Source organism: Arvicanthis niloticus, chromosome 9, assembly GCF_011762505.2.
Source record: "Arvicanthis niloticus isolate mArvNil1 chromosome 9, mArvNil1.pat.X, whole genome shotgun sequence".
Taxonomy (NCBI): Eukaryota; Metazoa; Chordata; class Mammalia; order Rodentia; family Muridae; genus Arvicanthis; species Arvicanthis niloticus.
Window position 1 is genome coordinate 64,102,799 of NC_047666.1, and position 72,089 is coordinate 64,174,887.

At 46.7% G+C, this 72,089-nt stretch overlaps 1 protein-coding gene and 1 long non-coding RNA gene across 2 annotated transcripts; both read right to left on the bottom strand.

The window, feature by feature from the left end:
* Window positions 1-2,864: 2,864 nt before the first annotated feature.
* On the bottom strand, window positions 2,865-8,773 carry LOC143443540 (uncharacterized). The gene is made up of 2 exons (XR_013112629.1): window positions 5,950-8,773; window positions 2,865-5,182 (listed from the first exon to the last, which is right to left on the bottom strand). It is a non-coding gene; the product is annotated as an uncharacterized LOC143443540 (long non-coding RNA).
* An 11,299-nt stretch (window positions 8,774-20,072) lies between these two features.
* Window positions 20,073-52,154, bottom strand: Kcna6 (potassium voltage-gated channel subfamily A member 6). The gene is made up of 2 exons (XM_034512085.2): window positions 46,665-52,154; window positions 20,073-20,431 (listed from the first exon to the last, which is right to left on the bottom strand). Exon 1 carries the CDS (start codon window positions 51,390-51,392, stop codon window positions 49,800-49,802), a length of 1,593 nt encoding a protein of 530 aa, XP_034367976.1. The 5' UTR covers window positions 51,393-52,154; the 3' UTR covers window positions 20,073-20,431; window positions 46,665-49,799.
* Between the last annotated feature and the right edge of the window lie 19,935 nt (window positions 52,155-72,089).

Below are 72,089 nucleotides of genomic sequence, written 5' to 3' on the forward strand. Positions count from 1 at the left end.
GGCTGCAGAGATGACTCAGCAGTTAAGAGCACTTGCTGCTCTTGTAAAGGCCCCAGGTTCCGTTCCCAGCACCCTCAAGCTCCCACTCAATTGGAACTCCAGCTCCAGATGATGGCATGCCCTCTTCTGGCACTGCATGCTGTGCTACACATACAGACATGCAGATGGAACATACTTACACACAAAAAATAAAATAAAATAAACCTGTCTTTTTTTTTTTTTTTTAATCAGAAGAAAAATTTGCTGCTACTTCTCTTTGGCAAAGGGACCAGGGAGAGATGGAGTTTCTATTGTAAGACAGAAACACGAGGCCCTGGAGCCAAAATGCTGCTTCCTGGGCTTCAGTTGATTTCTGTGTATCATGTGGGCAAGTGTGGTGGCTCCCCTTTTCAAAGCCTTCTGGGAGCTCCTAGCTGCCTACATGAGTATAGGCCTGGGTGTCATCGTGTGGCACACAAGGGTGTGCTGGGGCCAGCTTATGCTAACTTCCTAGAACTAAATGTCAACTTTCAGGAAGTCTGCAATGCAGGTGACAACATGCTGGGCCCTTAAAATAGCCCACAGTGGGAGTATTCACAAGGGAGACTAACAAGGCTTCAGATAAGGGCTTCTAACCCAGAGGATACACACTCACCAACGGACAACCACTAGTCCCTCACCTCTGGGTGCTGTGGGAAGCTATGGTAGTTAGTTTCAATCATCAGCTTGCTACATTCACCCCCATATGGGAAAATGAGTCTCAAAGATGGATTCTCTAGATCATATTATTCTATGGGCGTGTCTGTGGAGGCTTGGCTACATTAACTGATGGGAGAAGACACAGTCTACTGTGATTACCTCTGTTGCCTGGGTTTGGGCCCTGGACCGTATAAGAGTGGAAAAATCAAGCTGAACACTAGGAATGCACACATTCACTTGTGTGCTCTTGGCTGTGGGTGTAAAGCAGTTCACAGTTTTAACGGTTTTAAGTTTCTGCTGACATCTCTTCCCTACTGTGAAGAATGTAACCTGGAATCATGAGCTAAAATGGCCCAGCAGTTAAGACCACTGACTGCTCTTCCGGGAGTCATGAGTTCAAATCCCAGCAACCACATGGTGGCTCACAACCATCCATAATGAGATCTGATGTCCTCTTATGGGGTGTCTGAAGGCAGCTACATGTATGTACATATGATAAATAAATAAAAAACCTTTGGAGCGAAGAGAGTGGGGCCAGAGTGAGCAGGGCCAGAGCGAGCAGAAGAAGGGAAGAGGGGAAAAAATTAAAATAAAAAAATAAGCCCTTTCACTGGACCTAGGCCTCCCTAGCAGATGTACAGCTTGGGCTTCATGTGGGTCCCAAACAACTGGAGTGGGGGCTATCCCAAAAGCTGCTGCCTGTAAGTGGGATATGTGCTTCTAGCTGGGCTGCCTTGTCAGTCCTCAGTGGGAGAGGATGCGCCTAGCCTCACAGAAACTTGAGTGCCAGGGTGGGGGGATACCCAAGGGGCTCCCACCTGCTCAGAGGAGATGGGGGGGGATGGGAAAAGGATTGTGGGAGGAGGTGACTTGAAGAGGGCAGTGAGAGGGATGTAAAGTGAATAAGTAAAATTAACAACAATAGTGAGAAAAAAAATAGCTCTTTCTCTTCTAAGTTGATTTTTATTGGTGGCATTTTCTCACAGCAACTGAAATTAGATTAGAACGAAAGCCATGCCCCCCACATGATCTCCGCTGGGTAAGGAGAGAGACTCCCTTTATAACTCACGTTTTGATTGGCCTGCAGCATAAGTTTCATTGTGACGTTTTATACCCGTAGACTTTACTCCCATTCATTTCCTGTTACCGTCTCCTGCTCTAGCTCTCCCGATGCCATGGTTCTCTTTTCCTTCTCCTTCTCACTAACTCCCTCTCCACATCGACATATGTATTTCATATATAGGGATCTAAATTCTGTGTATGAGAGGAAATATGAGATGCTTGTCTATCTGTATCTGACTTGTTTTGCGTAACATAGCCCGTTCATTTCCCTGATGAACCACCACTCTGCACATAGATGACAGCTTCCTCATGCAGTCATCTGTAATGGGCATCCAGGCTGGTTCCATTTCTTAGCCCCTGTGGATGGCGCAGCAATAGGCCTGGGTGTGCAAGTGTGGCAGGCTGACTTAGAGCTCTCCAGGCGTACACCCACCAATGGTGTAGCTGGATCTAGTTCTATGTTTGATTTTTTTGAGGGATGAATGAGAGAAGTGTATGGCCTTCTACCCACAGGTGTGTGCTACCTCTTGCATGGAGGAAGAGAGGACCCTTCTAGTTGTGTGACAGGAAGGAATATGGGTAAGACTGCCCCATTCAGCTCTTACTACTGCAGACTCCTTTATGATGCCCAATTATAGTTTTGTTAATTTCTCTGCTCAACAGCTTCTGATGGCTCGACATGACCTCTCAGGCAGAAGACAAGTCCTAGTCTTCTTCATTACCTGAGCCAGTCTACTTCCCTAGTTCCCTCTGCTGCCTTATTGTCTTCTTACCAGACATATTCTGGAACTGTGTTCCATAAATTTTATGGTCAACATTTCTAGCTATTGCCTTCTCCATATACTGTCTACAATGCCTTTTTGTAAAAAGAGAATCTCAATGTCCCCTAGGAGACAAGAGAGTTCTTTATCTGGATGAGCAATCTGGAATGCATGAAGCAAGTAGATATGGAAGCTGTAGGAACAGACATTGATGAAGGACTGGGCTCTGATGGAAGACCTTCTATATGTGGAGATGAAATGCCGCCACCCCTCACCGGAAAGAGGATCTCAAGGGGTTACCTAACCTCTTGGATCCTCTGCTTTCTTATAAGCAAAATGGAAAGACACATACTACATACAGTATTGGTGTTGTGCAGCAATTTTATTCGTCTGAAACATTCCATTTCAGAGGGAAACTCCTGAAGACTCAGGAAGTTCTACAGGGATCCTCCTTACATCTCAGGAAGCAACCAACTCAGAAGTCTCAAGAAGTTCATGAAACTTACCAAATTAAAATAATATCTCCAACACAGAGAAAGTTATACAAGCAGTAAGAACTGCCAAGAAAAAAAGACACACCATCCTGTCAAGCTGCCAGCAAAGTGTGCAGGGAGCTGCAGGTTCAAGCTTTCATGAGTTGTCACCCAAGCTGACATTCAGTGACATGATTGCCTTTGAGTTTTCCCTGTTACAGTAAGTAACTCCTCAACCCAGCTCCGGTAACTAACCCCCAAAAACTCAGTGATTTATCAAATTGGACTTGGGTAGTATTGTTACTTTGATTTGTGGTTTCCTTATTTGGAATGAATAAATGATTATTCACATATCCCTAGGAATAGTGTTCCAAAACAATGTGGCAACCATGAAGGCCAAGAGCCCAACATGGTGCCTAGAATAGACTTAGTATATAAGAACTATTAGCTGACTCTGTGGTCCTTATTCTCAGCTGCTGACTGTCACAACTGCCTTCTTAGTCCCATGAACACACTAAAGTATAGCAGGGAAGTCTCTGCTCGTTCACCTCTTTGAGTTCTTCTTTCCTTCATGGAATCTCTACAGATCAGGAAATGTTTTGGAAATAAGCCCCAGCCAGCCTCTCAGTCTCACCTCTCAATACTAGTAAAGTTGGACTTTAGAGCCTTCCAGACCCTTCCAGACCCTTCCAGACCCTTCCAGACCCTTCCAGAGACTGCCACAGCCTTCCAGAGGCCGCCAATGTGCTCACTTTTCACATCCTTTATTACAACCCAACATTATGATCAGATAAATAAATGAATATCAAAATAAGAAAATCGTACTTGCAACATACTGAGCCAAACTGGACATTCAGGTGGTTAGGGCAGCAAAACTTGGATATCTGTATATGATCACAGGAGATGTAAGGCGAATGTGATAGACCCCCATAAAAACAGACATGTTGTGGGAATAGTAAGAAGTGCTCTGGGCCATAAGACAGAAGTGCTGCCTTCATGAAGGCCCAGATTCGGGCATATGGCATGACAGCTCCCAAGCCTGCCACCTCCCTTCCTGAACTCAAACATCCTTTTGAGAGCTCAGACTGGGCTCTCTGTGCTCTCAGATGCATGTGTGAGGATCTGAAAGAGATTGGCAGAGGAGAATCTAAGCTATCGGGCAGGTGGTTTTGTAAAAGGTACCAACATCTGCAAGAAAAAAAACAAGACAATTCTAGAAGGGAATCTTGCCGTATTTTAGGGGCTGGAGTGAAACATGGTTCCCACTGTGTGGCTCAGGCTTCCCTTGAGCTCACTGTACAACACAGACTGCACTCAAATTCCTGAGCCTACTGCCTCTGCCTGCTAAAGGCTGGGCTTACACACATTTGCCTGTATAGACACTCTCTATCTGGGAGCAAAGAACACACCAGAGAAGTGGGATGGAACCTAAAGTGAAGCATTTGGTTCTCTGCAGTGACAGTAACTCAGCTGGCGACCCCACCCTGCAGTAGGTTCGCCAGTAGACTCCTGCTCAGCAGGAGTGGGCAAGCAGATTCTACTTTCCATTCAGGATATATATGAAATTTTTCTAAATCAAGAAACAGGGTCAGGGCCTGAGTGGCTTCCCTGGGATCTCTGTAGCTCTGCTTTCTCATCTCCAGTAGCCCCCACTTTCAGGGTAGTTGTGAGGTTAGGTAGATAGCGTATGCAAAGGGTTTAGAGAAATTCCCAGCATGCAAGATGGCTGTGCTTGGTATATCTCCACCATAAGCAGCAATAGCACCCTAGAGTGGAGAGCCTAGAAGCCTGAAATGGGCTCCTGACCCCAGCTTACCCACCTTTCTCAGCTCCTGCTGGTTCAGATGTCCACAGTCAATGTCCCCATCTCTGTCTTCATTTCCCCTGACCCTCCCTAACTTCGCCACTCCATTGTGAGTCTCTAGCAGGATACCTGTCCCCAGGCAATGTAGGCAATTACATCTCAAGATGATTAACTGAATTACATCTGCAGAGAGCCTGTATCTCAGCATCCCTCCTCCTCACTGGTTGTTGACACTGTGCCAATTTACTTCTCCTCTCTCTGCCTCTGTTCTCCCCTGTCATCAGAACAGCATACACGTCACTCCTTTAGGTTCCCAGGGACTCAGTGCCCACGAAGCAGATTTATATCCAATTCACAGGAAGCAGTAGGTAGGTGACTGGGATGGCTAATTTGGCTGTCAACATCTGGGAAAAGAGAACCTCAGTTAAAAAATTGTCTCCATTAGATTGTCTTGTGGACATATCTATATATCTTTTTTGATTGGTAATTGATATAAAAGGGCCTAACTCACTATGGCCTAGGCAGGTGGGCTACACAACTACACACACACACAGAGACAGATATAGATATCTCACATATACATATTATATCTATTTTACACACATACACACATTATATGTATTACACATATATGCACATTGTATATATTATACACATATACTATATATATGTGTGTATATATAGTATATACATATATATACTCACATATAGTATATATATACATATGTATATATAGTATATGTATATACTATATGTGTGTATATATAGTATATATGTGTATATAGTAGTGTGTATACACACACACGCACATATACACAGACACTGTTTTGCTCCCTCCAGGTTGCTCATCATATATATGTATATGTACTTGTATATGTATGTGCATATGTGTATATGTGTATGCATGCATGTGTATGTGTGTAATATATAGTGTATGTGTGTAATATATATGTGTATGTATGTAACATATATTACATCATATACATATACACACATATGCACATACACACACACATATATATATGTATATATATATGTATATATATATATATATATATACACACACACATACACGCACACACACACACCATACACAAAATCAGGGCAGGAACTCAAGGCAAGAACCCAGAGTCAGGAACTGAAGCAGAGACTGTGAAGGAACACCATTTACCAGCTAGGCGTGGCTTCTGGATGAGTGACAAGGCTGTGCTTTCTATGCAGGAAGAGCAGCAGGCTGAGGGGAGCTGGCAGTACCATGGTTCACTCTGTCGTTGCTAAGGGGTCATTAACATCTCATCTCCTTGGGAGCTTCAACAAAGACGCCCATTCTCTCACATCCATGGAGCCAAGACTTCTGAAATCAAACCCGACCATGGCCATGTTTCCTACATGTAGGGAGATCCCTTCCTTACCTCTTCCAGCTCCTGATGGTCTGGATGTCCACGACTGGTACTACCATCTCTGCTTCCATCTTTCCTGGGTCTCTCTTCCTCTGCCACTCCACTGTGGGTTTTTTAGACATGTGCTTGTTCTCACATTACACCGGCCACTTGCACCTCAAGATGAACAACTGAATTACATCTACAGAGAGCCTGTTTCCAGATAACGTCATGCACATGGCTCCCAGGGGACAGGTTGATCTCAGCAGACATCAGGATTTACAGGCCACCACCTCTTAATGGCTTCAAGGATCTTGTGTCATGAAGCAATGAGATGCTCCATTGCAGCAGAAGCAGATATAATTAATTAGGAGAAGATACGCTTCTAAAGGGGGGATGGGGCCAGTGTAAGGGGAAAGTTTAACAGCTCAAAAGGGGCTGGTGTGTAAAGGACTGACCTGATGGGCTTTTCTGTGCTATGTTGCTCTAGGAACAGCTTCATGCACTGCGTGTCCCATCAGCATCCTAAACTTTCACCCAGAGATGTGCATTGTATTGTTAGCATGGAGCATAGGTCATTGTCAAATACTCTTGAATTCCTTTGTGGTGAGAAGACGCTAGTAGCTGAAGGAGGATATCATAGCAGTTTTAAATGATACCCAGTTTCTGAACAACTCTACCCGAATAACCCACTGGCTATGCTTGTAATTGTATCCATGTAGGTAAGGCAGGTCAGGGAGAAGCCTTGCCAGAGCTTTTTTTTTAACCAATGGTTTGGTCAATCTTTCTTTATCTGTTTATACTAATGACTCCCTTCACTTTGGAGGGCGGGGCTGCTCTAACCATTCTGGGGTCCTGAGAGGCTCCATTCAATTCTTCAGAGTGCATTACAGATATATGATTTGGGCAGAATAATTGGGAATCAAGGGACCCACCTCCTGGGTACTTGGGCCCACAATCGTGACAGTGACAATGTGGCCCAATTATGTAGGCACATCATAGAAAAGCGAAAGATTTATGATCGGGTTGGTTTCTCCACCAGTATCTCAAAAACACCCACACTAAGCTTCAAGGCTGTAGGCCCTTTAGCCTGTTAAAGCATTCCTCTTGTTTTTTGTTGGCATAATGGCTGCTGCAACCTTCTCTTCTGTTATCCTGACAGTCCAGTGTCTAACGCTGTGGGGAACTGCTTCTAGACTAAGTGTAAAGAGCTATCTTAGACATCTAAGAAATACGAAAAGGAAGTGCAGGGTAAATGCTCATTATTTGACATGAGCGTGGCCCTGCCAAGGACACGTGCCTCGGCCCCATGTGAGTGACAAAGCCTTCCCTGGTTTAGCCTCCCAGGGATGGCAAAGCTGCCCTCCAGTCCAAGTACAAAGATTGACAATCTGTGCAACGAATGTCTACCGTAGCTTTCTCCTCCGGATGATTATGGCCTGAAGAACACTCTCTGACAGGGACTGCTCCTACTAAGATGCGCTAGACCTCCACCCTTGCTCAGCTGTTTACCAGACACCATAAGACCGGCCTCCCTGTTCAACTGTATATGAGAAACATGCGGAGCTCCTGGGGTGCTGTGACTTCTCCATCCAAGAGCCCAGCTCACCTGAACCCCACTTCTCTGTAGATACGTCAGTTTGTCCTTCATTTCCTGTTTGCCCCAGTCCGATCAACCCCTGGGTCTGTGAAAAGGTGCTGCAAACAAATTCTCTTGGTACATCAGGAAAGCTCTTGCCTCCCTGGCCTAGGAAATAAATTGCATCCCCTGTGATTTTAGCTGAGAGAGAAAGCAGAGGTCACTTGAGTGCCCAAAACAATTAGAGGCAGGGACCAGAGAACCTGCTCCCTACCTGCTGTCACCAACAAGCTGTGACACTAAGCAAACCACCTTGATGGTTTGGACTTCAGGTCCCCCTTATGCCTGGATGTGGGGCTCATTCTTGATGGTTTGTCACGCTCCTGTTCTGACATTCGGGAAAGGGGATCTATGTCTCTCATGCCCTGGAGCCTGGAGCAGACCCACTCTGTGTGAGACAGACATTCACTTCCTTGTTACCTTCTTGGGAGAATAACCTACATTCCTCTGCTCTCTCACCAACCACAAAGTCCAGCATGTGACTCTGTAACCTGGGAAGAAGTGAACATTTCTCCCCAGGAGGAGGCAGCGAAGCCAGTGCAGACAGACGCTGGGGTGCTTGAATCCATTCAGATCTGACATCATCTGCCTGTAAATACTCACAGTGGGAGGGTTCTGTCTATAGACCTGTCGCATGAAATGGAGGTCACAAGTTCTGCTTGCCTTACCTGTGACTCTGATCCACTTGCTGCTCTAAGTTAAGGGCCCTCCAACGCCCCCCTCAGCTTTGATGAATTAACCTGAGCTCTCAGACTTCAGGGAAACTGAAAGAATATGGCCAAGAATATGATGAAGAGTTGCATGTGCCATGGGGAGGAGGCGCAGGTAGAAAAGTGTGTGGAGGATCCAGGTCCTGTATAGCCACACCAGATCCAGACGCCTCCACACGTTCAGTTACCTCAACATTCTCGAAAACCCCGGCCCTTCGGCGAACTTTTCTTTAAAGTGTTTTTAACTGGAATAGAATTACATTGCTTTATTACATTATTTCTCCATCTTTTTTTTTCTCCCTCCAACACTTCCTACCTCCCCTCCCCCAGAGCCTCCCATTGCCCCCTTTCAAGGTGCTAACCTCTTTTTGCTTGTTATATTTGTTACTCATATAGATGTACATGTATGCTAACGTGTGTGCAAACACGTGCAGACACACACACACACACACACACACATACACACACACATACACACACACATATATGCGCGCACGCACGTGAGAGCACACACATACACTGAGTCCATCTTGGTTGTTCGTGTGTTTACAGTTTCAAAGCTACACTCCAAGCTGCACTTTCATCCCTTACAACCAGTAAGGGATCTCAATCATGGGAGAGGCTGGAAGTTCTTTCTCTAGGAGTTAGTGTCCTGTGAAACTCCCCCCAACCTCCACATTAACACATTCGCCGATATTGCTATTTTCTAGTCTGGTTTGTGCTGTCATTTCACAGCAGACTCCTGGTAGTCAGGCTCTTACCGTCTCTCCTTTCTCTCTTGCACAATGTTCCCTGAGCTACAGATGCAGGAGCTGTGGTGTCGATGTATCCATTGGAGATGGGATCCCCCTGCTCTGTTGATCTCTGCATTGTGTCCAGTTGTGGTTGTCTGGGATGATCTCCATTTGTGGCAAAGAAAGCCTTCCTTACCCATGGGTGCCGGCTACACATATCCAGAAAAGATGCCTCCCATCCTGCCCTCTGGAGTTTTAAGGCAGTTTGGTTGCATCACCATGTGTGATATCTTCATCGGAAGTTGGTATCTAATTCCATCTTAAGTCCCAGGGGGGCTGGCAGGCTCTCCCTCCCCATTTTTTCTTTGTCTTTCCTGTGTCTATCCTCAGTCTGAAGCAACAGCGAGCCAAAAGTGATCTCATTAGCATACAAAAAAACGGTATGACCATTTCAAGATTTTCAGGATTGTTAGAAGTCCGTTACCAAGAGAGGGAAGAAACCAAACTGAATACAGACTTTACCCCATTCCTTCCTCCCTGCATCTCCACTTTGCCGAAGCCTCCAGCAAGGGTCAGGAAAAGGTCTCCCAGAGTCACTCACACCACCGTACACTTTACTGTTACCTACTCATGCTACAACTGCCTACTTACTTAGGCAACAATGGTCTATGCACAGCAGTACTGACTCATGTATGGCCAAAATAAACAAAATTCCCTTTCCCTGTGGGGTGCAGTGTTAGAGGATAAACCATAAGTGGATAGATCACACATGGTGACAAACTTAGGACGAGTAGGGAAGGGAGGAACTTTCACCTTACAGTGCCAGGTCAGTAAGGTCTGAGTGTCCTGGAAATGGATTCTAGCACGTGGAACAGGAATCTCTAATGTGAGTGAGAGTATAGAGTATAGCAGAATTCCAGAGTCTAGGTCAGGATCCAGAGTGTGGGTTGGGAGTCTAGACTGTGGGCTAGGATCCAGAGTATAAGGTGGCGTCCATACTGTGAACTTAGAGTCCTGGCAACCATGAGTCCTTCAGAGATTGATGGAAGCAACAACAACAGAATGTGGCCAGAATAGCCATGGGTTTGGACAGACACTTGGAGAGATGCTGAATAACACACAAAGAGAAACTTCAGGACACGGGGCTCTGGCATTGTCCCCACCTGCTGATGGAGGCTGGGAGGCCATGCTACCCCCAGCTGTGACAGTACTGACACTGCTGGTTTCCATGCCAGCTCCTCCACAGGAGAAAGGCCTCACCCAGAGGTCCTGGCACCACCACAGTGCCACCGCAGCAACCCCAGCCTGTGCTGGTCTCAGGAAAGGGGAGGGGGCCAGTGTGACTGCTGCTGGGTCAGAATGCAAGCTTCTCTCTCTCTCCCTGCCTCTTTCTATGGAAGATATAAAGGAACTTCCAATCCAGAAGTGGGAGAAATAAAAATGGAGACATGCACAGCTGTCTCCCAGAAAAGGGAGGAAAAGGGAGGCTGGAGGAAAAGGTAGATCTCGGCTTCTCACTGCCAGAGGATAGAGACAGAATTGGAGCGGTCCGGGGACGTGAGCACTGTTAGTCTTGAGGGTTTGAGCACTGTATGTGTGTGTGAGGGGTTCACACACGCACACTCGTGTGCATGCTTATTTACAGAGGCCAAAAGAGGACATCAGGTGTCCTTTCCATCACTCCCTGTCTATTCTTCAGAGGCAGGTCCTCTTCCTAAATCCAAGGCTCAAGTCTGGGCTAGGCTGGAAGACAATAAGCCCCAATCATCCTCCCGTCTTCACCCTCCTTGGGGCTGGAGTTGTAAGCATTTGTAAAGATGGCCAACTTATTACACAAATACTGGGATCCCAACTCCAGTTCTCATGATGAGCTAGCACTCTGAGCTGCTGAGTCACCCCTCCAGCCCTGAGGAAGGTATTATTTTAAGAGATCTTACTCATGGCTCCTGGGACTCTGGTATCCCCATCCCATATTCACTAGGCTTTCTCTCTTGTGGTGAAGGCATCAAAGAAGAGTATTGTACATATTATTAACAGGGGAAGAGAGGTTTTGTGGGTAATTGATTCATATATTAAGGAGGTGAGGAGGGTCCCCATACCTATCTCATTTTCTCCTCAGTCCTTACTCTACTAGAGTTTGGAAGAGGAATGGGCAGAGCAGGGTGGCATCAAGAAGCCTGGTCAGTTTCAAGGAAGACATGGCCCTGGGGACTGAATTTTATGAGTCGAGAAGAAGAAGAAGGATCATGTAGGGCCAAGTAGTGAGGTGACTGCCAGGCTGCCGGCTAGGACATTCCCTTCATCCATCCTGTGGAAAGCAGAGATGAGGAATCTCCTCCACTCAAGGCCTGTGAAACCTGCTTCCAAATATGGCTGCCGGGGTGACAGGCTCAAGGAGACAGAAGAAAGGGACCCTGTGCAATCATTCTGAAGGGGACTTGGTGCTCTCACTTGCCAGTCCCCCTACCTTCTTTAAAGCCAGATCCCTTTGTCCTGCCATGTGCAGTCCCCATGTACCTTGGCCAGCATGTCAGCACACATAGCACCCCCTACACTCAGGGCTTTAGCTCTGCCTGCTCAGGGTTGGTTTCATACCCACCACACATGGTCAGACCAAAAGAAGAGCCAGAGTAAAGATACTCTGGGAAAATACAACGTGATAAAGTCAGTCAATGGCAGTGTTCTCTCCACAGCAGGCTGCAGGCATTGGTAACACTAGGATTGTATACTTGGGAGCTTGACGTGGGAGTGGGTAGGTTCTTATTCTTGTGTCCTGTGTGAAAGCAGCTTCATCCTGTTTTGTCTTCACCCAACCTCCTAAGCTTTCTTGAGTACCCCACAATTGCAGGCAGGTACCCCTACCCACTGACCCAGCCTCTCCCACCTTGCTCTCTCAAATCTGCATGAGGAACCCTTGGTTATTTGGCCTCCGTAAGGGCTTTAAAAATAGACCGTGGATCCCCTATTTTTTTAAAGTCCCTGGCTAAAAATAGCTCTCAGCATCTAGGGGAGAAAAAAAAAGAAAGAAACTGCAGCAAAATTCAATTGGAGCAGTGACTTTCCTGCCGCTGATGTTCCAGGCCAGTTGCAGGGTGAATGTTGCAAGGGAAGGCAGGGGGCAGGGTCTTTCAAGGACAGGGCCAGTGAGGGATGGAAGGCAAGCAATCTGCTGCAGACTTCTCTCACTATTCTCTGGATTCTGGTCACTAATTCCCTCGTGATCTAAACAAACAGGCAGTGATTAAGGCAAGGCTCAGAGCAGCAGCAGATGCCCCAGTGGCTGATGGGAGCCTTGTGGGGATGAGAGCTCAGGGACAAGGCACCCCGAGACATCCCCAAATATTCATGTCTGGGGGAGCCATAGAACAGAGCAGCCCTGTGCTGTCCAGCAGCAAGCCAAGGATTGGGGTGAGACACCCTAGACTCAGCAGGAGTGAGGGACTCTTAGTACATGGACTCTTGGAAAGCTGAGTTCTTATCCGGGACATGATACACGGGGATGAGCTAGCCAAAAGTCTTTTGTACAAGATTCTCTTTGCTTGAGGTGAGGAGAAACATGGTGGAGATGAGAGAATTTCATGGAGATGTGGTTTCACTTCCCGAAAGAGAGCATGTTTGAGGTAGAAGCAAATAAGTCTTCTCTCCACACACTCATTCATACATACGCATGCGCACAAACACCTTTGATCACATCCACACACTACACACATGCACACACATGGGCACACACACACCACACACATATCCACACACTACACACATGCACACTCATAGGCACAAACATACCATGCATATGTTAACAAACACACGGTGTGCATACACATAGTGCACGCATGCACATAGAACTCATATACATATACACACATATGTACCACACACTCATACTTAACATACACACATACACACATTCTTATGCATATACTCATGCACACTCATATTCTAACATGAAAACACACACACGTGCGCGCGCCTCTCTTTTCAAAGAGAGTTGAGAGGAAAGAGTTGAGAACCTGATGTCACCTCATGTGGAGAAGGCAGGGCTGAAAGAGACACTAGTGTCACAGAAACTGAGTGGTCGGTTCCTGGTCACACAATCTGGATCTGTCCCTTTGCCCTGGTGCTGTTCAAGGTGTAGGCATCCTCTCAAGAGATAAGCTAAGGGGTGCACAGTGTGGACCGTGAGCTTTTGCAAATTCAAGGCAGGTAAACTGCTATCTGGATCGTTTTGTTGTCTTAATTCGAGGTATGACTTAGTCTTTTTACGACAGAATCCCTTGTTCTTCTCATCATAAGGACATGTGCCCAGACCTCAAAGTATCCAGTCCTGCTGTACAGATTTATGTCCCCACACACCTGGGCAGGAAATGTCCTGGGCCAGCAAATCCAAGTCCACTGTCATCTCTCACTCTCCCACCCCCACCGCTGCACACACACAGACCCATACGCCACTTTCTCCACCCCAAAACAACACGGCGTCCTTATTTCTTCTCGTAACAGCAGACAGGCACGGATTGCATAACAGAATTGATGTAAGGCACTTTGAGGAACGGAAGGGAAACCAAGTGACTTGGGAAATAAACAGCCCCTCCCCTCCTCGCCAGGCGCGCGGTTCCTGATGGCATCTGTGCGCATCCAGATTGCAGTGCTTTGCTGCGGCCCTGGAACAGTGAGCCTTGTTGCCGGTGTTCTCATAGGCTTTGCTCAGCGTGCCTCAGTACTTTTCCTCTTCTCTGCAGCTCTGGCCTGGAAAACAATAACCTTGTCTCCCTCTAGCGGCCAAAACTCGCAAGCGTTGACCTGGGAGCCTTCGCTCAATCCTGGTGATTTACCAATGGTTCAGGCTTCCGTTGCCTTGGAGACTAACTACTCGCTCATCTGTGGGGCTGACGGTTGCCTAAAAGCTTAGAAGCCCATAGGTTTTGATTTTAGAAGTCCCTGAAACGGATGTCGGTGACTGGCGTATGGTTGTCACTGTGTTCCAAGTTTAATAGCACAGAGTATCAGTCCCCTGACCGGAAGAATGACCTTGGCCTGGGAAGGAGATGCTCATTCTTGGACCCAGCTGAGGTTTTTGATACAGTGCACAAATTAGAGTTATTTGATAGCATTCAAAAATCCCTGAACTCTATCCCAAGCACCACAAAAACCTGGAGTAGTGGTGCAGGTCTGTAGCCCCAGTGGATTCCAGGGCAAGCCAAACTACTTGAGACCTTGTTTTTTAAAAAAAGAAAAAAAGTGACCTTTCTCATATCTGTTCATTCAGCAACTCTTAGTTGCAACCCAAGAATCTATTTTGTCTGTCTGTCCTAACATCTGGCTTTGCAGCCCAGACCATCCTTTAGCTTACCGTTCTCCTGCCTCAGCCTCCTGTGTGCTGAGATTACAAGCACAAGCCTCCACACTCAGGTAGGCATTTGCATTTTAATACATTCTCTAGATGACTCCGACCTACAACGGGTTATCACTGGGTGACCCAGATCAAGAGTCCTTGACGTTTTGTTCCTGTTAATTTTCAGAAACCTTGTGTACATACTAAAGAGCTGACCGAAACAAACTTGGGAGATACCTATCTCAATCAGTCATTACCAACAACGCATCAATTTAAATAATAATTCTTCCTTATGGCTCCCTGCCACCACCCTGCTCCTCCCACTGTTATCCAGCTCTTCAGAGCCCATCATGGAAACTGGGGATGTAGCTCAGGGTAGGCTTCCAGGCCTGCACAAAACCCCAGAACTGCATAAACTGGGCATGGTGGTACACGCATGCAATCCCAGCACTCAGAAGACGGAGGTAGAAAGATCGGAAGTTCAAGGCTATCTTTGGTTACATAGTGAGTTTAAGACCAACATGGGATACATTAGACTCTGTTTCAAACTTTTAAAGGGGAGGCCATGATGATGCACACCTTTGTTTTCAGCACTCGGGAAGCAGAGACAGGCAGATCTCTGTGAATTTGAGACACCATGCTCTACAGAGCATGTTTCGGGCCAGGCCAGCTACATAGTGAGACCTTGTCTCAAAAACACCCAAACAACAAATAATCATTTATAAACAGCTTTGAATGGAGATGAGGCCACCAGAGTACCTGTGAGGCATACCACAGGCAGGAGATGAGGGATTGGTATTTTCAAAGATGCCTTTTCACAGGCCACTTCTACTGTGTTCCTCCACAAACTTCAGAAAGCAGAGAGCTGACAACCAGTGAGCTATGATGCAGGAGATCAAACACACATCTGTTATAAGAAGGAACTCGGGGACATTTGATGCAGCTCCCTGCTTGACAAAGTAGGAAGCTGAGGACATGACTCAAAGACTGACCCTGGAGGGACCTTTTCTCCAGGCCCCTTGTAACTCAGGTCCAGTTACAAAGTAAGAGTTCTCAATGGTTTGACTTAGCTACTTAGTCTGTTTAGAACCCATAAAATATGACCAGCTGGTATGTGTGCTGGAGGATTGTTTTTCCAAGAGACACTTGATTTTTTGCTTTGTCATCTCCCGGTTCCTGGGGATAATTATTCTCCACAGAGAGAAAACTGGACTCAAGTCCCCTGGTCTCCAGGCTTCTGGATGGAGTTTCCACCATGGTGTCATACTGATTCCTGATGCCCCCTTGGCCCTTCCAGGAGATTAAGAACAACCCACAGGCAAGGGCCAAGAAATTACCCACCTGCTCTCACAGGCCAGGGAATGAGGAACCTCTGATGTCCTGGTTGCTTCCATACTCGCATAGGATGTCTGAGCAGCCATGTTTACCAGAGCACACAGCACCCAGGGGTGGTTGCTGACCACTTACCTCTAGTCATGGGAAACATCAGGGCAGCTGCAACGAATCAGACACATCCCTGCCAAGGAGAGAGCCTAACAGTCCCAGTTGAATGGCTATGCAGACTGTGGGCCCTGCATAGGTTTGCACAAGAGGGTTTTGGTTGGTCCTTCTAACCCAGAGTGGCTAACTCAGGGGCTGCAGCAGCTGTGCAGTTGGGAAGGAAAGTGGTTGTAGCTCCCTCTAGTGGACTGTTGACAGAAATCCAAAGTGAAGAAGGGTAGAAGCAACCTGACCCGTGCTGCTGTGTGTCACTGCAAGTAATGAACTTGGTCTTCAGAGGAAGTTGCTCCCTTCACACCCAGCACAGAATGCCTTGGTGACAGAGCTTATTCTCACAATCAAGTGGCAGGCCCACCAGAGTTCCAGGGCGGCTGAACCGTTACCCAGGAGCTATTACCACTAGGCTGTGAACAGGCCAGAGGCTACTCTCCTTCCATTTGCCAGGATGTTTAGAGAGCATTCAACCAGCCCAACCTCCATCCCTGCGGTACTGGAAATGCTGGGTGTCTGTGACAACGTCTCAGTGAACTCACAATTGATTGCTTGTCAAAAGAGTGTGCTACCAGAGCTTCCCATGGGTGCAGGGGTTCTTGCTGCAAGCATGCTCACTGACTTTACCATGCCTCTCCACCACAGTGATCAATCATGGTTGCTTTCCCGCATTTTACCACTATACCCCAATTAGCCAGGTGGGTTTTCTACTCTGGGGTCAAGCTGGAAGAGAACGGCCCTCTTCTGTGACTGAACAGGAAAAGACACCAGGCTGAAGCAGCCATCGGGGCTGTTGGCTATTATGAAGATGGGACTGAGCAACTCATACTAGCAGGAAGAGAACATCCACTGGACCCATCCCATAGCAAGGAGAGTAAAGGTGATGGCTGGTACTCACACAGGCTTACAGCCAATGAGTCGGCACTCTACTTATATTAACCCATTTAATCATCACGAAAGCCTTGTGTCATCAGCAATCTATAAAACTGCCATTTGCCTGGGCACTAGACTCATCTGAATGCTAGCCAAAGTCATCTGGTTATTATAACTGCCTGCTGCTGAGTGCAAAATCTTAACAAGAGCTGAACCAGTGTGGGTCTCCCTAGGCAAGAGATGGTGCCCGTTTCCCATCACGTGCATGCACCTGGAAACAAGGCCATCCTGGAAAAGACACCAGGCTGAAGCAGCCATCGGATGCTTCATCGGGGCCCATGGATGGAATCCCAAACTTCAGAGCTATGAATCAAGAAGAGACACTGGGTGTCACAGGTCATGTTGCCCATTTTCCAGGTGGGCTTGTGGCAGAGTGAGGCCATGAGGAGACTTGGTACATGTCACAGAGTCGGCACCAAGTGTTCAGATGCTCATCCTAAAGCTCTTTGCCCACCACCAGACTGTAAAGCTACTAGGAACTTGAATGGAGGTCTCATCTCATCCCAGGGAGCTCTCTATTCTCCCAAGACTATCTTGTTGCACCATTTATCTGTCAACGCACCCTGGAAACAGATAGAATCACCCCTGCAATGGCGCATGACCCATGCAGTTCTATGACCATGGTCTTGCCATAAGCTCCCTGTGCCCACAGTGCTCTGGGGCTCTCTGGTTACTTCTCTTGGATGTGCTCCACCACTTGGCTGAGAAGCAGGCTCACCGGACTCTAGGTCTGATAGAAGAGAGAGAAACGTGAGGAGAGGCGTGAAGAGCTGAGAGGGAGGCTGTGTGGGGGAGGAGAGTGAGAGACAGGGAATGACTCACGAGAACTCAGATGTGTCCCAGGCCCGGGGTCAGGATGACAGATGGGCATGGTGACAACAGCTGCCCCCTCCCACTGGCTTTCTGGAGAAAAAGAGGCGGAGCTGTCAAATGCTCAGACTCTAATGCATGTCTGTCCTTCGGTGGCAGCCCAAGAGTGAGTCCAGACATGCCGGCTTGGCTGCCTTTCTTCCCTACGTCACCTCAAACTCACAGCCTTGGTATCATCCTTGCTGTCCATCCTCACACATCCTACATCCGACCTGTCTTGCTGGCACTGCTTTCCCGAAGGATGGGATCTGTCTATGTCTCACTGGCTCCGCAGCAACAGCCTGGACCAAACCACCCATCCTCAAATCTGTTCAGGCTCATCACTGGTAAGTCTGATAAAAAATTAAAATCTGATCAATCACTTCACAAATCCTATAGGGATGGCTTCCTATTGTCTCAGAGCACAGAAGAAGTCCTGGCCTGGCCCATCTTTCTGCCCAATGGCTCTCTCTGCATCATCTCCTTCCCTGCTGATGGCTTGCTGATCTCTGGACACTTCTCCCTCTGCCTGCAACACAGCAACCAAGCTCCTACCTCTGCATGTGTATCGAGTGGATTGTCTTCTCCTGCTATCAACACAGCTCATCCGATGACCTCCTGTACTTTAGTCAAGCAGCACGACCTCGCTCAGCCTTTCCTTGCCTCTCTTTTCTCAACATTCCTACACTGCAGATGAGCTCGCCTCACTGTACAAATATCTAACCGTTTACTTTATTAAGTGCCTGTCTTCCCTGCACAGAACCCAGTATTATTGCTTTTATTCATTAGTGAATCTCTGGCAACTAGAAAAAAAAATGCCCGACCTATAGGAGATATGCACAGGGAATAGTGAATGAACAAACCATCAAATGCTAGACACACTGGAGAATTAGAGCCTCAGAGGAGATAGCAGCCACTGGGATTATTTAGCAGGAAGAGAAGCCTGCTTGTAAAAAGGATGTGTGTGTGTCTCTGTGTGCGTGAGTTGGAGATGTTTGACAGTCGTCTTCACTTGTAATCAACAGTTTATGAGCACTCGATCAGTTGAATGTAAGTTCTTTGACTATATTTATCAACCAGAGCCTGTGCTTACCTATTCAGTCTCTCTGTCACTGGTCCAGCTGATACCTGTGAGTGTTCCTTCTACACTGGGTGTTCTGCCGAACACCAGGTAGACTGTGCTTCAGAGTATGGTCTATAGAGTAGCCATGCTATGAAACAGACCTAGGAGTGTAACATTAAGGAAGACTCCCTCGTACACACACCCTGCCCCCCTCAGCACCTGATTAGGAAGTAAATTTAGACCAACAGGAATGAAAACTTGAGTATGTGGTTACTGATGAGGATGGCCCGCTCCAGAGACCACAGATTTGTATAGGAGTGTTCGTTTGGGAACTTCCAGAAGTAACATTACTGTTAACTTTCATGAGGAAAAGCAGTTGACTATGGGTTTCAAGAACAGTAACAAGAGTTACTAGAAGGGCTTGCTTCACAACACACACACAGGCACACGCATGTGTGCATGCTCGCACTCACGCACACACACCACACACACATACACACACCACACATACACACACCACACATACACACACACACAGGCACACGCATGCGTGCATGCTTGCACTCACGTACACACACACACCACACACACATACACACACCACACGTACACACACACACACAGGCACACGCATGCGTGCATGCTCGCACTCACGCGCACACACACCACACACACACACACACACACACTGTAATCTCAGCATTGAAGAGCCCAAGACAGGGAAATCAAGAGTTTAAGATCATCTATAGAGAGTTGGAGGGCAGCCTGGGCTACATGAGAAAGCCTTTTCCAAATAAGGAAAACAAAGACCACTCTCATTACCCAGAGAGGCCTGTGTATGCTCGGGAGGCCCTGGGAAGAGGCTTTAAAGACAGTTCTGACATTAACATATGCTCTCTGCTGTAGACTTAAGAGGCAGATCATGCTAGGCAATGGGCCTTCTCTCTGGTCTCCTCAGGAAACATCCCCTCCCTGAGGCAATCTGCAGAAGCTGAAGGAGGCCTTCCCTGGTGGCCCAAGGGTGGTCAGCACCTGGGGTGATAAACACTAGGAAGCTGAACAAATACTTCCTGCATCTCAGTACCTGCCTTCCCTTATCAAAGCCTGTGACATGAGTGCTGGGCTTAGCTGTTGGGGTTGTTACACAGCAGAAGGCAGAGCCTCTGAGACTGTCATTTATTTATTAGTAACTCTTCCCCAACCAGTGAGTGCCTGGGTGACTCTGCAGCACACTCATGAATTCGTAGGACCCCACATCATCCTAACACCTTTTCTCCTTTGATCAGACCAGCAACTCTTCCTCTCTTCCGCTGACCCCACCCCAACATTCAGAATCCAATCTTTCACGGCAAGGAGCTCCTCCATCTCAGCCTTTTCCGTTCCAGTCACTGCTTGTGGAAGGCCACCAGAGGCTGTCAGGCTGAGTTATTCAATGAGAAGGCGAGGGTCTCATTCTCAAGAGAAGTTCAAGGTCAGGTACTCTTTGGATGCATAGCTTTTCCAGAGTGGCCACGTGCAGCACAACCCTGCAAAGGAGGAAGGAGGACAAGGGAAGTTCAGTTAGGCACATGAGGACAAAAATAGAGGCAATGTCATCATGCAGATTAGGAACTGGCTTCTTGAGGCTGGAGAGATGGCTTAGCTGTTCAGAGTACCACTGCTCTTGCAGAGGACCTGGGTTCAATTCCCAATACCCACATGGTGGCTCACAACTGTCTGTAATTCCAGTTCCATGGGCTCCGACGCCCTCCCACAGACAAATAAATAAACAAACAAACAAATGACTACTGGTCATCATATGGACCCACTACCAGACCTCTACTTGCCAGTTTGTCTAAACCGTCTCCCATCTTGCACTTTGACTCCAGAACTGTCCAGTTAGAGCTGAGCACAGGCAGCCTGAAGTCATTTCTTCATACCTGACTGAAGCCTGCACAGCAGCTAAGCATTCCCTAACCAGGTATCTCAAGTCCCTGGATGCAGCTTCCTCAAGATGGAAACTGAGTTACATACACATCATGAACTCAGTCCCTTGCTTCCCTGACGACCCTCACAGGTCAGCAGATCCAGTATAATTCCTACATCAATCGCCCACCAAGGCACATTTAAAACCGTCTGATCTAGAGCCGACTATGGCAGATTAGAAAGCAACGTGCCATACAAGGCTGATAACCTGAGTTTGATCAGTGAAATCCATGGTGGAAAGAAAAGAATTGACTCATTTAAGTGTCTTCTGAACCTAGCATATCTCTGTGTTCTCTCTCTCTCTCTCTCTCTCTCTCTCTCTCTCTCTCTCTCTCTCACACACACACACACACACACACTCACACACTCACACACACACAAGCACACACATATGCATATGCACAGGCACACACACACGCACACCAATTTTTTTTTACTTAAAAAGAATCCTCCAATAAATAACAGAGATTTTTTTTTGTCTATGAGAAAAGAATAGGTTGCTTCAAAACAAGAACCATTTTTTTTTTTTTAAAAACTAGAAATAAGGGAGGTGATTTTTCCATGTAAAATGCTACTACTCATCCAAGCAGAGTTTATCCTAGCATCAGAGAGGCGAGAGGAGCAATGACAGGAGTCTTGCCAGAGGCGGAGAACACATTCAACAGGAGGGTAGAGGCCAAAGGAAGCCAAGATGAAGGTTAAATTCAGCCCAGTGCAGACACACATACTAGAAGATTACACTGCTGACATGATGATTACTGCACACAGTAGGAGATTTACACTGCTAGCATGAAGCTTACTGAACCCCATTCTCCTCTCAGTAACCAAGTAATGACAAGTATATAGAAAATATGTAGAATATTAAAAAAAAATCCTTAGTAGTTCCAGAGGAAAATAAGCCACATGAGAAATGAAAGATGACTATGCCCCAGCCTTCTAGTGGGGCCACCATGAGGAATACTGTTTACAGTCACAATAAAGAAGAGATGAATGCAGAGATATTAAAAATTGTGACATATACTACAATGGGTGGAGAAGGTATCCAAGGTGCTCATGTGTGTCGTGGACAGTCATGGCGGATGGTATCTTCCATGGTAGGTGATGAATTATTTTAAGACTTAGAAGATGAAACTTCAAAAGCAATACAAGTGAACCACAGGGAGTACCACAGTAGGTCTGGACGGAACAGCTGAGGTGAAGGAGGAAGCGTTCCTTAGAGCAGAAGCGGGGAGCCTGAGGGCTGGGCTGGTTCATGTTGGTTATGGGGCTTCCTGGGGTAAGTGATCTCTTTAAACGTGAACTATTATTTTCATCTCCTTTTAGAGTATCAGTTCTCAACCTATGGGTCATGCCCCCTTTGGGTGTTGAACAACCCTTTCAATAGGGGTCGCATATCAGATATCCTGCCTATCAGATATTTACATTATGATTCATAACAGTAGCAGAGTTACAACGTTATGAAGCAGCAATGAAACAATTTTATGGTTGGGGAGTCACCACAACATGAGAAACTGTATTAAAGAGCAGTAGCATTGGGAGGGTTGAGAACCACTGTTTTAGAGGGACAGGAAAGATATAAGACAATTTCACAACCCTAAAAGACACAGTGTCAAGTTTGAAAAAAAAAAAAAAACCAACAACGACAACTTACAAGATTTAACAAAAGCAAGAAAGAAGAAAAGAATATCCAGCAGAATATGAGTTTCAGAAGGACAATGGATCAATGTCTTTCAGCATGATTGTGTCCTAAATATGGCAGACATTACTAACGGTTTATCTGAAGTTTGGATTTAATGAGCATCCTCCACTTTATCCAGCAAGCCACTGTCCAGAACATCCACACCAAGGCACAGAGCCATGACTGCAGAGCCGGGACAAGGAGATCCTAACACTTCCACAAAGCAGCAAGTTCACATGGAAAGGGATCAGGAAAAGTCTCAGCCTTTCTCATGGCAAGATTGGGGATTAGGAAACAGTAGTGTGGTGCCTTCAAGATTCTAAGGAAGAGTGGCATCCATCCTGGAGTTTCCTGTCCATCCAGTCTCAAAAGAAGCTTGAGAATGGTATAAAGGCACCAGGCATGGCAAGTTTAAACTGGACATACAGCAACCCACCCACAAAACCTTCAACCAAGACATTTCCTGCCAACAAGAACTGCAGGGACAGATGGACAGAGATGGAGGGAATGGCCAACCAATGACTGCCCCAAATTGAGACCCATCCCGTGGGCAAGAACCAATCCCTGACACTATTGATGATACTTTGTTGTGCTTGCAGACAAGAGCCTAGCATAACTGTCCTCTGAGAGGCTCCAACCAGCAGCAGCTGGAAACAGATGCAGAGACCCACAGCTAAACATCAGATGGAGCTCAGGGAGCCTTGTGGAAGAGTTGAGGAAAGGATTGAGGGACTGGAAGAGGATAGAGGCTCCACAGGAAGACCAACAGAATCTACTAACCTGGATCCTTGGGGGCTTCCCGAGACTGAACCACCAACCAAAGAGCATACATAGGCCGGATCTAGGCCCCTGCTCGAATGTATCCTGCAGGTCCCCCAACAACTAGAGCCAAGGCTGGCCCAGAATTTGTTGCCTGTCTGTGGATCCTGTCTCCCTAGCTAGTTTGTCTTGCCTGGCCTCAGGGGGAGCAGATGTGCCTAGTCCTGCAGTCTTGAGGTGCCAGGGTTGGATAACACCCAGGGAGAACCTCCCCTTCCCAGAGGAGAAGGGGAGAATGGGGGTAGGAACTATGGGGAGGGGGAAAGAACTGGGAGGAGAGATGGGGGATATTGTAATGTAAAATGAATAAATAAATTGATTAATGAAAAAAAACCTGGACATTCATTCATTTCTTAGCAGATGAGTCTAAGATTCACCCCACCCGAACTAAAGCAAAACCAAGACTGAAGCATAGATTCCAGGAAAACAGAAGCCCAACAGAGAGAAAGAGAAACTAAACTCTCAAGGTAACAGCCATGCTTAGGCAGAGAGGAAGCAGGCAAGTCAGACAGGGAGAGTGGAAGGTTTCAGGATGGAAGACCCAGGTGGTGTGGAACCAATAGAGAGCCCACAAGGAAAGTAATATAGAGGGGTTTTCCAACTGTGTCAGAAAGCTCGGAAAGAACTGCAAATGTGAACACAGAAAATTAATCAGGTGAAGAAAATGAGGCAATTATTAACAAAGTGTTTACAAGAGATTAAACAAACATTATCATAATGCATTGCTCGGCAATGCGGAAAATAATACTTGATCGTGATAATGGCATAAACGCCAATGTAAACAAAACATTAAGTAAGGGCAAAAAAAAAAAAATACCCTCCAGGCACGTGGCTGCAGCCGCAAAGTCAAGAGCTGGCGCTCTGTGACTCAGAGACCATAGGCTAACCCACAAGAACCGCCACGTTCTCACCCCACTTCTTTCAGCTCCCCACCTCATTTACCTTACTCCACAGGGAAGGTTCCTCGAATCTCTCATTCTCAGTTACACCATGGCCCCCTACCTCAGGGTTTTTGCACTGCTGTGTGTGACCTTTGCGTGGAGTACCCCGCAGGGCTCCCTGGCCCAACCCACCAGGTCTTTGCTGAGTCACCATCTTCTAGATCAGCCCTCGATTCCTTACATAACACTGTTTCTTCTCTGACTCTCCCTACAGCATTCTTGCCTGGCATGTACTTAGTCACAGCCATTTGCACTGAATGACATCACCATATCATGAGAAGGCAAGGCGACATGCATTAGTTACCTTTCCCGTTACTGTGACCAAATATCTAGAAGTAGCAACTTAAGGGAGGCACAGTTTCTTTTGGTTTACAGGTCAGCAGGATGCAGGCTGTGGTGGCCTGGGAAATCTGGAGGCAGGAACTGGTCACATTTCATCCACAGCCAGGAATCAGAGAACCGAGAACAGACAGGAAGCAGGGCAGGAACCACTTTGAGGATTTTGATCATGGACTTTGTTAGAGTTGAATGTCCCAAAGACCCATGTACTGAAGGCTCAGATGACAAGAGAGCACTCGCTGGCTGTGGGACCTTTAGGGAGTGGGGTACAGCAGGAGTCCTTGGGTGCTTGCTCTTGAAATGGGTACTGAGACTGTAACCCCATCTGCACTCTCCTTTTCATCCTGCCAATGAGATGAGCAGTTTTGATACATGCGTGCAAGCGTGTGTGTGTGCGCACACACACACACACACACACACAAGATGCTGCCTTAACCAGACCCTAAGCATCATGGTCAAGGAATTAGACCAGAACTTCTGAAACTGAACCAGGCTGAACCTTTTTACTTTATAAGTTTATCATAGTCTCAGATATTCGTTACAGTGACTGAACTAACTCAGACTTGCAGCCTCCAGAAGTGTTAGAATATCAAACTCTGTTGCTGAAGTCTCTAAGCTCTGGTAGTTGGCTATATAGCCCAGCCACATGTGACTTGAGAAACAACAAGGCCTTTTCTACATCTGAAAAATGATACAGAGGTCATCACCATCTCCAGATGTGCTCGGGAGTCAGAAGGCCTCCTGGATGAACGGGAGCTCTTTGTATAAGACCTTGAAGGCTAAGCTTCAGTGCTAAGGGCTACCTTTACCCATCTTTATCTCATCTGAATCGGGTGGGGCATCCACAAGAGAGCCCAGCAGTGAGTTATCTACAATCCTGGACATGTTCCACATCTTGTTTAGGTATGGACGTATCTAGGCTCGACCTTTCTCACACTAAAAGAGCCACCAAGGAACCTGGCTGCAGCAGATACTGCTTGGTATATTTGTCTGTTTGGGGAAAGGGCATTACTACTTTGGCTAGCCAATGTCCCTTTGTCCTTTCTTTCTGTAACAGAGCACGAACTTCCTCGAGAGACGTCGCCTCCATCTTTCATCTCACCCTGAGTTCTTTGGGCCTCATGGGCGGCACCTTCCCTCTAAGGTGTGAGTATGAACTGGATACAGCCCGCTGAGTGTGCCATTCCTGTGGTCTACTCATTTGTTCAGTGGATGCAGACTACTGAAGGTCATACTGTGCATAGGCTTCTGTACACTGGGTAAGCACGAGGGTGAACAGAACTGGACAGAATCCATACAATAGCCCCCATAAAGCTGGATATGGTGGCCCAATCCTATACTCCCAGCTCTCAAGAGGCTGAGGCAGAAGGATTACTGTGAGTTGCAGGGAGGAGTGAACAGTGGAGGTTGGGGAAAGAAGGGATATAGAAAAAAAGAAAAAAATAGCTCTGTATAAGTATAGACAACTAATTTTCAAGAGTTTTAAAAGAATCATTGAATGGTGGAGAATGGTTCAGATGGTGGAGGCAGAACGGGTGTGTAACCATTGCATTAAAAATGAATTTTCACATATGCTTCTCACCTACATAAAGAGGAGTTCACATAAGAGCATAGATTTCAATCACAACATTTAAAACCATCAGATTATTAGACTTCAAGAAAAACATCTGAGAACCCACAGCTGTACGAAGAGTTCCTGACCATCACATTAAAGATACAGACTGACTGTGGTGGCACATACCTTTAGTCCCAGTACTCAGGAGGCAGAAGAAGATGGATCTCTGCATGTCCGAGGCCAACCTGGTCTACACAGTGAGATCCAGTCCAATCAGGGCTATAGAGTAAGACCCTGCCTCAAAATAAATAAATAGGTAAGATTAAATAAGTACATGAATCCTTTTAAAAAGTATTTCAAAAAGAATCACAGTTCCTCAAGAGTGTGTTGATGAATTTGACTTCATCAATATTTTAAATTATCCGATTATCTAATTCTCTCAAGGAGCTGAAAACAAAAGCCACTGACTGTAAGAAAATATTTGCAAACCACATGGTTGATAAAATATTCATTGCCAGACTATCTGAAGAACTGTAAAATCTCAGTAGTTTTAAGGAAAACATTTAAGAATTGAGAAAAAGACCGGATCACTGGAGGAACTACACAGATAGCCAATCAACACGTGAGGGTATTCGCTGCGTCAAAGAAATGCAAATTATAGACCAGAAGAGCCATCACTACATTCCTAGCAGAATAGCCACAATTACTTACATATGTTAATTATATGTACAGTTTATATGCATAATTTATAATACATGTATATATATACATACATACATACACACACACATTTTACATACTAACACATCAACACGGCTCGGCTCCCCCAGTAGCAGTCTCTGGTGACCTCCAGTGTAGGCTATTTCCCAGGTGTCAACTGCAGGACACAGAGCCGAGAAGAATGCAGACAAGCAGGCCAACCTTTCCCTTTGTTTCTGAGTAAACATATTTGACAAGCCTTTCCCTTTGAGGACTTCCTGGCCACCATGAACATTTTATAAAAGATGTTCTAGGAAAGAGATACTGCTTTATACACACAGAGACATATGCACACACATATGCACACAGACACACACACAGCTCCAAGTCACCTGGGAGAGGACTTCTGGGACTGGCCAAGAGGGTTTTAGCTTGACCCAAGGAAATGATTCTGTCAGATGATGAGTCGTTCTCCTCCTCTCCCCTCCCCACCCCCACATGCCCCATGCCTGTTTTCCACAGTATCATGGAAGCTGTCCACTCACTCTAGAGGACTCTTAGAGAAAGCGTCTTCAGCTCAGTAGAGCAGTACCCCAAAGGTTTGTTTCCGTTCCAGGCTGCAGAGCCCACACGTTGCCTTTCCATCCATGGGGCCCTGGCAAGTGCTGGGCATGGAGCTATATCCCCTGAATCACTGCAACAGTCCCCTGCCTACTGGGTGCCAGGGGAGTGTGCCAAGAAAGGGGGGGGAGCAGCTCAGTCAATTCAGGATGCATCGTCCAAAGTAGATCCATGAACAATCCTAAAACCAACTCAGAGTTAGACTGCTTGCTACTTTCACCAGCGTTGGCGGTAAAATGCATCTCCTGACCCGTGGACCACCCAACCACCTCTCTCCAAAGCCGGCCACACACAGTTACCATCTCCACTGGCAGCTAGCCTTTCTCATCACTGTCTTACTCCAGCCGTAGGCTTCATTCCCAAAGGGAACCAGAAGCTAAAAGTCAACAGTTGCTGTTTTAAAGCCCTTAGCTTGGAAGTGTGAGTTACACAGCATAAGCTAACAGATGCATCGTCAGTCTGGAACTGCCTTTCCTGGAGATTCACCCTTACAGACGAGATTTTTGTTTTTTATGTCCTCCTGTTGGTTTGTTTTCAAAAGCCATTGTCAAGGCAGAGAAGAGAACTCAGTCAGTGAAGTGATTGCCTTGCAAGTATGAAGACCTGAATTCATTCCTCAGAACTCATGTTTAAGAAAAAAAAAATCAAGCATAATGGTGTGGGCTTAGAACTCCAGCCCTGGGAAGACAGAGGCAAGAGACAGGAGATGGCGGGGCTCACTGGCCTAGCTGTCTAGACTACTTGGCAAGCTCCAGGCCAATGAGATATCTTATCTCAAAAAACAAAATGGACAACCTTCCTAAGGAATGGTATGGGGTTATCTATTGACCTCCACATGCATGTGTGTGCACGCACACACACACACACACACACACACACACAAATACACACACAGGAAGACAGATTGAGAGAGAGAGAGGGATGGATGGATGAGGGAGAGGGGGAGGGATGGATGAGGGAGAGAGGGAGGGAGGGATGAGAGGGAGAGGGAGAGGGAGAGGGAGAGGGAGAGGGAGAGGGAGAGAGAGAGAGAGAGAGAGAGAGAGAGAGAGAGAGAGAGAGAGAGAAATACACACACACAAGCCCGTTAGAAGCAGCCAGCAGCTCCTTAACATGGCAGTGCCCCTGGGGATGAAGGACAGAGTGACCACAAGCAACTCCAAACATGTCACTATGGGGAACATTATATGATTTTAAAGCCACACCAGTTTCAGAACAGACTGCGCTGCGTTGAGTGAGAGGCCTTTCTACTGCAGAGCTCAGAATCCACTGATCTGCATTAGAACACCTCAGGAATGCCTGCAATGTAAGACACAGCAAAATAAGGGTCTCTTGTTTTATTTATTTGGGGGGAATGTGGTAAGGCTGGAAATGGAACACAGAGGCTCACCTAGTACCCAGTCTACCTCTGAGCCTTATAGTTCTGCATTTTTAAGTTCAAAAGAGACTCAAAGGTGTAGGAAATGAACCAAGGTCCAATGTTATTAAGAGACAGAACTAGGTCAGCAGATTCAGGGACTTGTGCAGTCTCTGCCTCACACAGCACCTAGCTAGGGTCATTTCTTCAAAGTCTAAGCTGGTACGTTACCTCTTAGCCAAGAGAATATGTGAACTAACTCTGGGCTCCAAGACCCACCTCTATTACGTAACAGCTGCCCATAGGCAGCCATGGAGCCTTGGGGCCAGCAAGCCATCTCTCTGCTCCTCAGTGTGCTCCTCGCCTGCACACTGAAGTAAAGCAGAGTACGGATCAGATCCCCACCAGCACCTGTGGCTTGGATGAAGTCTATCTCTCCCACAGACTGACCAGCCTGGTCCTTCCATAGCCACTAATGGTCTTAGAAAGATTCACAGACTGACTCAAATTCAGTGGTAACAGAACCACTATGGGGGTGAGTTTGGAAGTACCAGCCTGCCTGCCCAGGGCTCACTCTTGTGGGTGATTAACAGGGAAGGACTTGCTGTGAAGGTCTCCAGGCCACTCTAATAGGTAAAGAGTTACCAAGACAGCTTTTCTGGACCTCAAGCAGCTGCAGGAACCACTCTGCCTGTCTGTCTGCCCCTCCCTTCCTTCTTTCCTTTGCTCAAGAAAGGAGAGTTAGCCTTTTCCCTCCTCCTCTCCCCTCTCTCCAAATCTTCCTACCCAGCAGAAGTCACACACAGCTACACAAGGGACTGTTGTGTAAGAGGAGAGAGACAGAGTCAGGGCTGCATTGCTAGCTAAGAGTGAGCTTTTCCTGAAAGCTGGAACTGGGAATCAGAAGTCACTGAGGACACAACTGTCCTCTGTGCCAACCCACAGTGCGCAAGCCCCAGTGCAGGAATCTGCTGACAGTGGCTTCTGCTTGGGGACAAAGCTGTATTTCACAGGTACAGGGGATGGTAAGCCGCAGTCTTGGTCCTCTGCCCTGTGCAGCAGAGGTACTGCAAGGCCCACCTGCATTGCCAGTGAAGCAAAGCTCCACCTCCTCCCTCTTCCTGAACATCCCAGGATAGAGGCTGCAGGAGCCCCACGCAGAAGCCTGCAGCAGCTGGGAGCTTCTCCAGGACACTGCCTAGTCTGGGCCAAAGGAAAAAGGTTTGGAGGAGATAAGAGAGAGGAAGATAGCCCTTGGCTGGAGTCGGGGAGAGAGGCAGAACCCATAGTTGGTGGCCAGCTGGGTGTGGAGGGGTAGGGAGGTCATGGTTTCTGGGTGTGTCTCAGTTCGCTGGTGGGATTCACATCAAGCAGGGAACTCCCAGTTCCAGTGACTCCAGCCCTATGCAGTAGCCTCACATGAAGGACTCGGATGAACTATGGGGCTTTTGAGGTGGTGGGTGGTGGACACAGGGGTGAGGGACACTCTCGAGGTAGAGACAAGCTGGTGATGGGTGACCATGGGGGAGACAGGACACGGTAGTGGGGCTGTTACACTTTAGATGGGACTCCCCTGGAACTATTGAGGTGTTGGAATTTCTACAGAGTATCACCAGAGAAAGGGGCTTAACCTGAGAGCTGAGAGTCTGAGAACTGTTGTCAGAGCACGGGTTAAGATGATGTGGGCCGCCAGGCTGCACGTCAGTGCCATTCGCTAACTGTGCTATGGGAGAGAATGCAGGAGGTGGCACAGATGCTGGCCCACGGGAAGGCTCTCTGAGGAGCAGGGATGGCAGGACCAGAAGAGGCAGTGATGGAGGCTATGGTTGTTTCCCCTTGGACCACTCTCAGGGGAAGAAGACCACCCGTTTCACAAGGACTCCAGTTGTAGCTCATCTGCATGTTATGGGGCCCTGGGTTTAAGCTTAATCACTGCCAGTAACTATATACCCGCACAGACAAGCAAATGAATGAATAGTGCCTGGCAGGGTGCTTCTAATGAAAGGTAACGCTGTGTCATCTTGGGCAACTGGGTCTGCCTCTTCCAGCCAAGGACAAGCATAATATTGCCTGCTCTGCTTAGTTCTCATAGATTGTTATGGTAGTCCATGGTTAAAATACACACACACACACACACACACACAGAGAGAGAGAGAGAGAGAGAGAGAGAGAGAGAGAGAGAGAGAGAGAGAGAGGAAGTGCCATTCAATGCAAAGATGTGACATTGTTACTACCAAAATTTCTCTGGCTGGTGGTACAGGATTCTAGAGTCTCGTACCAGTCTCTTGAGACGATTTTTAAATCCCATACCTAGACACCAATCTGGGTCAATTATGTAAATCCAGCTTGGTTGACAGCAAAAGGGCAGGAAGTGAGAGTCTGGTGCTCCGTGAGGGTGGAGACCTATTTTCTGGGGCCTTCCCGATCTTCTGATGTCTTGATGCTATCTCTGGCCTTGCCTGTGAGGCAGGCACATGCATCCAGCTGGCAGCATCTCAGACCTCTCCCAGAACTGCTGTGTCCCTGTGGCTTCTATCTGTAGATTCACCCAAGTTCCCATCACAAATACTTAGGGGTAGGATACCTCTGTAGAGTTATGATAGATTTTTTTCTTGTCATCGTTCTCTAAACAGTACTGAACAAGTACCCACACAGAGCTGTACTGTAAATTATGTAGGAATGATTGACATTTTCATACCTAGGGGGAGTGCCTGAGTATTCATGGATGTCGGTATCTGTGAGGGTCTAGAAACAAATGCCCCTCCAATTCCAACAGCTGAACACATTCAGCAACTAATAGAAGCAGTAGAGCTGTATCTCAGGGAAGGTCCTCAGAACCTCACCTGCTGGAGGGAGAATCGCACCTCCAGCGCCACCTACAGCTGTGTGCTCTGAGGGTGAAGCTACTCCCGTTCCTCTTCCTCCACCAGAGTGACAGACTGCCCGGGCAAGGAATGAGGGACGATTAAGGGAGTGTAAAGAAGCTATGGTAGCCAGGGGTGACATTAGCTTAGTAATTGAACGAGGGACTCCAGTGGCTGACTATCTAGGTCAAATGCCATCACGTCACTTCCCAGTATGAAATGTGTGAACAGTGGGCAACTGGGCAGCTAAGATGGGGTGTGCAAGGAACACAGCATTTGTTTGTTTTTTTCCAGATGGGGAAAGCTGGGGCCTAGAAAATGACTTCATCTGCCCAACTACTTGACCCAGGAGAGTCTAAGGAGAAAGTTTTATGTGAGAGCAAATATCCATACTAAGCATTCCGAGTCAGGGCTTTTGTCCCACTGTCACTGAGAGCTTCGATAGGATGAGCTGTTTTTATTTATTTTTTTTTTTGGTACTGTATTTTTAAAGATGTTTTAAAACAGTATTTAATTACGGTGGGTATATAGGTCTGCATGTATGTGTACATGCATGCAGGTGCCTGCAGAGGTTAAAGGTCTCAGGTTCCCTAGATAAGCTGGACTTACAGACGCTTGTGAGTATTCCCTCGTGGGTACTGGAAACCAAATGTGGGTCCTCTGGAAAAGAGGCAAGTGCTTTTAACTGCTGAGCCATCTCTCCAGCTCCCCCCCCCCCTTTTTTATAAAATAATTTTTCTTTCTTTTTCTTTATTTGCCTATTTGTTTACAATGTGTCTCAATTAGCCGGGGCTAGTCCTGCGTTCACTATGTAGTCAAGGACGACTTTAAACTCCTGATCCTCCTGCCTCTACCTCCTAGGTGCTGAGATTGCAGGTGTTTTGCCCACTATATCTGGATTAAGATGCCTTTTAAATGATCTGATGCATGACTTCTGTAGTGAAACAGATGCAGGGGTGGCTGGGCTAGATGGAAATCTCCACCTCAGTGTCTTGGTTGTGGGACTCTGGAGCTATTTCCTGTTTAAATTGGACTGCTTTTCCTAATGAGTAGAGATGTTACTTTTAGAGTCAAAACTCAGAATGTTTTGTTTGGGCAGCATGTTCCAAGTAAATCAGCAATTTAGAAGCCTACTGTGCTGGTTACTCTTGATTGTCAATTTGACACACTCTGAAACCACCTTGGAAGAGAGTCTTAATAAGGAATTATCTGGATCAGGTTGGCCTGTAGACATGTGTATGGAGAATATCTACATCTTACTGAGACATTATCTGGATGAGGTTAGCCAATAGGCATGTCTATGGGAGAATGTCTTAGAATGTCTTGATTGTTAATTGATGACTCAGCCCATTGTGGACAGCACCATTCCCTAGGCAAGGGAATCCTTAAGAGTATAAGGGAGGAAACAGCTAGCTAAGCAATAGGCATGTACTCATTCATTTCTCTCTGCTCTTGACTGGGCAAGTGATGTAACCAGCTATCTTAAATAGTCTCTGCCTTGATTTCCCTGCAATAATGGACTATAACATGGAATCGTGAGCTAAAATAACACTTTTCTCCCCTACATTGTTTTTGTTGGGATATTGTAACATAGCATCAGAAATTAAATTAGGATGCCCACCCAAGTTTTCGACACTGCCAGGTCCTACCCCTGCAAGCTGACAGGGCAACAGGAGCCAAGGATGATGAATGATATCAAAGAGTGGCAGGACAGGGTAGAACAGGATCCAGCCGGAAGCTTCCTGGGTTCTACCCTGAAGCCACTGCATGGCACACAACACAATGCCTGTTTCACCTGTGGGGTTACTCTTCCAGGAATATAGAACAAGTTCTTTATGGATACCAGTGTGTTGTACCAATCTCTCTCCCCACTGCGGTGGGCTCTTTTCCAGAAGCCTGAGATGCCGCTCGGCATCTGGCTGGTTTGCATCCCTGTTTCTCCTTAATATAGAAAAGCCTTTCCATGCCCAACATTTTTCCAATCACAATGCCAAGGTGTGTGACACAGCCAAAAAGCAATGAGTGTTTACTTTGCAGCATCGAAATAGAAAGAATGGTCTGGAAACACTTAATAACTAAGATAGACCTCATCTAAGAAAAACAAAAAGGAAGTAAAGAAGAGATGGAGGAAGGAGGGGAAGAAGAGGAGGCATGGAGAGATGGGGACATGGGGGATGGAGGGGAGGGAGAGGAAAGGGAGGGAGAAGAAGGAGGGGAAGGTAGAAAAGCAGATTTATCACACCTCTTATAGTAGACAAAATTATTACGTCTCTCTTCAATCTGTCTTATATAAACTGCTCAACATATTTTTCAATGGTATGTTCTGCTCTTTGTAAAATAAGAAGCTGACATAGGGTATATAAGCTGTGAAATACAAATCATACTCTATGGAGTTGTAATTGCAGCAAGCTCATCTCTTTTTCTCAAAGAGCACTCCAATGGCAACTGCTTAGCAACCATGCCTGCTGGGTGTGCAGGGAGGCAGCTGTGCCTTCAGGGAAGGTGCTAGAGCATCCACAGAAGGTTCAAGCAGAGCTTAATCATTCACTCCAACCATTTCACATCACAGGTCAAGACCATGGGCCAACATGGTCATATCCATGGCCGGTACTTTCTAGATGAACAGCAAGTGACTTCCTGAAGGTAACGCAGCAAGAAGATCCAAGACGGCATTTGATTCTCATCTGCTCTGACTATTTAAGGATCAGAGTAACTAAATATCAGAAACTCTTCCAAGATTCAGGGGATTCAGAGAAGGAGCAATTACGACGGCACCAACAGGCAAGAGCAGCTAATCCTTTCTCCTTTTGCCTTAGCACGGAAGGGAAACTATACCAGACACCTTTAAGAGGATTGATCAGAAGCCACAAGATGGGCCATGTAAAAAACTAGTAGCTAATGTTTCCCTGGACTCAAATGCAATAGAATAAGGGGGCTTCCATTCTCCTTAGGTTTCTTGATAGACTGCTTGGTGTATACTTTCTTATGAGTTGCAAAAAAAAAAAAATCCATTAAAGAAAAAAAGAGGGTGGAGACACTTCAGTACAAATTAACTTGAAAAAAACACCAGATGAAAGAATTAAGAAGTGTTTCTTTGCTACAGGGCTTGTCAGATCATTTCATTTGTGTTTATGTGCAGTGTGTGCATCCGTGAGGCACTGTCTCTGAAACCAGTGTCTGGAGGTGCTATTCACATGGAGTATCATGTAAGACGGTGTGTTCTGTGCAGCCAGGTAACTCTTAGACGAGTTGTTCTAGCTTAGTTGGGTGGCTGAGCGTTCATCTGAGGAAAGGCCCAATCAGGAAGGAAGAAATTTAAGATGCAGCAGGTGCCGTGTGACCAGGTCATGAGGGAAACAGCAAAGACCAGGAATCTCAGACAAAAACTACATCAAGGAGTTAACACTTGAGGAATGTCACTTGTGAGTCTTCAGAAGACACCTTGCACCATTAGGAAAATGTAAAGTAGAACAGGGCAGAGGACCTCAAGACTTTCAGATTCAGTGTCCTTCCCTCTTCTCTCTTCCCCTCCCTTCCTATCCTTCTTTTCTCCCTCTTTCTCCTGTTTCTCCTCATTCTTGCCCTCCTACAGCACCTGTAATGAACCTAGAGCATCTTTCATGCGATTCAAGCAGTTTAAAACTGAGCTACAACTGCAGCCCTCGTGATACCTTTGACACACGGCCTTTAAGGAACCTAGGCTGGCCTTAAGCTCACTCTGTAGCCCAGGTGGGCCTCGCATTTTTCAATCTTTCTATCTCAGCCTCTTGAGTACCTGTGATTGTTGGCATGTGCCTCATGCATGGCTAGGAGTCTTGTCCTGCCTGGGAGTACTTTAGTCTTATTCTCTATGTGTGAACTTACTTGCAAATCAAAGACAGTCCTGACGGCTGTATACCGAGCAGACGCTTTATCTGTGAACCAAGTCGTAGTTTCCACTGATTTATAATCCTGACCTCACACACATAATTAAAGGCACATTCATGAGCCTGCTAGGGAGACAGGAAGCACCTTCCCTGTGCCCTCAATCAACCCAACCACTCTACCCAGCAAGAGCAGCCCAGATGTCAGGCAAGAGGTGCGCTGACCATGTGACCCGTCCACACTCAACTAGTCCCCAGTCCCGCGGGAAGTGTTCTCTGACCCCAGCAGCTTGTCATTGATAGTCTTCCCCCGGGAACTTATCTGAGTCTGGCATGTCCAGCATGGGAGCAGTTTTCTCTAAAAGGATGTTAAAGCCTCCTCACATACGGCATCCATGTTAGAACCAAGTGTTAGAACCAAACACAAATTACAGCGTGAAAATATATGAAGTGAGAGGGGCGGGGGAGAATAACAACATGTCACTGAATGTTTACTGCATGTCCGGCTTCCTGTGTGCCAGACATGACCAGAGTTAACAAGATCTCCCATACGTCTACTCGAAACTTCTATTGGTCACTAAGTTTCACGGAAGAGGAAAAACTCAGAGCTTCCTAACTCTCCCAAGGTCACACAGTTCACAGAAAGGAGGTGGCCGTGTCCAGTACTAACTTGCTCCAAGGGGTACGCACACTTCATCCTCTGCCTGTACTGTCAAAGGCATTTGTGTCAGGGTGGCATCCTCACACAGCCTGGCCCCAGGGGTGGGAAATGCTATGCTGCATATCTGCAAAGGTGTCACCTTGGGAACCTAAATCCAGTTAGAACTCCTTCTCTGGGTCCCCACTCTGAAGTGTAAACTTCAACACATGCCCCCTTGTTTTTCCACTGGGAGAAAAAAGACTCTCAGAGGTGTTTGGCTACAGCTGGCATTTCCTTTGGTTGCGGGGAGGGAGGCATTGGGATTGTGACTATAGTAGCCAGTTCTACTTCCTAGTTCTATTGACTGCTTGTTGTTCTGCAAGTTTGCCTACCCTAGGCAAATTTTTTAAAGTTCTCTGTGGCCTACCTTCAGTAAAAAGTAGTTCCAATAAGAAAATAATTCTATTCTACACCAACAACTTTTCATACACACACACACACACACACACACACACACACACACACACACACACACCCCTTGTCCTAGTCTGTTGTCCGTTACCATGATAAACACCACAACCAAAAGCAACCTGGGGAGGAAAGGATTTATTTCAGCTTACCACTTACAGTCCATTATGAAGGGAATCAGGGCAGGAACTCAAGGTAGGAACCTGAAGGCAGGAACTGAAGCACAAGGCATGGGAATTGCTTACAGGCTCGATCTCATGGCTCACTTAGCCTGTTTTCTCAGGCAACCACTTGCCCAGGGATGGTCCTGCCCCTAGTGAGCTGGGAGTTCCCACATCAACTGTCAGTCAAGGCTTGCTTACAGACCAATGTGACAGAGGCATTTTCTCAGTTGAAGTTTCATCGTCCCAGACTCTAGCTTCTGACAAAAATTAGCCAACACATACCTACTGGGGAAACTGAGGCAGACACGTACTGAATGAAGGCTCATGGTGGATTTTCTTTTATACCAGCTGGTCTAACTTCTTCTGCCCTACGAGTAAATATTTTTCTGGCTTTCAAGAACGAAAGAAGTCCCTGAGGAAAGATGACTTTGACATGTCAGTTCCTCTCAGAATTTTAAGGCTTTATCACTGACTGACTCTGGCCTCATCTGTCCTTTCATATCCTAGGTGTGAATCATTTTAATAAAATTATAGGTAAAGCAAAAAATGGGGAGAGCCTTTACCTCCCTCTTGAGGTCCTTATGCTGGGACAGTGACAACCCTGCAGCCATTTAACTTCTGGGCAACAAAGTTCAAAACAGGAGGTTTCACCAGAAGGCGTGTATTAGTTACATGTGTGAGAATTAGTCCAAAGGAGGAAAGATTCATTTTTGGCTCACATTTCAGAAGGCTCAGACCTTGGACGCTTGGCCTCATGCACTTGGACAGAAAGAATTGTGTGGCCCAGACATTGTTTTACCTTGTGGTAGACAGGAAGTACATAGAAAGAACGGGACCGGGGCTGGGATATACCGTGTAAGACAGAACATAGAACACCCTGACGTCACAGCCGTATACACTTTCAAACACATCCCCCGAGTGACTTACTCCCTACAGCCTTCCAGAGCTCCACCTCCTCAAGTTCACATCACCTGCATCCACAATAGAGGCCCTTAGGGGCATCTCATATTCAAAACACGACATAGTGAAAGGCAACTGCAAACACCCTAGGCAGAGAGGCAAGTGAGAAGCCAGGGATTAGCATGACGTCACACAGAATGGGACAGGTGGGTACCGAGTGCCAACCCTCATCTCGGAAATGCACTCCCTCTCACTTCTGAGTCCCTGTTCATAATCCGTGTCTGACCTGGGCAGCAGGAATGGACTGGTGGGTTCTTACAACCTGACTTCATGCAAGTGGAAGGTAACTCTCAAAGATGAAATGACCAAGCACTGTCTGTCTTGTTTTGTTATGGCCTGTGCTATAGTTTGCAGTTTGTATCTGTGGGGTGTGTGTGTGTGTGTGTGTGTGTGTGTGTGTGTGTGTGTTTACCAGATGCCAATGCCAAGTATGTTTCTCCATCACTATTCACTTCAATTTTTGAGACAGGGTCTCTCAATGAACCTGGAGTGCATTAATTCACCCAGGACCCTGTGCCTGCAAGCCCCAGGGATCGGCTTGTCTCTGCCCCTAGCGCTGGGATTACAGTAGACACTCCTGTAGTAGGTATTTTCTAATGTGGGTGCTGGGGACCAAATTCAGATTCTTGTACTTGAATAACAGACACTTCACCAACTGAGACATCTCCCCAGACGGCCCCTGGGGTTTTGTTTATTCATTTTGCTTTTGTTGTTTGTTTGTTTTTGCTTTGGGGAGGTTTTGTTTTGTCTGGTTTTTTGTTTTTGTTTTTGTTTTTTTTTTTTTTTTGTTGTTGTTGGTTTTTTTTTGGTTTTTGTTTTTTTTTTTTTGTTTTTTGCTTTGGTTTTTGAGGCAGGATCTTACATAGTGAAGGCTGAACTTAAATTTACATGTGGCTGAAGATAACTTTGTATTTCTGATCCTCCTACCTCTACTTTCTAAGCGCTGGGACTGAAGGTACACATGACTTCCATCTCTTACAGTTTGTATCTTAATGCTCTCCAAAAGCCTGTGGGCTAACGCCTCAGCTCTGGCATTACTGGAACATAGTGAAAACTTGTAAAGATATCATTGGGAGTCTCAGCTCCTCCCAGGTAGTTAGCAAGCTGAACACAGGACCTACAAGGCCAGACATCTTGTCCTTCAAAAGAAAGACACCAAAACTTTAGACCTGTGTATAAAGCACTGTTTCTTCAAGTTATGTCGTATCTGGCCCATAAACTAAAAGTGACACTTTAGGACCACTCATAAGGGATAGACACCCCACAGTGGCTCTTTGGAACTTCTGCAGTCCCATAACATCAAGTACCAGAAGGATACATGTGGGGTTATGTGAATGGATGCATAAGCGGATAAATTTAACAGACACCTGCATTCAGGGCAATGTGCTGGACTCCTACTGGTCCACACAGGTGGGTAAACATTCTCTGCCATGAAGCACAGACAGCAGCCTTCTGTGGCCAACACAAACTATCTTCTCTGTCTTTCCAGACTTTTCTTTTTCTTTTCAGCAAAGTCAAATTACCTTAAAGCAGCCCAGAGTCATTCTGATTTATAGTTCAGCCGCCATGGCTTCTGGAAGCTTTATTTTTCCTGACCCCCCCCCCAGTCCTGTGATTTATGAAGATCTGTAACTCAACAAGAACACCCCCTCCTTCTTCTCAAGCAAAGGAGCACAAGGAAGCAACTAGAAGCTGGTTTCTGCCTCCCAGGGCTTCAGCAGATAATCACGCTCCTGGATAAAATGCTAGTAATTTTCATTCCTTCCTTCATCTCCCAAATAGGCATCTCTAAGAACCACTCATTTTCCTGATCTCCCATCTCTATTTCCTTCACTCTAATTGTTAGCATTCTGTCTAAACTCCACCTCCACAGTTACCTGGCAACAGCCAGGTAGGCCTGGCCCACTATAAAAGAGGCTTTTTGCCCCCTCCTCTCTCTCTTGCTCTCTTGATTCCTCTGTCCCCTGCCCCTTCCTCTTTCCCTTCCCCCTCTCTCCATGTGGTCATGGCCGCCTCTCTCTCTCTCTCTCTCTCTCTCTCTCTCTCTCTCTCTCTCTCTCCCTCTCTCTACTATACCAGTGTGTAGTATACCTGTGTACTATACCTGGTCCCTCAGGGGGAAGAGATGCCTCAGCATGGGCACGATGAAACATCCCCTTCCCCATACCTCACCACACACCTCCACAGAACATTCCCGTTTTATTTATTCTTTCTCTTTATCTTTTTATAAACACATCACTAACCACTAAATTTAACCGAAAACCCCAGGCTCAAAGGTTAAAGGAACTCTTAACAGGGAAGAGTGGAAGCCAGCTCGTGGCTTCCTCACCCCCCCCCCCCCCCCCGACCTCAGTGCTGAATAAGGCTAGTCCTCCCAGAGCAACACTATCTAACTCTTCTGTAGCATAGAAAGCAACTGTCGGATGCAGATTTCCCAGCCAGGCCTGCCAGGAAGGGAGAAGGGAAAGATGAAATTCAAAATCACATCAGTATATTCCCATGGGTCATTCTGCCAATAGTATGGCTAGGTGGGAGAGGAACAAAGTTATTCACTTCTGTTTAAGTTCACACAGTCTTTCCTTTGGTTTTCCCTTGTCTATAGGAAGGTGCTGGGATCAGATAACAATTGGGAGTCCCGGAATCATCTCTGCCCCGGGGTCTTGCAGTGCTGAATTTAACCCTTTCAATTCTCTGCCTCGGTTTCCTCTTCCTTACATGAGACATTTGCCACCCCCTCCAGCTCTCGCACCCCCACCTCCCCCACCCCCCCCACCCCCCCCCCCCCCCCCCCCCGTCTGCTACAAACCTTTGGAACTGTTCCCTGTGCGGCTTGGGTAGGGAAAGGAAGAGGCCTCCGTCTGGGTTTAGTTAGAAACAAGTTTGCTTTTTAAAAAGACTCTTATTTTACCCACCCCAGTCTTCCAAGATACATCGGCACATTTCTGTGTATGAGATCACATCCTAGGAAAAATTATTTTAAGAAATTCTGCTGTGACTCCTTAAGCAAACAGCCTTCTGGTATAACCAAGAACTACTCAGAATATATACATATATGCATACATGTGTATATACATATACATATCATAGTTTATTGAAATAGTTGCAGTCACCAGGGACATTGTCTTCCTTTGAGGATGAGTGCCCTGCCTGCCCCCAATTCGGCCTCTCGCTCAGTGTCACTGAGGGCCTCTCAAGTAGTCAGAGCTGGCTACTCCCTTTAACTGGCAGGGTCATCTGGGTCTCATAATACTACCTTGAGAGGCTACTGGTGTTAGCTTCTTTGTTTTGCAGATGGCAAAACTGAAGCTTGGTGAGGTTAAATGAGGAGCAGACTCAAGTTCAACTTTGAAGGCAAACAAACCATGCTGCTCTTAATCGGAAAACAGAAGGGCAGGCATACACCCTTGCTCTAGGCTGGATCCCTCATGAGAAGTGGCAGGGATGGAGGAACTGGCAGTGGGCAGAACATCCTAAGCTGTGTATGACAGACACCACCAACCCCCGAGCTAAAGCTCCCAAATAGAGACAAGCAAATGGTAAGCCAGTTAGTTCCAGCTGCAGAATCCCCTGTGTGCTCCATCTTAAAGGAGGGCAGAGAAGGTGAAGCATGTCTTAGATAGAGATGGATGCTAAAGGCTGCCAATCAGCCAAGCACAGAATGGTCAGGGAAGCCTGAGGGTGGCTGAGAGTATAGATGAGGTCATGGTGATCGCAGTCACAAGGGGCTCCAAAGGAGGAAGTTCCATATCTAAGGTGAATGTACAGGGAGATGTGGGCAGATGCAGATACTGATCACAGATTCAGGTGCAGACGCAGACGCAATCGCAAATACCGATGAAGATGGATACAGACAGAGATGCAGTATCTGATGCAGACAAACACAGAGGCATACATTACAGACGGAGGTGAAGTAGCAGAGGCACATGCAGGTGCAGATATAGATGCAGATAGATACAAACAGAGGTGCAGGCAATGCGGACAGACACAGATGCAGACATAGATTCAGATGCAGGCAGATACAAATGCAGGTGCAGAGTGCAGTCGCAAATGCAGGCAGATATAAAGATGCAAGTGCAGGTGCAGAGTGCAGTCGCAAATGCAGGCAGCTATAAAGATGCAAGTGCAAATATGCATGCAGATAGACACAGAGATGCGGTAACTGATGCAGACAGAGAAGGAGACACATGTGCAGATGCAGACAGATACAAACAGAGACACAGTAACAAACACAGACATGGATGCACATGCTGGTGCACATACAGACAGAAACAGATGGAGACACAGGTGCAGATGCAGACAGACACACAGATTAAGATGCAGGTACATAAGGATACAGATGTACACTCAGGTGGAGGCACAGAAGAAGATGCAGACACATATACAGAGCTCATGTGCTTTCCAAGCCCGTAGGAAAAAGCATTATTACCTGCAGCTTTCCTACCACAGATACACTAGTGGGCAAATAAAAACCTACACAGATTCAGGAAACACAGACATGCTTTTCTCTCTCAGTACCAGAAACACCCAGGCATGCATTCTGCCCTCTAACATTGGCAGTGAATCCCACATATCTACAGACCCTTAAATATGTCATAACCTCTCTTTACCTCAGTTTCTCTTACTCACCAAAGAGGACAACTCAACTGCCTGCCTGCCTACCTACCTACCTATCTTGTTTCATTATGCAGAAATATAATAATCAAAATTATCCATATTGATTTTTTATTATTTTATGCCTACGGGATGACTTGCCTGCACGTGTGTGCATCATGTGTGTTTTCGGTGCCTGCAGAGATCAGAAAAGGGTGTCGGATCCCCTGCAACTGGAGTTAAAGCTATGAATCACTATGTGGGATCTGAGAATTGAACCTAGGTCTGCTGGAAGAACAGCCAGTACTCTTAACTGCTGAACCGCTCTCCAAACCCGCAATATTCAGTCTTTAAATAGAGATTGCTCTTTTAAACACTTTGCACGCATTAATTCATTCAGTCCTAAGAACAGCCCGATCAGATCAATGTTATTATTATCCCTCTTGTAACAGAAAGAGAAACTGAGTTATGGGACAGCTTCATACTTGCCTGGTGTCACACAGCAGGGAAGGATTTAAACCTGAACCCCTGGCTCATCACCACGTGGTTCTCAAGCAGTGATTCTCAACCTGTGGGTCATGACTGCTTTCTGGTGGGGGGAGGGTCAAAGGACCCTTTCACAGAGGTCACCTAAGACCATCAGAAAACACAGGTGTGTACATTACGATTCGTAACAGGAGCAGAATTACAGTAATAAAGTAGTAACGGAAATTATTTTTATGGTTGGGGTCACCACAACCTAAGGAATTGTATTAAAGGGTCGCAGCATTAGGAAGGTTAAGAACCACTACTCTAAAGAGCCCCAGAGAGCCCCACCTAGGTTTCAGAAGATTGTGAATGGCAAGAACCATTGGGGTTCCTTACCCTTGGGAGGCTGCAGAGTGCCTTCCGCTTCCTCGGGAAAGGGTAAGGGTATTCAGAGTTCAGCCAGAGCTCTGTGGATGCTTGCAGCTGCAGGACAGTCATACTGTGTGTTCTCCCAAAGCACACCGCTGCTGCTGGGAGCAGGTTCGTCTCCAGGAGACAGTGGTTGTCAAGCCCCCAGAGAACAGCAAGCACGTCAAAAATAGCAGCTAGCAGGCTGAGTGGCTGCAATTTCCTTTCAAAATGTTGGCTTTGCATTCTTTTAAGGGCCCAGGTCTAAATGCACTCTGTGCAGCCAGCAGCAGGCGGCCCTAAGGTTCCAAGATGGTTTCTAAGGGCGAGTGCCTGCATAGAGGTGTCTAGAAGGATGTGGAAAGCAAATCTTACAGTTGAACCCATGGGTCTGTGGTCTTGACTCAGGGAAATTCCTCTATACTCTCAGTGATGAGGTTAGAGTTATATTTTAAAAATATTGTCATAAACCTGAGCAAGACAGGCCCCAAAGAGGTCAAGGTTAGACCAGCATTAACATTGAGTTTCTGACTAGTGGATCTCTTTCCCCCTTTTATACTAAGAATAAGTCAACACCCTCTCTGCAGGAGCTATGTAAACAAGGGCCTGAGGACAAAGAGGGAACTAGAGACCAGAGGAGCCACTCTCTCCAGTTCAGAGTAAAGATACATGAAAACATCACCATCTCCAGTCCCATGAGGCCCTCCAGACCAGAGCAGGAAAACAACAGCATGAGAAGCAGGCGCCCATCTGTCCGCATCCCAGTGGCCTGTGTCTGGCAATATGTGTCCTCCCTCCAAAGCCCTGGGCTCCAGGCCTCATTCTGCCATGAGGTGTCTGTGCAGAGGAGTCGAAAAGAGATAGGGGGATGGGTGGGGCAGTGACTCCTACAGCTGAATGCATGAATTCCTCTTCCTCCTGTAAGTGACCATGACACATCAGAAGAAGAACACGCTTCCCTTCCTCAGGCAATAACACACAGTCAAGACCAATCACAGTTAAGGCAGCAGTTCCAGCCAGATGGTTCAGGGAGCCTGAGGTCTCCTGGGAACGGAATCTTTCTTGGCATTTACATAGAGATGCAAGGTGAGAGGAATAGCACCGCCAGCAAAGCCTGCATCAGAGACTCGAGGAACTGAGTGCCGAAGACAAGCTGTAGAATGAGAGGTGTCATGTGGAGGGAAAGGCTCAGAGGAAGAAAGACAAGGCCCTATAGGCACCAGGAATCCAAAGGGACACTAGGCTGAGCTCTTGTAGACAATATGAAAAGTACGATTAACTCTGACCACCTTAGTTTAACCAAAGCCTAGAGGACTGCCAGCTCCGGTCACGCAGGGCTAATGAGGGTTAGCGATGACCTCGGGGAAGAGTGGAAGCAGATGAAGAATGACTACATTTAGTTCTTGATGCTTACAGATGCAAGGATTTGGCAGTTCAGGGAGCATTATGGGGTTGCTTTGTTCAGAAAGAAAATAGGAAGTCCTTGACCCTACTTCTGTATACTGTGATGCACGCAGTACCTGCTCACCAAAGAATGGCCTGATGGATCTTCAGAGAAATAGTAGGCATGTAAATCTCATGAAAGCCAAAATAAAATACCACAACAGACCTACATACACATACCCCACACATGCCACATATATACCACAAAGGTACCTATACTACATACACCATACATACACATGCCACATATACACACACATACACAGACCCCACAGACATCCCACACACATACACCACACACAAAACACACATACACAGTAACCCCACAGACACACCCCCAGCTCACAGAGACCTCATAGACTCCACACACACACATCACCCACAATATAGACACACATAAACACACCCCTAAGAGACTACACACACACACACACACACATCTACCTCACACACCACACATATTACACATATACCTCACAGAGACAACACACACACTATACATGTCAAATACTACAGACATCACATACACACATGCCACACACCACACACACATCCTCACATCCACATCACAACACAGACACATGTACCTCACAGAGCCCTCGCAGACAACACACACACACACCACTTCTTGGCATTTTGTGACAGCTGCAAGGAGCAGCTACAGGATAGATCTGAAGTGTGCCTATGTGGCAGAAGAAAAAGAACTGTTGCTCTGATCCAGATGGTATGCATGGTCTATCCTTTTTGATTTACAAAACCAGGCCTTTGTCCCAGGTCAGAAGAGGACTTGGGTTATCAGGCTCCTGTCTCCCTCATCCAAGTCATATGACTATCAATACATCTGTTTTAGAGCAGTTACGTCACCCTCAAAAGTTCTCTGGTGCTGGTTTAACAGCCTGTGTTGATCCTGGCATGTCTTGATGGCCACCAGGATATCTTGATGAAGAGAGGACTTCACCCTATGCTCCAGGACAGGGACAGTCTACACACTCTCCCTATGGACTAGCCAGTAAACCCTGGCCTTCCACATCAAGAAGTGTCCCCTGTACTTCACACCACCAGGATTGGTGACTTTTCTCCCTGCTCTGCCTTAGGCACACAAGGGGCCAGCCAGAGGCTGAGCAAGCCTTCATGTGAGTGCAGAGGAGATATGGGATCTGCCTCGAGTTAAGGCTTTCTCCAGGCTAGTCCAATTTTCTCTGTTTTACCTTGTTTACAATTTCTTTGATTACAACCTCTCTGCAAAGTTCCCAAGGTTGAAGGACCCTAAGATGAACATACTCCAGTGCTAAATGGCTGAGTATCTGAGATTCATATTCACTGTCTGTCTGTCTGTCTGTCTGTCTGTCTGTCTGTTTCTCACCACCATCTTTCTCCTGCCGCCTTTCTTTTATCTTAGCATTTTCATGCTCAAGAAATTTCTAGAAGACATTTTACTAACGGAATAGAATCTCCTCAGATTGTTTAAGTGCAGCCCCTCCAGGAACAGAGAATGTGCAAGGGAAATATGGTACTCTAGGAAACCCAGGAGACTTCTTGGCATAAGCCTGGATCACAGCTATCCTGTAGTCCAAGGTATTGTCCTCACAGCAATGCTGAGGAGGATCCCCAAAGCCAAAAGGTGTGGAGAGGAGGAGAAAGGAGATAGAAATATACATGTAAGAAAGATGACCTTTAAATGGGGAAGAAGAGAATCAGGGGAGGAAAAAAGGCAGTGGGAAGGAAAGGAAGGATGCAGAGAAGATATGGAGAAAAATCAGTGGGAGAGAGAGACAGAACAAAAGGAATAGAATCAGATGAAGGCAGACAAAACCACGCAACAGGAAAGATGGACAACAAAATCGGCTTTCCCCAGACACTAAGCCCATCCTCATCCCTACACGGTCAGGGATGAAATACCTCTATTGGGGGACCTACCTTAGTGGCAAGGAAGGTCAGCTGTCCCTTGCTCCTCCGGGATGCTAGGCAGGAGGAGTGTCCTCATCCCAAGCAGAAACTGGCAGTCCCAGGGAGTCCTCTGGGAGCCCCCACTGGCTTCCATCAGTCATTGAGATGGCTTGAACCCCAACTTCTCCAGCAGCTGTAATCCTATTCCAGCTGCTGAGGCAGCACACAGTGGTCCACGTTCTCTCGATGATAAGGTTACATTGTCCACACGGAGGCTCAGAAGCAGGAAGAACTCACTGAACAAAATTCTCCACAAAAACTCGATCGAGTCACAGCCTCTCAGTTTCTGTGCGACCTCTTAAGAACCACTACTGTAATTTTTGCCAGGAGCAATACTGCTCCCTGGGAGGAAGGAGTTTCTTTCTTCTTGGCCTCTCTTAGGGCTGGGAAGAGCCTTCGTCTGAGATGAGAATACCATGACACCTCAGACTGGTGTCATCCGTGTCCTCAAGGCCCAGTCTGGCTGCTATGAAGGGGATATTTTGTACCCCTCTCTGAGGTCTCCTTTTGAAAAACCTTAACATTGCTGTTGGCTGAATTGGGCAGTTCTTAAGCATTCAAGTTTCTGAGGACTCCGGGTAAGATGTGGCAGCTTCAGTGACCAGATAGGGAACCAGAAAGAAAGATCTAGGCAGGAAGTGCTGAGAATTTACTTCCTCCACATTGTCAAAGGTCCTGAGTCTTTGTTTTAGTTCTGCCGATGCCTAAACCAATAGATTGGAGTTGTTCCCATGTGAGAAGCTGGGATATGTAGTCTGTTCTCCCTTGATACCCAAATCAGTAGAGAGAACAGTCTGGAAGGTTGCTACAGCAACCAGAGTCCCTGGAGAGCCTGGCTCTCCACAAATCTTTTACTTTTAGGCATGCTCTGACTTGAAAAGGCAATGTTTACATAAGGACAGGGACAGTGGTGAGGGTGACGATATATACACACACAGAGGTCCATGCACACATGTCCCCTCATCCACCCTCAGCTGGGGGGGCGTCCCTTTGGCCACTGGAGTGGGCATGGAGTAACTAAAATCATTGGAAACAGAAAGTACTTTCTTACTGGCCTTGGAATAGATCTCTGAGTCTTAAACATTTCAGTCTTTCACTATGTTGCAGGCTGGGAGAAGTCAAGCTCCCAGGAAATGTGACTTCTGGCCACCAAGTCTGATGCAAGAATACACTCCATTTTAAAGGGTGAGAGAAAGGATGGAGACCCAGCCCAAAATGCCAAAGAGAGACTTAGAGAGCCGATGGTCTATAATGGCCTAGTCTTAGGCTTTGGATCCATGGTGGAAACTTCTGGGATAAGGCCTTGCCTTTGAGAGATAGGCAGGCAGTATAACGAACTAAAATGCAAAGCCATTACTATAATTCACACATTTGCATAGCTTCTTCCCCACCTTCCTGGGTGAGTTTATTGATAATTCCCCATGAGGTAGGGAGGGGAAGACGTTAATGTTCTCATTTAATGGGTGGGGGAATTTGAGGCACAAAGAGGGACCATGAGTTACCCTGTAAAACTGTGGCCAAACTCAGATTGTGACCTGTCACTCACTGGAGCCACAGTGGCCTCTCAAGTCAACCGTCAAGGTCACTCCTTCCTAAGTTGCTCTTGAGGAAAATCTTTTGAAAAAAAAAAAAAAAAACATTCCCTTCAAAGAGTCTTAAAGCATCCTAATATAAAATTAAAAACATGTTAACAGTCCTTTGAGTTTCAGAACTGTACCCATGAGAACTGACAACAGTGTATCACAGTTTATCAAAGGCAAAACTAAATGGCAATGTTACTGGGGAGGAGGAGCAGTGGGCAGCTGGGAGGGTGGCAGTGATTTCACAATGGGAGAAGATGGCTTGGTCCAAGTGGGAACCACTGAGTTACCTTAGCAGTTGGAGCAGGCCAGATGCTGCAGCTCCAAAAGGAAAAGCGGAGCAGACAAACGTTTGCTTGACTCAGCAAAACTGAGGCTGCCAACAAAATGACCATGCCTGTTTCTGGCTCCCGACCAAAGGCTGTTGCCCGTGGCATAAGAGGAAAGCTATGCTGGCATTCAGTGTGTGAACTCACCTGTCTGTAGGTTACGGCTGACGTTCTATAAAATCAAATCCATCTGCAATCCTAGGAAGGATTCCCAGATTCCCAGGAAGAAGGGTAAGAGGATACCTTAGGTCTGGGCTAATCAGGGAGAATTGACTGCTGTCTGCAGCAGAGTCCCTCTGTCTGTTCTAAGTAACAGTCTCTGCTAAGTGGCACCTCGCTCCAGATATGTGATCCAGCCAGTCCCTTGGCTCTGGTCAGCCTTTTCTCCTGTCTCCATGGTTCGATTTTCCAGTTCCTCTGCACACAAAGGCGCTTTGCACATAAGAAGAACTTGGCTCTGAGAAAGCTTCCTTCCTGGAAGCTCAAAGGAGTCAGAGAATCAGAGTGGTGAGGACTAATATAGACCCCTGCCAGCGTCTCCTGCGACAGATCACAACTAGAGAAATCCACTGGCCCCCACTGGTCTAGAACTGACCCTCGTGTCCTTCAATTAATCCAGCTGGGTAGTATTTTTTCTAATTCCATCCAAATTTAGCCACGAACATCTTTCAAAGCTGTGCAGCTAATAGCTCTACCAGCCAGAAGACGGGTAGGGCACTAAAATGGCAAGCTGAAATCTTTTCCATTCTCCAGATTCTGCCAATGACCAAGTGACCAGAAGCTAAGGAAAGTGCATGACCCAAAGCAAAGGACACTAAAGAAGGGACCTGAGTGTAGCTGCTTCCTATTCTATTGGTGTTACCATTCCTAGAGATATTATAAGACCCAGGCATGAAAACTCAGTCTTGAGGGAAGGTTAGTCAGAAATGTGCATCTCATCCACATGACTGATGGGCATGATTGGGTGGCACCGTTGAAATTTCCAAAATGTCACTAAGATGGAGAAACCTCGAATGCTGTGAGGATTGAGCAACAGTCTACAGTCCAGATATTTGGTCCAGGATGCCATATACTGTGTACAGGGGGAGGGGGTTCGAGGTCCTCTGGAGCTAAGGCGGGAGTAGTGAGCATGAGAAGGAAGCCTGAGAGATGACTTGCTCAGAGCTCCCATTTTCCTGCAGGCCTGCCCGCATCCATCAAACCTCAGTGAGCATCCTTTTCTCTGCATAAGCTCGGTGTGGAGTCGGAAGGTAGCTGGGCCGCCGTTCCCGTGAAGCCTCGGCAAAGTCAGGTTTGCCAAGCCCATTGTCCGTTGCCTTCAGGTCCGGTGTAGGCTGCCCACAAGTGACGTGGGTATACTGGCCTTGCTCCTCCTGCTCCGTCTCTCGGTGGTAGAAGTAGTTGAAATTGGAGACAATGACCGGCACCGGCAATGCAATGGTGAGGACCCCAGCAATGGCGCACAGTGAGCCCACAATCTTGCCCCCTACCGTCATGGGGTACATGTCCCCATAACCTACAGTGGTCATTGTAACCACAGCCCACCAGAAGGCATCTGGGATGCTAGGGAAGAGCGAGTCAACGTCATCTGCCTCTGCGAAGTAGACAGCGCTGGAGAAGAGGATGACTCCGATGAAGAGGAAGAAGATGAGCAGCCCGAGCTCCCGCATGGATGCTTGCAACGTCTTACCCAGGATCTGCAGCCCCTTAGAGTGGCGGGAGAGCTTGAAGATTCGGAACACCCGGACCAGGCGGATCACCCTGAGGATGGCTAGGGACATGGCCTGCTGCCCATTCTGACCACTGCCACCACTCACATGCTGCTGCTCATGACGTTGCACTAGCTCGGTGCCCAGGGTGATAAAGTAGGGGAAGATGGCCACCAAGTCAATGATGTTCATGATATTGCGAAAGAAGGCCGCCTTGCTGGGACAGGCAGAGAAGCGCACCAGGAGCTCAAACGTGAACCAGACGATACACAGAGTTTCCACCAGAAAGAAGGGGTCTGTGAAGAAGGAACCCCCGAGAGTACTAAACGAAGATGTTCCTCCAGTCCCCAACCCCCCAGAGGGAATGCTACCAGGAAATGCATAGGAATCCTCATCCTCATCTTCTTCCTCGTGGCTCCCCCTGGAGGCCGGGGACATGCGGGTCCCACTACCCTCGTTGCTTCCACCGCGCCCATCTGCACGGAACTGAGGCAAGGTCTCCAGGCAAAAGATGACGATGGAGATGAGGATGACCAATACTGAGACGATGGCGATGCCTCGGGCGGGTCCGGAACTCTCAGGGTACTCAAAGAGAAGCCAGACCTGTCGCTGGAAAGGCTGGGAGGGGAGTGGTTTCTCATCCTCGCCACCTTCGGGCAGGCAACCCTCGTCCTCCCGGAAGGCCGCCAGGGCTTCCTCTCCCAACTGATAGAAGCGAATCTCTTCCATAAATATGTCCAGGGGCACGTTGACCGGCCTGCGCAGGCGACCCCCAGATTGATAGTAATAAAGGATAGCATCGAAGCTGGGTCGGTTGCGGTCAAAGAAGTACTCGTTCCTCAAGGGGTCAAAGAAGCGGACTCTGCGGCCAGGGTCTCCCAGCAGCGTGTCAGGGAACAGCGACAGGGTGCGCAGCTGCGTCTCGAAGCGCAGCCCGGAGATGTTGATCACCAGCCTCTCACTACTACAGCAGCCGCCGCCGCCCTCGGCCTCCTGGAACTCACCCGCATCCTGTTGCTCCCCCTCCGGCCCACGGACCTCCCCCGGCGCCGCCAGCGTCAGGGATTTCTCCGATCTCATGTCACCTCGGTGGTGCGCTCCCCGCCACTAGGACGGCGCCCACGACACGAGCTCTGGAGCGCGGCACCCGCTTCCCAGCTTCGGCTGTGCCCTCCTTTAGGGTGGGGCCCGTGCTCTGACCTGGCGGTTAGGTCGGTGAACCCTGCGGCTGGTCTCTCTGCCAGGCTAGGTCTGGGATGTGGCTCTGGCTCTCAATAGCCGCGCCTCCGTGCTCAAGATTTCTGAGATGCCTGGAGCCCGCAAACTGCCGTGCGCGTGAAACTGGCTGCCCGAAAAGACGCGTGGCTTAGCTCTCGATGGTACCTAAAACTGGGCTCCGGACCCACAGGTCCGCCCTCCAGACCTGCTGCCTTTCACCAGGTCCTGCTGCGCTTCTCCAGTCGCACAAGACTCCAGGCTGCCGCTGGTACCGAAGCGCCAGATGCGCCTCCCTCTGGTTCACCAAAGACTCCTGCCAGAGCTCGGCCTCCGCCTCCGCCCTACGTCCACCACCGAACTAGGTCTAGCCAAGGTCGCGATTGCAGCCGCCACCTTCTTCCCAGGAGCTGTTCTGCAGGCCTCGGAACCGCCCTAGGCCTGCCCCGGCGCCGGAGCGCGGAGACCCACCTCCCCACCACAGCTCCAAGCCTTGCCTGCACTCGCAGCAGCCCCAACAGCAGCAGCAACAGCAGCAGCAGCAGCAGCAGCAGCAGGCTCAGCTCTCAGCTCTGCCCTTCCTCCTTAACACACTCTCCAAGTGACGTGGCAGGCCCCGCCTGCTGCCCCCTCCCACCCCACTCTCACATCACACCCCTTACCCAGCCAGGGGCTGCTGCAAGCCTGGATGCTGGAGAGAGATATGTACACTTGCCTCCCCAGTAATCTTTCCCGCGCTCTCCTGGCATGCCTCTTGCTTTCTCACATTCACACGCACGCCCCCACCCCACCCCCACCCCAACCAAGCCGCAGTATCCTAATAACACACCCACTCCATCCTCCATAGTCATCTCTTCTCGGTTCTGTTCACCGGGCTGACCTGCGCAGTGTATTTCAGCAAAAAGGAATCACACGCTGGCCCCCAACACACCCCTGCCCAATAAGCTATACACAGCATCTGACCCCTCAACAGCTATTTACTGGGGGAAAGATCCATGTTTTCTATATCCATGAAGGCACGTTTGCCAGTTTCAATCTCTCTTGGGGTGGGTGGGTGGGGGGGAAATGAAGTATTTTTAAATGTCTTGAGAGCTTTCCATTTAGGCTGCGTCCCAATGTTAATTCCCCAACAGACACTCCGCTTTTGCAACCTGGAAAGGTAACGATGCAGAGCTCTCCTTCAAGGCATAGTGATGCTGAGAGGGGAGGAAAAGCCTGTCCATGCCCAGTGAGTAGGAAACCCTCGTCTCATGGAGTCCTGGGGACATCCACCATCAACTCCATGAAAAAGCACCAGAAGATTATGCTCCTGAAGAAACACTATATACAAGGAATTGCAGCCAGGAATCTTCGCTCCACGCCTTCCTGGGGGAAAAGAAAAAAAAAAAGAAAGAAAAGAAAAAGATTCTGTAATTTATACTTATCTGTGTCAAGAAAGGGGAGGAAAGGCTAAATGAAAAGGCTAAATCAAAATGCCAATAAACATTGCAGCTGTTTGCTGAGCATCTAATAGACACATTTTAGTCGCTTTACCAGAAAGATGGCCTCCCTTTCTAGGTCATGGATTTGAATGGGACAAAATACTCTGCCTCTCTTAGAATGCCAGAAGGCCTTCCCATCCATTCTCCCAAAGGCTTTAGAGTGCTTCCTCCCCAGATGAAGATGCTGGAGGATGCACCTTATTGTTTCAGACTACCACATCCAGGTAGCTTGCTCTTGACTTCCTGTGGCCACAGTGCGTTGGCTGACACTGGCCAGTGTTTCTGTGCAGCTGCTTCTTCATAAGGAAGAGTGTCTGTAAGGTGTGAACGGGAATGGCACCTAAGATTCTCCCAAGCCATGAGATGCACGCCTGGGTTCTTAGCCACAGCTAAGATAGTTTTAAAACCACAGCAGTTTTCACAGCAGGTGCTCCTCGAGAAATGAGGCAGGGGAGGGAACCAGAGCTCTTGGACCTGTGAGGAGGAAATTGGAGGAAATGGAGTGGAGGTGATGCTGACTTCACCACACACTGCAGCTTGTGCCCTTCCCTGTCCCTCCCCAGGTCTATCTGCCGCAGCCTCTGCCTCTCTTATGTTTGACTTGGTCTCCACTCCTTCCCCTTGCTTACACAGTTCAGTGAAGGGTGAGAGAGCAAGTCTGTGGCATTTACCCAGTCGATAGTTTTCCCATTTGCAGACTGTGTAATTAAGCAATTTAGACGTCGCACAAAAGTTACTCCACTCAAAGAAAAAAATAATAAAATAAACACAACAACAAACACAGTATACGAGACACATTCTCACCCTTGTCCTCTGCTCCACAAGTATTTCATGGGTTGCAAGTTGACTTGCCCATGATTCTTTGGATTTTGTTTTTGAGGTTTATCGGGAATTATTCATTTGCGTGACTGTTGTCTTCATGACCACTCTTCCAGAAATGGGTTGTTGATGAGATAACATTGAAACAAAGTATGCAAAGAAATTGCCTTCTTCTAGAAGATGCACCAGGCTCTAACATGACTGCAGATACCCATTTGAATACTCCTGTTGAACTGGCTGTCACAGCCTGCCATCCCCAGGCAGATTTGTGGTTACCTTTAAGTCAGACGTGATGCTGAGCCCCTAGAAAGGTTTCATTTTACACTGGGAGGTTCCCTTGGGAGGCAGAAGCCATTAGCGAATTCATGAATCAGACTTCTGTTTTTAGTTCTTTTGTGAGACAGACTCTGATTCCCTGTGCCTAGATAGTTCCTCCTAAGTATATATTAAGGATGAATTTTAAAGACTCACACCTTCAGAAGTGCCAGCTCCCTGAAGAGGAAAGGCACACGCCTTACCTCCTTCTGTAGACACTTTGTTGCTACTTCCAGTGACAGGTAATTGTGATTTGACTGTTCCTCCTCCATTTCCTGAGCTCTAATTTCGTTTCAGCACAGACCATTTGTTTATTGTATCTAATATCAGACATTTGCAATGACCTCCAAGGTCGATCATTTATTTAACTAGTCATTAACTGAGCAGCTACTTGGTGACCACCACAGTGTCAGGTGCTAAACGGTTAACAGTGAAAGCATTCCATTCTAGGCAGGAATTCTTAGCAGCACACACAGAAGACATTTACACATGATATACTAAAGAGAATAAATGGGGTGCTATTTCCAGGAGGAACATAGAAAATAGAACTTTAAGGGGTGTGCTTGACAGGGGAAGATCCTGTAATGGTTAATTTTAATTGGTCATTTAAGTGGACTCAGAGTTAATGATGAGACAGGCCACGCATGTGAGAGACATTCACAGAATTTAACTGAGAAGAGATGACCTGCCCGTAGCATGGGCAGCACTAGCCAATCGGCGGGAGTCTGGGACAAAATAAAAAGGACAAGCTAAGCATTAGCAGTCATCTCTCTCTTTCTGTTGCCTGGGTGCAGACACAGTGTGTCCAGCCTACATTCCTGCCTTTCCCCTCCATCATGTGAAACAAACAGGTGAGACGAAGATACGCCCTTCCTCTCTTATGCAGCTTTTCGTCCGGCGTTTCATCCCAGTGATAACAAGGTTCGGTGATACAGTTCTCCTGGCATGTTTCAGGTAAGAATTCAAAGTAGGAAATGGATCCTGAATGTGTCAATCATCAGAGAGAGAACATCCTGGGCAGACAAGTGCAAAAGACTGGCCAAATGGAGGCTTTGCAGACTCATAAAGACCATGCAAGGACAAGAGTAAAGGAGGTCGAAGGAGAGACAAGGGGTAAGTTCTTACAGAATGAGGTGTTTAGGTTTTGTGACACTAATGGTGGCTCCCATACGGAAGAGATGGTTTTTACACGGAGGATGAAATGAGAAAGAACCCAAGGGACTGTCTCAGTTACTGTTCTACTACAGCGATGAAACACCGTGACCAAGACAACTTGTTAACGAAAGCATTTAATTAGGGGCTTGCTTAGGGTTTCAGAGAATGAGTCCGTGATGATCGTGTTGGGAGGCATGGAGACGGATATGCAGGCATGGCACTGGAGCGGCAGCTGAGAGCTCACATCTAATCCACAGGAAGGAGAGAGGGGTTGACATGGGCTTTTGACACCTCAAAGCCCATCCATCCCCTGTGACACCTTTTCCAACAAGGCCACACCTCCTAATCCTTCCCAAAGAGTTTCACCAATTGGGAACCAAACATTCAAACATAAGAGCCCTTGGAGCCATTGTCACTCAAACCACCACAGGGACAAAGGAAGAAATGAAAAGAGTAGGCAATGAGTGGTATTCTGAAGGAAAGATGGTGGTTAATTGGACTAAGGTGCATAATTTGGGTAAGTGCAGTGGGTAGATATTCTGGGAGGGGATGACTTTAGGAGATGGAGTATTGTAAACTGGTCATCTGTGAAAAGCAAGCAAGGAAGATGCCAGGCTTGGCTGGAGTATCAAGGTGGGCCATCATTGCAGCCAGTTAAGACACAGAAGGTGAGGGATTAATCCAGTTGAGTCAAGACCTTGTATTTAGACATGCTAAATTGGAGAGGCCAGGTAAGCAAATAAAGACACCATGGAGCTAGTGGCTGACTTGGGTCTGGAACATAAATGAGAAATATATGATTTGTGAATTTTTTAAATTTAGAAATACCTAAATCTATGGCACTAAAGTCTTTCAGAAAAAAAAAAAAGTCAGAACATGGTCTCCTGGAGGTATGTACCAAAAGAGATGGTACATCCAACACGGGATACAACCGATGATCATTTACATTCTAGTGTGGCTTGTTGTCTATTGAGAGAGGATTTATTTGACCCAGGCTTGTCTTGGACTCACTATGCAGCCAAGAATGACATTGAACTCTGATCTTCCCACATTCACCTCCCAATATCTAAAATTGTGACTGGAAGACCCCCACTCCTGGCATTTTTCCCTGTTGCTGTTTGAGACAGGAGCCCAGTATGTATCCCAGGGTGGATGTGAGCTCAGTATGTAGGTAGCCCATACTGGTTTTGAATTCTCAACTTCTAGAGTACTAGAATTACAACAGTGCCTGACTTTTTTTTTTTAACTTTGGCCATATATGATAAAAACATATTGATCTGGGTACACCCATGACAGTTCTGTTCTATTTTTTTTTTACTTCATTTTTACCTCTCTCTTTCTTTGTCTATCTGTCTCTGTCTCTCTCTGTGTTTCTCTCTGTGTCTCTGTGTCTGTCTGTCTGTCTCTGTGTGTGTGTTTGTGTGTGTGTGTGTGTGTGTGTGTGTGTGTGTGTGTGTGTACTTGAGTCTTTGACTTTAATCCAGCCAGGGAAGGAGAAGAATGGTTGTTCTGAGTGACCTCTTGGGATGTTGCTGCCATGTCCTAGTGGTCATGGCCCTGCTCTTTCTGAGCCTCACCTGTGTGTGAAAACATGCCCGCCCTCAGATATATCTACCATGCCTGAGCTTCCCACTGAGGAATGCAGACAGGTCAGAGCTGACAAGAAACAGGGGTGATGAGTTGGAGTCAGGCACCATATCCTCGTCCTGCTCTCTCATCTCTAGGCAAGATTCATACCTACATTTCAACTATGCACCATTAGCTGTATGGAAGCTGCTCTCACCCAAGATGGTCATGACCTACAGGCCCCAGCTGCTTCTGCTGCTGCTGCTGCTTCCTCTTCTTCTTCCTCCTCCTCCTTCTTCTCCTTCTCTTCCTCCTCTTCTTCCTCTTCTTCTTCTTCCCTCTTTTTGTTCCCTCTTTCCCCAAAACTCAGGCCATTTCTACTTTCTCTCACCTTTTCCATATTTTCTCTGTTGCCATGGTGAGGGAGAAAGCTTTAGATCCTAGAAAACCTGGGAGGCAAGTGGACAAAATGATTCTATACTTCACAGACAATTTTGCTGTTTCATTTTTTACCTTTTCTCCACAAACACACACACACACACACATGCACAAATGCACACACACGAACACACGCACACACATGCATGCATGCATACACACACACACTGACGATGGAGGGGGCACATTAGAGATAAACCGGATATCCTAAACCGAAGGGTAAATTTCCTGCTAGTAGCTTCCACTGGTCCCACAAGCTATTTGCAGACCACTGGACAGTGTGAATCTGAGCCCTAAACCCCTTCCTCATGCAGTTAGGGGCTGGAAGTGCTGTGTCTATTTCCTTTCTCCTAAGTTTTCCCCATGAGAGATGCACCGAGGAAAAGCAAATGCAAAGACCTATCCTGTGGGTGAGTACTGTTTATAATGAACTGTAAGGTTGAGGTTTTTAATGAGGAGGAGGAGGAGGGTGCCAATAGCCAGACGGTGGTGTTGATCTTAAGGCTGAAGAATCTGCCAGAGAGAAATCAACAGCTCACACATGAGTGAAGATATATATTGGGAAAGGAATGCATTAGACATCTGCGCCCTGCAAATCAACAGCCTTCAGAAAGGGCTCTCTGTGCCAAGAAACCCATCCATAAGAAACCTTATCTTTCAGAGAAAGTCCCAAAGGAGCTTGCTAGCATCATAAGTTGGCAATCAGCTACTTCCTCCCATTTTCTTGCTAGGACCAGCAGGGATGCTACTTTCTGCATCCCTCCGGTTTTTAGGAACATGGGATCGTCTACTTTCTGGCTTGCTTGTAACTATACCAGGCAAATGGATCTAGCCAGTAGGGTGGTTGTGGCTCCTGAGCCAAAACATTTAATCATAATAAAAATTGGTGGAAATCTCCCACCAGAGCTGTCTTTCCTCCATCCACAATGACCAGCATTGCAAGAAACATCAGGGGCTGGTCTGTCAAGTGCATTCCATATAGGACAAGAAGCTAGAACTCCTCATCCCCCTCCCCCAGACAAACCAACTGTAGCCTGAGGGAAAATGAACAACCCCTCCGTGTTCAGGGCCATTTTGTTACCTTTATATAATGAGTCTATCCAAGCTAATTCAAAGTTAGTGCCTGGCAGTGGAAAGCTGCTATAGCCAAACATTAACAATTGGTCACACTGTATCACAGACTGGACAATGGATGGTGAAGAAAAAATGTCTTAAATGGTGTTGCTGGAAATACATGTCACAAGAGACAAAATATTTGAAAAAACTGTAGCATTTTAGAAGGCAGATAAAATGTGCATATCTAGAAAGAGGTTCAAAAACAAACTGTTAATAGCATATGGTGGCTACTGTTGGCTCTGAGTAAGAATGTAGCGAGCCAAATTGATGAAGTCACTAAAGAGCTGGCCAGTTAGAAAGAGGAGAGAGATGAAGTGGACAAGAAAGAGTCTAGAAACCTGTGAAAGAGGAGAGAGATGATGTGGACAAGAGAGAGTCTAGAAACGTGTAAGGAGGGGGGTGTAGTGAGCCGCTGTGGCTGCACACGTGCGTTTTTCCAACATGGCGCTGGCCACATGTTTCCCCAGCAATAAACAATCATTCTGCGCAGCTGCTAGGCAGAAAGAGCGCCAAACCACTGGCCTATCCCGAGGCGTAATACTGGGTAGTGAGCAAGCAGCCATTCAGAAGTGAATACGTCACTCTAGGGTGTATTTAAGGGACCCTCTTCCGGTTTCTTGGGTCTTTCCGCTTTATCGTGTGCGGTAGTAAAAAGTTCCTCGTGGCAGTAAACCCGTATCGCCTCCTGTCCTTATTCGCGGGCGAAAAGGGATTTTGGGGGCGCGCGTTACAGGGGGGCAGCTCAAGGCTGGCAGAAATTTCTACTTCTTGTTACACTCCAATGAAGTAAGCAACTACTTAAAGGCCTTTGTATGAGAAAGGCTGGTAAGGTCTCAGATTAGCTTCCTAGAACAAACGCTCTGGATAAAACAAGCTAGGTTAAAGCAAACAGTTATAAAGTACAGGCTTACAAGTGAGTTGATTGAATTGGATACAGTGACAAAGTGGGGAGGGGGGAAGGAAGGGAAGAAAATGAGAAAGGCAGAGACAGACAGAGTGAGAGAATGAGAAAGAAAGAGGGAGAAAGAGAGGGAGAAAGAGAGGGAGGGAGGGAGGGAGGGAGGGAGGGAGGGAGGGAGGGAGGGAGAGAGAGAGCCTCCTACACCAAACTTAAAGTGTCACAGTATACACTGTGAGGTTTACATTGAGAAGAACCAAACCTGAACCATACATGCAGTTATTGTCACAGGGGTGTTTGTAAGATAAGAAAGACCAGCCTAAGAAGGCATTCAGATGGTCTGTGTTGCTCAGTTTTCCACCATTTGGATAAGACATCTGAAACAATCCACATATAAGGAAGACATGCTCATTGGAGTTACATTCTCTGAGGTCACGTATTCCGATTTCTTAAGGCCTGGAATGGTACAGGACATCATGGTGAGAGCATGCAGTCAAGTCTTTCATCCCAAACACCAAGAAGGGAAGAAAGACAAGAGGCATTAAAAGTCCAACATCCTTTTCAGTTACTTTTGCTATTTTACTATTTTCTGTGACATAATACCTGGCATAATACTTAGGGAAGGGCAGGTTTCCGTGGTTTGCAGTTAAACATACAGTCCATCATGGTGAGGACAGTGTGGGGCAGGAGTGTGAGGCACTGGTCACATTGTATTCATAGACAGAAAGCTGTGAGAGACTAACTCTGCTACTCTTCTTGCTGACTCCTTTCTATTCAGCCTGGAACTCCTCCCCCAGCCCCACCCATGAAATGGTGCTGCTCTTATTCAGGTGGGTCACCCTCCTCAGTTAAACCTCTCTAGAAACACCCTTGAAGACACACCCAGAGGTTTGTTCCCCCAGTGATTCTAAATCCCATCAAACTGAAAACCATGACTACCTACCACACTGCCAATGACCTAACTTCCTCCCATCAGGTTCTGCGTCTTAAAGGTTCTGCCACCTCCTGATGGCAACCACATATTGGAAGAGTTTTATGTTTCAAACTATAATACAGTCATTCTACTGTCACCTGGACTTTTCAGAACTGTTCAGAACCTTCAGGACCCTAAATGTAAATGGGCAAAGAGGAGATTGAGGGAGTTGTTCAGTCCCCAAGGAAGATGTTACCTTCTTTGCCTATCAGCCATGGTCAAGAGGTTAACAGGAAAGGGAGCGTCAGGAGAGAACAGTCAAGGGCCAGAGAAGAATAGTATGGGGGGGGGGGGCGGGCATTATACATTGTCTTGGTTAGGGTTTTACTGCTGTGAACAGACACCATGACCAAGGCAACTCTTATAAAAGAGAGCATCATTTAATTGGAGCTGGCTTACAGGTTCAGAGGTTCAGTCCATTATCATCGAGGTGGGAGCATGGCAGCATCTAGGCAGGCATGGCGCAGGCAGAGCTGAGAGTTCTACATCCTCATAAGAAGGCTGCTAGTGGAAGTCTGACTTCCAAACAGCTAGGGTGAGGGTCTTAAGTCCATGCCCAGAGACAAGGCCATACCTCCTAATAGTGCCACTCCCGGGGCCAAGCATATTCAAACCATCACAGGAATCTACATGAAGCCTCGTGATGAGCTCATCCTCCCCTTCTCTCCCCTCCAAGTAAGAATATGGACTGCAGTTTCCCTGTTGTGAGTGAACAGACAGCAGGCATTTGGGGGTTCTAAAACTGAATCAGGAGGCTTCCAAACCCATAAGAGAGTTCAGAACGTGTTATTCTTTAAGGAAGAAACTTCTTCTAACCCATGAGTTGATGCTGGGGCTGCATAGGCCCTTAGGAGTTACAATGTTTGCTGTGTGTGTGGCCCAAGCACTTCATGCCCTTGGTGGTCATTTCTGTTGGTTTTGAAGGATTTCTAGCTCTCTGTGTCATGGGCACACAGTAGGATGTGCTCTTCCTGATCGTGGATGGACCAAGTTGCACCATGTATCAGATCTGATTCACATCCCTTGACTGGTCAGAGCCCTCCCCATCCGCAACCCTATAACCTAGAACTTGAAGAGCTAACAGCTTCGTGAGCCTATGACTTAGACTGAAAGAGCAGAGCTACAAGAATACCCGGGATGGACTGAGTCTGAGTGATAAATGCTCCTTGATAGTGTAACCCACCGAGACTTCCAAGCTGTGTATTATTGCAGCACAGGCTAGTCTTTGCTGACCAATCTGCTGCTTTCCTCTCTGTAAGATGCAGCCTCAGAGATGATTAATGTTCTCTATTCCATTCTTTTCATGAGAACGTGAACTCCATTTGAAAAGCTGAACAATGAGAGCATGTTCATTCTCGTTGTTGCTTCCTTCCTCTCCTACCACACTGTTCTTTAGAAAGTCTTGTGTGTGCTTATATGGGGCTTGTCCACAATTCTTGCTTTCCCTTGTCAGTTCTCTGACCTAACTATATCACTGAGGTAGCAGCAGTTGGGTATCTCATTCTGAGGTCCCATCTGATATCTCCAATGGGGTCGTGGGCCTAGCTAAGTCTCTATGATAGCATGATATAAGTTCCTCTTGGAGAAGGAACTTATTTAACGTTTAACTTATTAACTTATTTAAGGAACTTATTAACGTTTAAAAACATAGTAGAGGTGACTGTCACTATTTGCTGTGTTCTGAACACTTTGGTAAAAGCATGGAGCTAAGAATGTTTCCTGGCCTCCTTTTTTTTAAAATGAGAGAACAGAAGAACAAAGAAGATAATTTCTCAGGGCACAGGGCATCATCAAATATGACCAGCAGTGTAAAGCCCATCTCAGAAGTTCAGTTCATTACCTCTCAAACCCTATTGTACACAATTCTTGTATATATCATGTTAGTACATATTCTTACACACACACACACACACACACACACACACACATGTAAGACAAGCAACAAGAACTAAATGAGTTTGAAACTCCCGTTTGCCAAAGAAAGGCCACAATAGACATTAAAATCATAAAGGTTCCTATTATCCCTCAACATTTTGTTTTGTTGTTTTGTTTTTTAAATAGTAGCCCAGGCTTGCCTCAAATTCACTGTGTAGCCCAGGCTGGCCTCAAACTCACAGAGATCCTCTTGCTTTAGTCTCCCAAATGCTAAGATTTCAGCCCAAGCCACCATGTCCTGCTCTAGCTGACATTACTCAAACCAACAGCTTTCAAATGGATTCAGCCATGGAAACCTGTTTGCCATTACCGTACATTTCAATAAATGTGCATCCTAGAAAATGTAATTTAAGAATGAGATTGCAGACCCCAATCTCTAGAAGAAGTCATGGTCATTGCCTTATACAACTGTTCTGTTTTGATGATGTCCAGGCAGGGATTTGAAATGAGAACGCAGATTCAGAGTTTGGAAGTTACAGATTCCTTTATTCTCTCTACATCAAAACTGTAACACCTATCGGGTTAAAAATAGCATGTGCTTCCGGGGCAAGATGGCAGATGAGAGAGAAGCATCCTTCCCTTAGCAGGTACTCAGTGAACTGTAGCTGATGAGAGAAGCATCCTTCCCTTAGCAGGTACTCAGTGAACTGTAGCTGATGAATAGCAGCAAGACACAGAAAACAGCTACAGCATCCAAGAGACGGAAGAGTCAGGTGGCCTCTGCAGGGAGGGCAGAGATTGCTAAGCAGTGATACAAAGCCTGCCACCAGCATAGAAGAGCAAATTCTGCTAGTGTGGGTGTGTGTTTGTGTGGGGTGGTGGTGTCTGTGTGTGGGGGTCTGTGTGCATGTGTGTATGTGTGTGTCTGTGTGTGTGTGTGTGTGTGTGTATGTGTGTGTATGTGCATGTGTATGTCAGTATGGGTCTGTGTATGTGTGTCTATGTGTGTGCCTATGTATGTGTCTGTTTATGTGTGTCTGTGTATGTGTGCACACATATGTAGGGAAGGGGATATGGTAAAGAGAAAAACTGGACAAGACATAAACATATAAATATTGTCCTATCAGATATGGATGGAAGGAGTATCAGTGGCCACTCCAGTCACTGAAACACAACAGAGCCATCTCTCTGGATATTTCTGGAAGAGTCAAGAACATATTTTCCTGCCTTTTTTCTTTTATGCTGTTGTCATGAAGTATTAGTTTGCTGAATATGATCTGGAAGAGGCGGACGCTGAACCTTTGACACAGTTAAATTACACTTTCTATCTAGTGTGTCTCCTGTTCAGTGTGCTAGATGAGGTAGTTCTTTTAGTTCTGACAACAAATTAAAGGGCCTATGATTAGGGGTAGAGAAGCCTGGGGTGTGCTGTGATGGACAGCCCAAGGCAGAATTATATTGCTTTGGACCAAAACAAAGAAAAATTATTTTCTCCCTGTCAGGAACTCGGGGATGTCTATGCTTTGTACAAGAGAGGAAATCAGAAAACTCTGCTGATAAAGACAGATGGTCCCCAAAATAGAGTGGGAAGGGCAGGGTCTCAGATACATTACCTGTAGGACAGGATCTCAGCGGGGATGTGTGAATTAGACAGTGATGACTGAGGGCCACTCTCAGACTGTTCTATTCTCAGCCTGATTCCCCTCCGTGTCGCAGGAATTGAAAGAGCTGCTTCCACAGAGGAGACAGTGTGAGTTTTGACAGCATCAAAAGACCCTACCAGGATCTCTGTCCCATTCCCCACTTGATGCAAATAGACCTGCACAGATGAGGTCCTCCATGTCTGACTCCCCCATGTCTGGTCATGTCATATATGCCTCTCTGGGAAGAGAGATCTGTATCCCACACCCACTGATTAAGGTTGTATGTTTAGGGGGCTCTATGCTCTTGTCTTCCTTCCTCGGAGGCACGGGGTGTGATTTTAGTGTTCTGGTCCTCATGCATCAGGGATATAATGAAATAGCTGGGGTTAAATAATGCAAAGCTCCTGGCCAGTGGACGGTAACTTCTCTCTTTTTTTAACTACAGTTTCTAATTCACTCAGAGGAACAAATTATCTTTTATGGCCATTTATAAAATATTCATGCCCTCCTTCCTCCCCAGCACTCTTGGTGGTGGTTCAGGAAGCCAGAAAATGGCCTGGTAGAAGGAGGATCTTATTTCCTCCCAGATACAATTTACAGAGGCAGCCAGGCTCTGAACAAAGGAAAAGGAGGGGCCCTGGTGCTAGAACAGACTGAAGGAAAGACCCCTGTACCCTCTGCCTCTCCTGCAACCATGTCTCAGGACTCCAGGGGCTTTGAACCAGGGTAGAATCAAGGGCAGAGTGCAGGGGTGCTGGGTGGTACTTCTCTGGGGTGCTTACCTCTTATCCACTTCTCCTGGCAGGTTAAAGCCTCTGCCAAGCATCCATACCGCATGAGCCCACGGTGTTGTCTGCAATCTCTTCTCTGATACATGTTGTGTCGTTTCCAGGGCAACAGCAAAATGGCCAGTGCATGAGGAGATAGAGGACAGGTTTGTGAATTGGATGTAGCGAGACTGACAGTCCTGTGTCGTATCTGTACTACAGAAGGAGACAGGTGGATTCTGACCTTCCTTCAGAAGCGCTTCACAGTTCATGGAAATATCTCATCCTGAGATAGAGATGCTGATGGTGGAATGGGAGCCTAAGTGAGTATGTTGCCACCTTCCCTGGATGTGTTTCTTCTGCATAGAAAGGATCCTGGGTTACAGGAGGAAGACCAGCACAAGATAAACCCTAGTTCTATGGTCCAGTGAGTAGTCTGGCTTTCTGCCCCTGACTTGAGGCTGACACTGTCTCAGAGGGTCCCTGGGCATCTGCTCAGTGACTGATAGAAAGAGATACATTTCTACCACAAGCAAAAGCAGAAGCAACTTCACTGCCCCACAAACCAACCAGAATAAAGGGGCCTTATGCCCTGCTGCACACAGTCCAACTCCTGATTCTCAGCGAGGGTTCCCAGAAAGACACTGGCTCCAGCTGCACTGTGACCAGCATACAAGAAGGAAGAGGATGCAAACACTGTGGTCACCCCAGGGCTCCACTCCTCTTCCTCTTCCATTCTAGAGTATTCCTGTATTCCCTGGGTCCAAGGAAGGGAAGAGGCTGGAGATCTTACAATAGGAATGATCTAATTCACTAGTCATTAAAAAAATCTCAAAGTATGTTGAGTTTCCTGTCTGTTTCTAGAGCATATTCATCAGAAGGAAACAAACAAACAAAAAAACCTAAAACAGTCCAGTCAATGAATGGGATTGTATTGTGCTAGTGAAAGCAAGCAGCTTGCACAACAGTACATGTGTCATCCATGTGACCAGCACATATGAAACAGCTTCTATGTACCATGCACTGTGTCCATTCCATGTCTCAGAGACATTTGCACGTTGATGCTTAGTTGCAGCACCAGTCACAGCAGCTAAATTATGGAACCAAACTCGGTGTCCCACAACTGAGGAATAGGTAAAGAAGATTGACTAGGGGATGGTCAGATGGCTCAGTGGTTAAGATCACTAACTGCTCTTCCCAAGGACCTAGGTTTGCTTCCCATCACCTACATGCAGCTCACAACCATCTGTCAGTGGATCCAATGCCTTCAATGGGTACACCAGGCACCCATGTGATGTCCATGCATATAGATGGGCAAAACATTCACATGCATAAAATAAAAATAAATAAATCTGAAAAATAGAAAAAAAGAAAATGGGCCAAATAAACACCATGGAATTTTCGCAGCCACGGGGAAAAATAAAGATATATTATTTACAGAAAAAAAAAAAAAGGATACAAACAGACACAACCGTATGGAGCAAATTAAGCCAATCTCAGAAAGATCAATATAAGGTTTCTTGTTTGTGATCTCTAGATTTTATATACAGATGCATAGTCACGTGTGTATACATGAGGTGAAAGAAATGAAACTACCTATGGGGAAAATGCTGGTTAAGAAAGGGAAGGGGAGAGCACAGGAGAATGTGTTCAACTGGTGTGGGTTAGTCCAGTGCTCCTATGTATTCAAGTGCTAAATACTGATCCTCAAGATCTGGTTGCCCCCAACAAGCAGATCCTCATGTATACCAAGTGATGTTATGTAACTTTGTTCCCCAATTTAAAACTATTGGTTAGATAAAGGTGGCTACAGACAATTCTGGGGAGACTAGAAAGAGGCAGAGTTTCAGTTACCGGGCTGGAGGTCGCAGGTAGGGACCATGAGGAGAAGGAAGAGAAAGGAGGAAGGAAGAAGACAGAGAGAAGAGAAGATCTCCATTAGACATAATGGGAGTGGCTGGCTGGGTCATATTAATAACTAATAGAGTTTATTAAAATCCATTTACACTCAACATATAATGCATACTTGTACAGAAATTTTACAAAGAAATTGATTAGAATAAAAATTTTAAATGGAGAACAAGAGGATTGTTGCCTGTGTCACTCAGACTTTTTGTCACTATGACAAACACCTGAGAGAGTATGTCCACAGTCTCCTGGATTCACCACTTTTAGAACTGGGGTGGGAGGCGCATTTGATGGGAGGAAAGCTGCTTGCCTAATGGTAGCCTGGAAGTAAAGAGCAAAGGGGGAGGACTAGGGACAAGATAGCCTTCAAAAGCACACCCCATCACTGCTTCCTCCTACCAGGCCTCACTTCCTACCACCTCCCCAAAACTTGTCAGGTGATGAGTCTACCAAAGGGCTAGCCCATTGCTGAAGGGAGTCCATTGCCTGCATGATCCAATACCCTCTCAGGGCTTGCATTTACCAGCTGGGGACCAAGTTTTCCATACTTGAGCCTTGGCAGATGCATTTTGCATCAGAATCATAACATGTTCTCCACCTCCCAAGATGGCCTAAATTATGGGTATGTATGTGTGTGTGTATATATATATATATATATATATATATATATATATATATATATGATATATGATATATACACACATATATGATATATACATATATATACGTACATATACATATATACATATATATGTATATATACATATATGTATGTGTGTATATATACGCACACATATATATGTGTATATATACATATATATATATACATACATATATATATACATATATATATATATATACATATACATATATGCACACATTTCCAGGCATCTTGATGCACCATCTATCACAAGCAGGGAGTTCTTGCACAGAAAGGATGTACCTCCAGTCTCTCATTCAGGGAAAGAGTAAAGCCAAGCTAATGGAGAGTCAGCACGGCTCCACATACAGAGAGCCAGCTACTGACGACCATGCTCTAGCCTTGCTCTGTAGATCAGAGAAACTAGACATATGGTTCCAATTGAATTCCACTTCCCTGGGGAAAGAAAACCCTTCCAACCTAATCCCCTGACCTTTCCCAAAGCCAGGAGAGGGTCCTGATCTTGGGAAGTCATACAGATTCTCACTCCTTTGTCAAAAATAGGAAGAGCGTAAATAAAGAAGTGGGGGTGTAAGTAGAGAACCAGCTCAATGCTGTCCAGGAATTCTGCTGCAGGCCCCCCTCACATTGTTGGCCCTGGGAACCAGCAGGGGAAGGGGTGAGGCCTTATTTGGGGAACAAAAATGGGAAGTAGCAACCTGATCCCTTCTATGTATCCAGATTCTGTTTCCCATAGCTACTTAGGGAAACATCAAGCTGTGCATGCATTGTGGTTTTCCTGAGAGACTGGGTATCAGCTAGAAAGACAGGGAGAGAAGTACTGAATGAGTCATAAACCCATTGGTAAAGGGTGCTCATCACAAGAGTCCCCTGCCTCACTGGGGTGTCTAATGAACAGGAGCACTCCCTGTTTGTTGAATGAATGAGTGAATGAATGAATGAATGAATGAGAAAATAGTCTCCATACAACTGGCTAGATGCTATTTCTTCAAGTATTTCAGGAAGTGGCCTAGCTTCCTCTGATCCAGAATCATGCCCATGATCTCTAGAAAGAGAGGGCTTATCAACCAGATGGATTTGCCCACTGATGGCGCTCGCACTGCATAGGGATTATGTTGGAATACTGGTCACTGCCCTAGATGCTGCCCACTCACTAGCTGTGTGACTGTGGCACTGATCCTTAGTTTCTCTGAGACTTGCTGTTCCTGTATTTAATAAACCTATTTTTTCTTCTGAAATTAATACAAAAGTATTTGGATTACTTTTTGTAAAATAGATGTTCAGCAATTGAATTATTGAATGCTTGTTATTAAAATCATTACTGTTATGATTAGTTCTTTCTCTTTGCCTGGATTTTCCACAGCTTTAAGAATAAAATGTTGCCATAGAAATCTATAACTCAGGTATTGGGTGACACTATTCCTTGGGAGTTGTGATCAAATGTCTACTCTCTCCAGATAAAGAGCTAGCAACAGACTAGATTAGCAATACCACACTGAAGTCCAACTTGGTGAGCCAATGAGTTTACTGGGGGTAGAGTAGTTTAGGTAAGAGGTTCCTTGCCGGAGTGTGGCTGAATCAAAGGTTGATGCATCACTGATAACCCTTCTCAGCATGAGTGACTGATTACCCAGAAAAGCTGAAACCCTTGAACTCTCTGCACAACAGCTCAACACCTTTGAGAGTCTCTCTCTCTTCAGAAGTCATTACTGCTTATATAACTGTGAGAGATAGGGGTCTTGGAATCTGATAAGATTCAGGGACTTCCTGAGTTTTGTACGTTGTTGTTTGTTTTCTTAGTCTTGAGGAACTTCCCTTTAGAACATCCTGACTCTGAAGAAGCTTTGCTCCAGGATGGAATGTTTCTATATGAAGGAAATGTTACACATCACTTTCTCTGTTTTATTTCTTCCTCCCTACCTTCCTACCTTGTCACTCTGTTACACATGACTGCTAAGATTGTGGCTACACTTTGAGAGGTTGGTATTTTAAAACACTATTGGGGGGGGGGGCGGTAAGGCTCTCGGAGGCTGAACAACATACATGGGCAGGACCTAGACCCCTCCCCCACACATATGTAGCAGATGTGCAGCTTGGTCTTTATGTGGGTCCTGAACAACTGGAATGGGGGCTATCTATAAAGCTGTGGCCTTTCTGTGGAATACATTGTTCTAGCTGGGCTGTCTTGTCTGGCCTCAGTGGGAAAGGAGGCACCTAATCCTGCAGGGACTTGATGTGTCAGGGTTGGGGGATCCAGGGGGAGCCTCCACCCTCTCAGAGGAAAAGGGAAGAGGGAGGGATTGTGGAAGGAAGAATCAGGAGAGAGGGCAGCAATTGGGATGTAAAGTGAATGAGTGAAAAGGAGAGAGAGAGAGAGAGAGAGAGAGAGAGAGAGAGAGAGAGAGAGAGAGAGAGAACTACTCAAGACTTTAAAATGAAACACCATGGTTTCAAATCCCACCTTTTCCATTCAGACAGATCGATTAACCAGATGGTTTGTCAGTCCACACCTGTGAAGAGGGAGTCACCACAATCTGGCCACCAGCTCTGCTTCAGGACTGCTGTGCTGGCTACTGACTCCCAGCAGAGAGGCTTCCTCTTTCTGCTTTGCATGGAAGTGCTCTAAGGACTGTGTTAGTTCCCTGAGTTGACTCGGGGATTAAAGGACATGAAGTACAACACTCACTTTACCCTTGTTCACAACAGAAGGCAGCTTTAACTCTCCCCACCTCTGGGTTGGAAAGATGTCTCAGTGGAGAAAGAACTTGTCGCTCAATTGTGAGGACCTGAGCTCAGATCCCAGAATCCACATAATACCAAAGGCTATAGCATAGATCTACAATCCCTGAAGCTCAAAGGCTGGCTAGCCTGGCATATGCCTCGACAAAAAAAGAGAGACTGTCTGAGGCATGGTGCAAAAAAGAATGACAAGTTGTCCTCTGACACGCAATCCATGGAGTGCATGTGACCAAAGTCATATATACAGACATGTGTACACACACACAGAGAGAGAGAAGTGGGGAAAAAGAGGGAGAGAAAGGGAGAGAGAGGGAGAGAGAGGGAGAGAGATATCTTTTTATAAAGAAAATGAAAAACAATTTTCCCGTAGTCTGATGCTGTGCTTTCCTCTACAACAGCCCCAGACACACAGAACTCGCCTTCCACTGCAGCCTCCTTGGCAGTGACTCACAGTTGGGTCCCCAGAGCTCACCGCTTCCACTTCCAGATTTTTTGAGTTAGTTGTCAAACTGTTGGTAGTTTGAAATTGGCCAGGGTGGGACTATCTAGGCTCCAGAAATGAGCAAACATTACAGCCTAGAGCCTCCCCAACCCAGGGAGCTGTTAAAACAGCACACCATTCACACGGAGCCCCTGTGGACAATTCTCCACCCACAACCAGAGAGATGCTTTCAACCCCTAAGTGCACGTGTGTCCTTTGCTTCCTTCAGACTCCCAGAGCTGCTCATCCCCCAGGCAAAACAATCTCAACTCACCCACCCACATCACTCTTACACCGAGCCCGCCCTACTGGTGCCTACCAGAGAGCCTGCAGCCGCCATTCCTCCCCTGCTCGCTCAGCTCAGTCAGCCACACCTGCCTTCTAGAAAGCTCTGTGCCATCTCGGGACCTTCACACCAGGTTCTCCAGACTAGACCATTCTTTCCTCCTTCCTTGAATATAATCACACAGTGCGCTAAGGTAAACCACTCAGGACTTAAAGTTGCATTCTGAGACATGTGTCATTATGTGGCATTGCTATGTGAACATACTCACACCAACAGTTACTGTACTGCACACGTCAGCAACACTGTGTGTGTCCCTATCTCACACGCAATGTAGCCTTCTGCTCCTAGGGCCCTGAGCGCAAAGCACCAGGCGATCGGATGAGACACTAGAGCAAACAAAGCCATCGTGAGACACGGTAAACACAAGCTGTCTGAGGATGCTGCCTGCGAAACCACATGTTGTTTATTGTAAGTGTTGTATGTGATCTATGTGTGTGTGTTGGTATTTATTTATGGATGCAAGTACACATGTATGTGGAGGCAAAAGAACAACCTTAGGTGTGCTTCCTCACGGTCATTTGCTGTTGCTGTTGCTGTTGCTGTTGCTGTTGCTGTTGTTGTTGCTGTAAGTTTGCTTTGTTCTGATTTGTGTGTGTACTATATATATGTATATGTGATGCATATGTATATGTGTGTGCATATACACATTTATGTGTGTGGATGTAAGCATGCACACATATGGAAGTCATAGGACACCCTTGGGTGTTGGTCCTCGCCTTCTATCTGATTTAGGGTCTGTGTTCTTTTCCTGCTGTGTACACCAGGTTAGCTGGTCATTAAGCCTACTGGACTTTTCCTGTCTTAACCTCAAGGCTTTCTCCAGGAACGCCTGGATTACAGGTGTTCATACTACATGTTGGGCTTTTACAGGAGTCCTGTTGATTGGAACTTAGAACCTCCAAATAGTGCAAAAAGCAATTTTACCACATGAACTATATCCCTAGGCCCCCACCCTGGGTTTTGGGTTTCTGGATTGTTTTTGTTTTGTTTGTTTGTTTGTTTGTTTGTTTGTTTTTGCTTTTGCTTTGAGACTGGATCTCTTGATGGGAACTGGGGCTAGATTACTAGGCCAGGCTGAGTACCCAACAAGCCCCAGGGATCTTGCCTGTCTCCAGACCTCCCCAGTGCTGAAATCACAATCCTGTACCAGCCCTGTGATTTTTTACATGGGTTCTGGGCATTGAACTCAGGTCCTTACAGTTATGTGGCAAGTTTTTTACGAAGTACACCATCTATCCAGCCCCAGTAAATCATTTCATTTTAACCAGTAGAAGGCTCTGACTCTTTAGTAAATGTCAAAGTATAGCCCATGAAAAAGGGTGACAGAGAGCTGGCCTGGGTGGCGTGGGTGTGGGAGAGCTGGTGGGATGACCAACTCAAC

What these genes read in the sequence shown, in the direction of transcription:
- Kcna6 (XM_034512085.2), bottom strand. Translation starts at nt 51,392, where the DNA reads ATGAGATCGGAGAAATCCCTGACGCTGGCGGCGCCGGGGGAGGTCCGT.